Below are 72,089 nucleotides of genomic sequence, written 5' to 3' on the forward strand. Positions count from 1 at the left end.
GGCGACGCGGTGGGGCGGGGTCGCGGCGTCTATTTATCGCGCGCGCTACTGCACGCGCTTCCATCGCAGAAGGCGCCTCCGTTTCACGTCCGCCTCAGCCCATTAACGTGGTCGGCCCGTTTTAATCCAATCGTCATCTTCCTCTGTCCTCTATTTCAATTCCTCGTTTCCCCTGCTAGGGTTTCTCGTCTGGCAATTTTGGATCTCTTCCTCTCTGTCATCTTCCTCTGTCCTCTATTTCAATTCCTCGTTTCCCCTGCTAGGGTTTCTCGTCAGGCAATTTTGGATCTCTTCCTCTCTGTCATGCTGGTAGTTGATCTCTTTGCAGCATCTTAGCAGGTTCGTTCGTCATCCTTCTTCTTGTAGTTGAGCTCTGATTTGTATCTGCGTTCCCCCTTCTTCATTTCCACGCAGTCTAGTGATTTTATTTCATTTCATTCAGACTGTAGTATCGAAGTCATTTAGTTATTAGCTAGCCCATATCCTCGCAGTCTACTTCATCTGGATCCCTTCATCTATGTTTAGATTTTGTTTTTTCCTTTTCCGCCCTTGTCAATTGGGATTCATTTTTATTTTTGCCGCTAATGGAATTCCACATCCATTACCTCGTCAATTTTTGAAGCGTCCCCTCATAAGAGAAGACTTAAATGTGATACAAAACATCAGTCCCAGGAGGCTGATGCCACATTTATTACATCAGATGGTTCAAAACCGTACAAACCTTGGAGGACACTCGATACAGATAATGATAATAATTAACCAAGCTACGACGTAACACCAGACCGCAAACCACATGAGGTCTAGCACGGGCTCAGAGTATTGCGACAGCGGAGGCATCTCGACAGGGCCGGTTCCACAGGCAAGGTTGGGTGTAGAACGATAACCCTACTCGGCGTAGTCTGGTACGAAGTCTGGGTCTTCTTCTGTAAAAAGTAAAAGTGGGGTGAGTACAAACGTACTCAGCAAGTCCAACCACACCCACGGAGGGGGGTTATAACAGAATAATATGCATAGGTAAATCAAGGATGAGGTTACGGTTTAATTTGCAGAAAAACGACATTTTATGCAGGGGTTTATTTTACAGAAAACCTTTTGGAAATCAGTTTTTGCATTAACACGGAGTTCAGGTTTTAAAACTGCTACCAGACTCTCCGTCCGTCGTAGCACACGGCACAACTGCCGGACACAATTCCAAAACAACTCACACCAGCCCATCCCAAAGTAAACACTAGTGGTGAGACCACACCGTAACTCGCCCAGTACCGTGGGCACGGACTATTTGAATAGGTTTCAACTCTGCAGAGGTGTGCGACTTTACCCACAAGTAGGATACCACAACTCGAACACCGTCGTGTCGGTGTAGATCCCAACATAGCCATTACCCACCTTAGCTAAACCTGACTAGCCATCACGGGATGCACCAAGGGGTCATCGACCGTTCACTTAGGTATAACCGGGCATAAGTCACTCTGGGCTTATCCCTTTTCCTTAGTCACCCGTTGCTCTCAGCTCTCCTGATGGCTATCAAATTAACTAGTGGGATTTATGCTAAGCCGTTGCCCATTCAACGGTCGAGTGGTTTGCACGATAGTGGAGTTAGGTGAGATGTAACACCAACTCGGTCCTTAGGGGTGACAAGATGGATATCTCCCTTCCTTGCTCTGCCACACCGGCACGAGCACACCAACGGCAAATCACACTGAAATGCCATCCATCCCGTCTAGACTCATCTTTCAAAAATCCACTTTTATCCCTTCCCACACACACATTTTCTTTATAAAAATAAAGCATATTATGAGTAAAGTCCTGAGCGTTCTAATATCGATTAATGCCCAAGCAAAATCAGATATTAATCTAGGTGGTCAAGGAATGGTCATCACAAATCAAGGGGTGGCTATCCAACCGTGTTTTCATGCAAGCAAAACTTATGCAATTTTATAAAACAGGCCATCGGGTTGTGTTTATAAAAACTAGGACAGAAATATGCATCAAAGGATGGGATTGAACTTGCCGTCTTCGTAGCCTTCGGGGAGGTCCTGTCCTTCGGGCTCGGGGTCGTGGAACGGGTCCTCGTTCACCTGCTCACAGTACTGCTCGTTGACGGGCTCTCCTTCGTTCACCCCGTGGTCTACAGCGCACACAAACCAGCACACAATCAAAACACAGAAAATAAAGATTTATCGTTGAGCTCGAATTGGGAACACATGAGATATGGGGCATGGAGTAATATTTTCGGGTGATTTCTTAATGGCACGGCTGAAACTATATTAGAAATGACGTGGTCAAACTTCGAGATATTTCGAGGGTTTTTGGTACATGAAATGATGGGTTAACGAGAGGTTCAGGGGCTAATCTGGGATAACGTGAGATGAAAATAGGATGAATGGATAGTATATAATTTTATAGGAATTTAGGGAAAAGAATCAATGGAATCGGAGTTTATATGTGTGAGATATGGCTGTATAGTGTGTAACTATTATTTAATTCCGAAAATGATTTGGAGCCTAGCTTGCACGGGATTGGCAGGGGTGGGTTTTGATTTTGCTTGGGGCTCTCGTACTGTCGCATGGGCTGCTGGTTTGGGCTTGTGTTTAGTGGGCCGGTACTGTCACAGAACAGTCCAAATAATACCGATCAAGTGCACTAATTAACCATTTAACTTAATCCTCCAATAATGCACTTCACCAGTACACTCAGACTGCCTGCTTTAACCAGGATCGGTTGCACAGGAACTCTCGCCAAAAGACGAGCACAGGTGATTACAAGCAACAAAAGTTTCCAAACTTAACTTACAGCCAGAGTTAAACAAAAGTCTTCAAAATTAATTTACAATAAAGTTTTACAAGCCAGAGTTACATTTCGAATACAGAGTTCAAACGCAGCGGAAAATACAAAATAGATTAAAACAAGTTCGAAATACCGTACGGTAGATAACGTCGATGACAAAAGACGAGCTTCACATCTTGCCCACTGATGTGAGGCTCACCTGCCTGCAATCACGGAGAAGGCGGAACCCACTCGAACGTCCAACCTGGAGGAAGAGGCTGACCACTCCAGGACGCACTGATTTCCTCGAAGTCTTCCAGAATACAACCTGCTCAGAAGGGTTACAACCAAACCCTGAGTATTCTAATACTCAGCAAGGCTTACCCGTCTATGGGTATACTTAGCCCATTATCTAGACATGCACAGCTCTTTGGCTCTGGGTTATTTTGCTGAAAAGCTACTAAAACTGGATCCTTACTTTCAATATTTTAGCTCCAATTGTGTTGATAGCTAGAAACTAGGTTTGCCTACTTCTCTAGAGCACACATGGTTAATCATATTATCTTTTCAAGAACACCACATAAAACCATCTTTTCTCTTTCTGTCCTTTTAATTCTTACTACGATGCGACGCATTGACCAAGGCTCTCATATCCGCGAGTCACGGCGAATCGATCCGATTTAACCTTGCAAGGTGGACCTAACTCACACGACACGCGTAAACCCCGTCGGGCCACACACGTCAACTGTTCCCATAATTACCCCGAAGTCTGAATCAAGCCCGCAAGCACCCGGATGATGAGCCCCGCACGTGCGAACACCCAGTGAACCCGTGGGCTACTTCACCATCCGTCAACCCTACCCAGCACCGCAGGTCGAGACCCAGATTCCGACGCAATTAAGGTAATTAGCTTACCGGTTTCGACTACCTCCTACTTCCGGCATGTGGTTAGTACTGTTCAATCCTCAGTCAAAGGGCCAACAACGGAACGGTCCTCAATCGACACAGGCGGAGACTCAACTTTCTTTAATCAATAATCATGTCCAACTTTCCCTCCGCCCGGTCTCCAATTTCCTTCTCATTGCATTATTTCTCAAACACTGCCTGAGGTAACAACCCTACATCTCGCGGGTGACAGGAAATCACCCGTCTTCTACCGAGTTTAATTAAGCATAGCGGTGCTAGCGATAACTGCACTAGTAAGGACACTGGGTATACAAGATTATGCATCTATGGTTCCAATCAATTCCTTGAACGTAAATGCACAATATTTTAAATATAACATGGAGTAATTAAAATAAGGGATATGCTCCGGGGCTTGCCTTGCAAGTCAGCGGGGTTAGTGGTTTCTCCGGGAGCTTGATTAACGACTTCTCCTGGCTGCGGTTCTCCTGCGAAAGGCTCCTGGACCGGCTCGGCAACCAGCTCGTAGGCGATTTCGGTGTCGGCGGCTACACGAGGAAAAATATGCCATGCATGAGACTCAAGAAATGATGCAAAGCACTACTAACAACGAAAGACATGGACCAACTCCAAAAGTGTCTATAGAGCAACCTTACAACTAGGGTTACGATAGCAATGGTTTAGAACGGATGTGCAGCTTTTGGTTCTAAGGCCTTTTTAGCCTGAAGTGTCTCCTATCAAGCAAAAGTTACGAACTCGCTTCAAAGGATTAACACAACCCTAGAACAACATGGATCAAAATAACTAGGGGCTTGTTTTGTTGCAAAACACATGCATGCATAAAAGAATTAATTACAACAAAAATAAGAACAGAACCTAGCTAGGGATAAATTAAAAGCAAGGACTTGACTTGCAGACATGATCTAGCAATAATAAATAAGAATAGCATGATTTTGCTAAAGCATGCTACACAAATTTTCTCACATTTAAAGACGACCGAAACCATTTATTTAACTCTAGCAAGGTAAACTAAACATAAAAAGATTTATGCCAAAGTGTACAACACCAGCACATGAGATTTTTACAGTGGATTACACATGCAATGAGTAGGTTACCACAAATTTTTCAGGATTTTTAGACAAATAGAACAACCGATACAAAATAATCTAGCTTAAACGCAAACCCTAAATTTAGTAGGGGCAAAAGTGACATTTCACATGAACCAGTATTTTTCTTCTGAAGATCTAGATTTAAGAAGACTAACAAAATTTGGTTTGCATTTTTAGCATTTTTATGCATTTTTCTACCAATTATCAAACTTCCAGCCAAAAATATACAATAAAGAAAACAAAACCATCCCTAATCCCCCCTTCTCTCTCTGACCCGCGGGTCCCACCCGTCAGTGGCTCAAAGAGAGAAAAGGGGGCGCCCCTCCCCTGCTCTGCTCTCTGCTCGCCCGCACGCCATGGCCGTGGCAACCACCAGGCTCGGCGGCGGCGGCGGTCTCCGCGGGCGGGCTCCGGGCGGCGGTGCGGTGGTGCGGGCCCGCGGCCAGGGCGGCCGGCGGAGCGGGGCAAGGGCGCTCGCAGGGCCGGGGCGACGGCGCGGGGCACCTGCGAGGCGACGGCGGCGGCAGCGCAGGGGCGCGCGCGGCGGCGCGGCGGTCCGGTCCAGCCGTGGCCGGCCGGCGGCGGAGGCGGGGCGCGCGCGCGGCTAGTGGCCCAGGCGAACCCCATGCGCTAGGCGGCGCCGCGCAAGGCTGCACAGAGGCGGCCCGCAGCGGGCGCAGCGGCGGCGCCATGGCGACCACGGCGGCGCGGCGGCGGTCCAGCGCCGGCGGCCGCGGAATCGAGCGGGGATAGGGTTGGGAAGGGAGAGGATAGCGCGGAGAAGCTCACCGGCGACTCAATTTGAGCGGAGGAAGATCGGAAGGTGGAGCTCGACGGCGAGGCAGAGCTTCAGCACGGAGCAGCCATGGCGGACGCGGCGCAGGCGCTGATTCGGCCTAGGGTTGGCTCGAACGAGCTCGGGAACGGGACGGCGTGCGTGCTGGGCAAGGCGAGGAGGGTCGAGGGAGGTCGAGGCGCGAGGAATGGCGGCGAGACGGCGGTGGGCGGCCAGCACAGCTCCGGCGACGGCGAGCAGCGGGGCTAGGGTTGGTCGGCTCTGCTCGCGGCGCGAGGAAGGGGAATGAGAGGCGAAAATGAGCACGACTCTGTGCGGATAAGGATGGGAGTGTGTGCACGATGGGCGAGGTTCGTCGGCGCGACGCGTGGCGACCCCAACGTCGAGGCCGGCGAGGCACTGACCAAACGGGGCACAGTAACCGAATTTGTGTGATTTTAGCCGACTTTGACCGTCCAAAGCTCCAAATTTTACATTGGAACATGAAATTTGGCCAAAACAAAAGTTGTAGAGGACGATAAGAGCTACAACTTTTGTTTTGGGCGAAAGTTGATTTGAAGCTTGGATCACGGAGAAAAATGAGATCGAACACTGCTAAACAATGTTTTACCACGAACTCGATTAACGCTAACAATGGTGTTTAACCTTAATTAGCGATTAATCACGGCATTAGCGTCAAAACTAACACCGGGGTGTTACAGCCTTCCCCCCTTAGAGGAATCTCGTCCCGAGATTCAAGCACGATGGAATGTATAAGATGAGATGAGCAAGTGAGAAGTACCTTGATGAGCATTTAAAAAGTCCGGATACTTGGATCTCAGAAATTCTTCTCTCTCCCAAGTAGCTTCTTCTTCAGAGTGATTACTCCATTGAATTTTGTAGAATCGGTTGGTGGTGCGACGAGTAACTCGGTCCTTGCGATCAATAATCTTGATAGGATGCTCAGGATAAGTGAGATCAGACTCTAACTGAATTGAGTCACTATCAATAGCTTCAGTTGGAATTCTCAAACACTTCTTAAGTTGTGATACATGAAAAGTGTTATGAATTGCTGAAAATTTTGCTGGAAGATCCAACCGGTAAGCTACAGGGCCACATCTCTCCACAATTGGGTATGGACCAATGTAGCGGGATGCTAATTTTCCTTTTACTCCAAATCTTTGAATGCCTTTCCAAGGTGATACTTTTAAGTATACATGGTCACCCACTTTAAAGACGAGTGGATCAGTCCTTTTGTCAGCGTAGCTCTTCTGCCGAGACTGCGCGATTTTCAAATTTTCTTGAATAAGACGGACTTGTTCTTCGGCTTCTTGAACCATGTCAGGTCCGAAAATAGTTCTTTCCCCTGCTTCAGACCAATTCAAAGGTGTTCGGCATCGACGACCGTATAATGCTTCAAACGGTGCCATTTTGATGCTCTCTTGATAGCTATTGTTATAAGAAAATTCCGCTAATGGCAGACATTGATCCCATTTCTGCGAATAGGCTAAGACACATGCACGGAGCATATCTTCTAAAATCTGATTGATTCTTTCTGTTTGGCCATCTGTTTGAGGGTGGTAAGCAGAGCTGCGAATCACATGAGTTCCTAAGCAAGTATGCAATTGTTCCCAAAAGCGAGCAGTGAATTGGCTTCCACGATCAGAGATGATAGTCTTGGGTATACCATGCAGGCATAAGATACGCTCAATGTATAACTCAGCATATCTTTTGGTGGAATAACGAGTACTGACTGGAATAAAATGTGCTGACTTGGTTAGTCTATCAACCACAACCCATATAGAGTCATAGCCCTTCTGAGTCCGAGGCAATCCAACTATAAAGTCCATACTAATATCTTCCCATTTCCATTCAGGAATACTCAAAGGCTGAAGAGTTCCTGCTGGCTTGAGATGACTAGCTTTAACCCTGCGACAGATGTCACATTCGGACACATATTTAGCGACCTCTCTTTTCATCCGAGTCCACCAAAATCGTTGTTTCAGGTCCTGATACATCTTGTTGCTACCAGGATGGATGGACAGTCGGGAAGTATGAGCTTCATCAAGAATTTGCTTTCGGAGTTCAAAATCCTTAGGTACCACTATTCGGTTCTTGAACCATAACACATTCTCACTATCTTGGTGGAAACAGTTTACTTTCGGATCTCCTTCTGATAATCTTCTTTGAATTTCCTTTACTCCTTTATCTTTCTTTTGTGCTTCAATGATCAGATCACGAAGGGTAGAAGTAAGTTCTAGATGAGCCAATGTGCCATGGGGTACAATGCTCAAGTTCAGCTTTTCCATCTCAAAACAGAGAGACTCACTCAGGGGTATAGCAGAGAGGCAATGACAGTGAGCCTTGCGGCTTAACGCGTCAGCAACCACATTTGCTTTTCCTGGATGGTAGTGTACTTCGAGCTCATAATCTTTAATCAACTCAAGCCATCGTCGTTGACGCATGTTCAGATCAGATTGAGTGAAAAGATATTTGAAGCTCTTGTGATCTGTATAAATGTTACACTTCGTGCCCAGAAGATAATGTCGCCAGATCTTCAAAGAATGGACTACAGCTGCTAATTCCAGATCATGTGTGGGATAGTTCTCTTCGTGACGCTTGAGTGATCGAGAAGCATAAGCAATCACCCGATTCTCTTGCATCAGAACACAGCCAATTCCGGTGCCCGAAGCATCACAATAAACATCGAATGGCTTTGTAGTATCTGGTTGAGCTAAGATTGGTGCTGAAGTAAGTAGAGTTCTTAGCTTCCGGAAAGCTGTCTCACATTGGTCACTCCAATAGAATTTTGTACCTTTCTTGAGAAGTTCGGTCATAGGTTTAGCAATTCTGGAAAATTCCGGTATGAACCGACGATAATAACCCGCTAACCCTAAGAAACTTCGGATTTCAGCCACTGAGGTTGGAGCCTTCCAGTTCAGTACATCCTGTACTTTACTGGGATCAACAGAAATACCCTCAGTCGTAATAACATGACCTAAAAATGGAACTTCCTTTAGCCAAAATTCGCACTTGCTGAGCTTAGCATATAGCTGATGTTCCCTAAGACGCTGGAGTACTATATGAAGATGCTGAGCATGTTCTTCTTCCGTCTTGGAATAGATTAAGATATCATCAATGAATACCACGACGAATTTATCCAGCTCTTGCATGAACACTGAATTCATGAGATACATGAAGTAGGCTGGAGCATTGGTTAATCCAAAGGACATGACCAAATACTCATAAAGACCATAACGAGTGGAGAATGCTGTTTTTGGTATATCTGATGGCCGGATTTTGATTTGATGATAACCAGATCGAAGATCTATCTTCGAGAAGAACTTGGCACCGGCTAATTGATCAAAGAGAATATCAATGCGAGGAAGAGGATATTTGTTTTTGATGGTGACCGCATTCAAAGGTCGATAGTCCACACACAATCTTAACCCATGATCTTTCTTTTTCACGAACAAGGCTGGACAACCCCATGGTGAAGCACTGGGTCGGATAAAACCCTTATCTAATAACTCTTGCAACTGAACTTTCAATTCAGCTAACTCACTTGGAGTCATTCTGTACGGTCTTCGAGATATGGGCGCTGTGCCAGGCTGTAACTCAATGACAAACTCAATATCCCGATCGGGAGGCATGCCTGGCAAGTCCTCCGGAAACACATCGGGGTATTCACAAACCACCGGAATTATTTCTAGAATCTTCCCCTCAAGATGGTATATGATAGTGGTTGGAATTTCACGCTGGGAAAGATGAATATTCAAAATGCCATGTGTGGAAGAATTGATTCGGACAATGCGAGATGAAGTGTCAAGGATAACACGATGTTCCTCCATCCAATTCATTCCAAGAATGATATCTATTCCTTGGTTTGGAAGAACAATGAGATCGGTCTGGAAAACTTTCCCACCTAGGTCAAGGGATACACCCGGAACACATTGACCGGCTTTTAACGGTGCACCCGGTGCATGAATAATATATGGTCTCTTCATGTGTGTTACTTGCAAGTTGAGCCGTGCTACGCACGCTTTGCTGATAAAAGTATGAGATGCTCCGGAATCAAATAACACAACAACAGGGCGCTGGTTAACGGAGAAGATACCCGTCATCACTTGAGTACCGTCAGTAATATCTTCCAATGTGGTGTAGTTCACACGACCCGTTTTGATAGGTACAGTCTTCTTCTTATTATTTTGGGTACTAGAAGTTGAAATTGGTGTAGGAGGCTGGTAATTGACTTGTCTGCGTGGCATGGGACAATCACGTGCAAAATGCCCAGAAAGCCCGCAGTTATAACAAGGATAGTTGCTGGGGCATACAAACTGCGAAGCGGGAGGTCTCTGCACTTGCTGTGGTGCTGGGAGACGTGTTACCCACGACTGCTGCTGTGGCGGCCTAGCAACCCAACGGCCTTGCTGCGGTGGACGACTTAGAGTCCACTGACTTCCTGTTTGTACTAGCTTGTACTTCTGGGGCGTACTGCTGGAAGATCCAACAAGTGCCTTCCTCTTTTTGTCGGCCTTATGAGCTAATGTAGCATCTTCTTGAGTAATAGCCTTATTAACCAGTTCTGTAAAGTGGGCACAATTAGTTAGGGCCAGTTTGTCCTGCAGCTTGGTATTCAGTCCTCTCCTGAAGCAATCCTGCCTCTTTTCATCACTATCCACATGAAAACCACCATACTGAGCTAACTGGTTGAAGGTTTGAGCATATTGAAGAACAGTATTGTTTCCTTGCTTCAATTCCAGGAACTCTGCCATCTTCCTTCTCATCAGACTAGTAGGAATATGATGGGCCTTGAATGCTGCCACAAACTCATTCCAAGTGAGACGCGCACCAGCGGGGAGTAGAGACTTGTGATTAACCCACCATATCTTCGCTGGGCCTCTCAGTTGTTGCGCTGCAAAGGCGGCCTTGTCTACTTCTGTGCAATTGAGGATACTGAACTTGTCCTCAATGGTGCGAATCCATGCATCGGCTTCAAGAGGATCATCTGCCTTGTGGAACAGAGGTGGTTGGGTGGCCAGAAAACCGACATAGTCAGTTTCTGCTGGTGGTGCTTGTCGACCTCTGCCGGCATTATTTTGCACCAATTGCCTCATCAATTCGGTCTGCTCATTACGGTCAGCGATAAGAGCTGCAATAGCTTGAGCCAAGGAAGGAGGTGGTTGAGGTTGGGCTCCGTGATTCTCATTTTCATGGTTGGCAGCGTGGTTATCACCCATCTGCAAAATAACCACCCCTTGGTTAGCCATTCCGCTATCAGGACTAATTCATGCAAATAAAGAATGTGCATATCTAATATGAACACACAGCATGAATCATTTCCCTTGCGATATGGTTCACCAAGGAAAAATAAACTGACTTGTTTTGGTTGAACCTCATCTACTCACTTGAACCACAGATTGGTAACTCGGGGTTGCACACTATTAACTACGAAGCGATCAAAATAACCTTTTTTTTTTTGATGAGACGCAACCGCAAATAACAAAGCGATCAACCAACTCAAATATGCCAGATGCATGCACGTTCTATCGTTTCTCACCCAAGCAAGTACCAATTATGGTATACGAAGACGACTAGTGGCACAATTACGTACTCTCCCTATATATACTAGTCGTTCCTACGATCAAGGATTTCATAACGCGCTTAACAGAGTTAGTGTTCCTGCAGACAAACCAAAACAACAAGAGAGATATAATTATCCATTTCTGGACCCTTCGTGCCAGCACACACGAACGGCCCCCATGTGTCCTACGCCACACGGGTAACGCATATGCAGTTTCCCACATATTAACACATACATTACCGTCCACTATAGAGACGGCACCCAAACGTTCGACGCTGAATGGGCAGCGCTGCATACGTCGTAACAACGTATTCACTTCCCGTACACTCGCCTTACGGGACATCCATGGGTAGACGTGTCCCAAGGGTCACGGTCATGGCCAACCGCATGACAGGTTTACATCTCGTAACATTGACTTACGAAATGGCCGTGATCACAATCACACGACATGAAATCCGCACTCCATATCAGGCGGCAGATAGCGACAGTCTCGTTTGAATTGAGCCTTATCACCTCCTCATATGCTCATCATACGGGACCCGCGCACGTATGAAACACGTGGGCTATTCTAAGGACTACCAGAATGCTTACCTTTCTTACCTCAGCGTAGGTGCGTCGTTACAGAATAGTAGTTGTGCACAAAAGTAAGGTTTAACGAGAAGTAAATGCTGGAAGTGCTGGAATGAATAGATACTTAGATGCCTCCTAACTTATAACACATAATTAGGGCATACGAACTATCTATCCTATTCCTTAGCGCATCTAGCGTCAACTTTTCGAAAAACCCAAAAATTTTGCAGTTAAGCACTCAAGTAATCACCCCCCAGCGCAATTAGCTCTGATGCCAGCTGTCACAGGACAGTCCAAATAATACCGATCAAGTGCACTAATTAACCATTTAACTTAATCCTCCAATAATGCACTTCACCAGTACACTCAGACTGCCTGCTTTAACCAGGATCGGTTGCACAGGAACTCTCGCCAAAAGACGAGCACAGGTGATTACAAGCAACAAAAGTTTCCAAACTTAACTTACAGCCAGAGTTAAACAAAAGTCTTCAAAATTAATTTACAATAAAGTTTTACAAGCCAGAGTTACATTTCGAATACAGAGTTCAAACGCAGCGGAAAATACAAAATAGATTAAAACAAGTTCGAAATACCGTACGGTAGATAACGTCGATGACAAAAGACGAGCTTCACATCTTGCCCACTGATGTGAGGCTCACCTGCCTGCAATCACGGAGAAGGCGGAACCCACTCGAACGTCCAACCTGGAGGAAGAGGCTGACCACTCCAGGACGCACTGATTTCCTCGAAGTCTTCCAGAATACAACCTGCTCAGAAGGGTTACAACCAAACCCTGAGTATTCTAATACTCAGCAAGGCTTACCCGTCTATGGGTATACTTAGCCCATTATCTAGACATGCACAGCTCTTTGGCTCTGGGTTATTTTGCTGAAAAGCTACTAAAACTGGATCCTTACTTTCAATATTTTAGCTCCAATTGTGTTGATAGCTAGAAACTAGGTTTGCCTACTTCTCTAGAGCACACATGGTTAATCATATTATCTTTTCAAGAACACCACATAAAACCATCTTTTCTCTTTCTGTCCTTTTAATTCTTACTACGATGCGACGCATTGACCAAGGCTCTCATATCCGCGAGTCACGGCGAATCGATCCGATTTAACCTTGCAAGGTGGACCTAACTCACACGACACGCGTAAACCCCGTCGGGCCACACACGTCAACTGTTCCCATAATTACCCCGAAGTCTGAATCAAGCCCGCAAGCACCCGGATGATGAGCCCCGCACGTGCGAACACCCAGTGAACCCGTGGGCTACTTCACCATCCGTCAACCCTACCCAGCACCGCAGGTCGAGACCCAGATTCCGACGCAATTAAGGTAATTAGCTTACCGGTTTCGACTACCTCCTACTTCCGGCATGTGGTTAGTACTGTTCAATCCTCAGTCAAAGGGCCAACAACGGAACGGTCCTCAATCGACACAGGCGGAGACTCAACTTTCTTTAATCAATAATCATGTCCAACTTTCCCTCCGCCCGGTCTCCAATTTCCTTCTCATTGCATTATTTCTCAAACACTGCCTGAGGTAACAACCCTACATCTCGCGGGTGACAGGAAATCACCCGTCTTCTACCGAGTTTAATTAAGCATAGCGGTGCTAGCGATAACTGCACTAGTAAGGACACTGGGTATACAAGATTATGCATCTATGGTTCCAATCAATTCCTTGAACGTAAATGCACAATATTTTAAATATAACATGGAGTAATTAAAATAAGGGATATGCTCCGGGGCTTGCCTTGCAAGTCAGCGGGGTTAGTGGTTTCTCCGGGAGCTTGATTAACGACTTCTCCTGGCTGCGGTTCTCCTGCGAAAGGCTCCTGGACCGGCTCGGCAACCAGCTCGTAGGCGATTTCGGTGTCGGCGGCTACACGAGGAAAAATATGCCATGCATGAGACTCAAGAAATGATGCAAAGCACTACTAACAACGAAAGACATGGACCAACTCCAAAAGTGTCTATAGAGCAACCTTACAACTAGGGTTACGATAGCAATGGTTTAGAACGGATGTGCAGCTTTTGGTTCTAAGGCCTTTTTAGCCTGAAGTGTCTCCTATCAAGCAAAAGTTACGAACTCGCTTCAAAGGATTAACACAACCCTAGAACAACATGGATCAAAATAACTAGGGGCTTGTTTTGTTGCAAAACACATGCATGCATAAAAGAATTAATTACAACAAAAATAAGAACAGAACCTAGCTAGGGATAAATTAAAAGCAAGGACTTGACTTGCAGACATGATCTAGCAATAATAAATAAGAATAGCATGATTTTGCTAAAGCATGCTACACAAATTTTCTCACATTTAAAGACGACCGAAACCATTTATTTAACTCTAGCAAGGTAAACTAAACATAAAAAGATTTATGCCAAAGTGTACAACACCAGCACATGAGATTTTTACAGTGGATTACACATGCAATGAGTAGGTTACCACAAATTTTTCAGGATTTTTAGACAAATAGAACAACCGATACAAAATAATCTAGCTTAAACGCAAACCCTAAATTTAGTAGGGGCAAAAGTGACATTTCACATGAACCAGTATTTTTCTTCTGAAGATCTAGATTTAAGAAGACTAACAAAATTTGGTTTGCATTTTTAGCATTTTTATGCATTTTTCTACCAATTATCAAACTTCCAGCCAAAAATATACAATAAAGAAAACAAAACCATCCCTAATCCCCCCTTCTCTCTCTGACCCGCGGGTCCCACCCGTCAGTGGCTCAAAGAGAGAAAAGGGGGCGCCCCTCCCCTGCTCTGCTCTCTGCTCGCCCGCACGCCATGGCCGTGGCAACCACCAGGCTCGGCGGCGGCGGCGGTCTCCGCGGGCGGGCTCCGGGCGGCGGTGCGGTGGTGCGGGCCCGCGGCCAGGGCGGCCGGCGGAGCGGGGCAAGGGCGCTCGCAGGGCCGGGGCGACGGCGCGGGGCACCTGCGAGGCGACGGCGGCGGCAGCGCAGGGGCGCGCGCGGCGGCGCGGCGGTCCGGTCCAGCCGTGGCCGGCCGGCGGCGGAGGCGGGGCGCGCGCGCGGCTAGTGGCCCAGGCGAACCCCATGCGCTAGGCGGCGCCGCGCAAGGCTGCACAGAGGCGGCCCGCAGCGGGCGCAGCGGCGGCGCCATGGCGACCACGGCGGCGCGGCGGCGGTCCAGCGCCGGCGGCCGCGGAATCGAGCGGGGATAGGGTTGGGAAGGGAGAGGATAGCGCGGAGAAGCTCACCGGCGACTCAATTTGAGCGGAGGAAGATCGGAAGGTGGAGCTCGACGGCGAGGCAGAGCTTCAGCACGGAGCAGCCATGGCGGACGCGGCGCAGGCGCTGATTCGGCCTAGGGTTGGCTCGAACGAGCTCGGGAACGGGACGGCGTGCGTGCTGGGCAAGGCGAGGAGGGTCGAGGGAGGTCGAGGCGCGAGGAATGGCGGCGAGACGGCGGTGGGCGGCCAGCACAGCTCCGGCGACGGCGAGCAGCGGGGCTAGGGTTGGTCGGCTCTGCTCGCGGCGCGAGGAAGGGGAATGAGAGGCGAAAATGAGCACGACTCTGTGCGGATAAGGATGGGAGTGTGTGCACGATGGGCGAGGTTCGTCGGCGCGACGCGTGGCGACCCCAACGTCGAGGCCGGCGAGGCACTGACCAAACGGGGCACAGTAACCGAATTTGTGTGATTTTAGCCGACTTTGACCGTCCAAAGCTCCAAATTTTACATTGGAACATGAAATTTGGCCAAAACAAAAGTTGTAGAGGACGATAAGAGCTACAACTTTTGTTTTGGGCGAAAGTTGATTTGAAGCTTGGATCACGGAGAAAAATGAGATCGAACACTGCTAAACAATGTTTTACCACGAACTCGATTAACGCTAACAATGGTGTTTAACCTTAATTAGCGATTAATCACGGCATTAGCGTCAAAACTAACACCGGGGTGTTACAGGTACCTAGTTCACTTAATAGGCTTGCTAGTCTAAACAAAGCAGGATGGGAGAGAGGGTCACGGGAACAGGGGCTTCGTCCCCATTTTCTCCAGTGCCGCCATGGCAGCATGCCTGAGCTCTCTGAGCTCCACGGGGACGGCGCTACAGGCCTCTATTTTCGAAGCCAAGGGTATGGTGAGAGAGAGGAGGGCAAGGGGGTTCAATCTTGGGGCTTCCCGACGGGGGTTGCTGCTGAAGAAGGAGGGCGCCACGGGCGGCCATGGATGGCGGCCTACGAGCTCGTGGGGAGCTCTGCTCGGGCAACGAGAGGGTTAGGCGCGGCTTGGGTGAGGTAGAGGAATGTATGGGGGCGCTCACCGTCGAAGCAATCGAGCTGCGATGGCCTCGCGGAGGAGATCGACGAGAGTGCTCTGCTTTTGGGGAAAAACAGAGGAGGCGGGATTAGAGCGAGGAGGAAGACGAGCGGCGGGCTGCGCAGCTTGGTGAGCTCGGTGGTGGCGTGGAGAGCAGCTCGGGGCACAATTTATAGGCAAGGAGAGGCGGTGGAGGGGAGGACGCGGTGGCCGGCGTCAACCGCGGTGATGTGCCAAGGTCGCCGGCGTCGTAGGTGCACAGGACGGCGCGCGCGGCGAGGCGGGACGTGATGTGCCGGGCAGGCGGTGACCCGCTGCAGGTGGTGCTGTGCGGCCGTCAACGCGGGCAGGTGGCTTGGCCGTGTGGAGCACGCGTGCTCGTGGCACGGCGAGGCGGGCGGCGTGCTGGTGCCGTGGCGTGTGCGGGCGCGCGGGTCGTGGCGCGTGTGCGTGGACGCGCGGAGGCGGTCTGGAGTGGGCGTGCTCACGCGCGCGGGCGGGTCGGGGCTGGGCGGAGCAGGGGCAGGTCAGGAGCGTGGCACGGGTGCGCGCGGGCGAGCCGGTGCGGCGTGCGCATGCGCACGCGGGGGCGCTCGCGGGGTGCAGGCGCGTATTGCGCGCAGGGGTCGAGCGGTGGCGAGCTGTTGCGGCCACGCGCGGGAGTGCGAGGTCGGGGCCGAGGCACGCGCGTGTGGAGGAGGAAGGCGGCCGGGAAACAAGCGGCGCGCGTCGCGTGCGGCCAAGCGACGAGGCGGCGAGCGGCTTGCGCGGGAGCGGGGCAGGCGGCCGGGGCATGGGCTGCTCCGCAGCGCGCGGGAAGAGGAGGGGAGGGCCCGGCCGGCGCTGGAGTGGCCGAGCGGGGAGCGAGAGAGAGGAAGGGGGGGCCAGGTCAACCGGAGCAGAGCGGGCCGAGCGGAGAAGGGTAGCGCGGTCGGGCCGCGCGGCAGAGGAGGAGGGGAGTGAGTGCGCGTCGGCGGCAAAGGCCGAGTGCGCGGGCCAGGGAAGGCATGCGCGGCCGGGTGCGCGGGCCAGGGGGGGCCGTGGCGCGGGCGGCCGGCACTAATTGCAGTCGGCGGTCGCGCGATGAGACGGTGGCGAGGGAAAAGAGGGAGAGGGCGAGGTACGACCGGCGAAAAAGGAAAGGTGACATCGATGAATGGAATCGGGAATCGAGTGTTCGGGACAGAGAAAAGATTTTCAGAATTTAGGGTTCAGGTTTTAGGAGGTTCTCGAGCTCAACGACGAAAAAGAGTTTTGAAAATTTTTAGCGTGTGATTTATTGGGTGATTTTTTTTTTGGGTCGTTACAATTTTCAATTGTCCATGTTTGAATTCATTACATTCCTTTTCATTGATTTTCAGTGTATCAAATCTAGTGCTCTACTTTGGTTAATTCTTTTGTACCTTGTTTTAGATATTCTGTGCTAATGTCTTTTTGTTCAGTCTAATTTAGATATGTAGTATGGAAGATATTTTGTCTGATTTATATAGTCCCCCACCCTCCACGAGTTTTATTGTTTAGTTGAGTTCAATTTCTCCAAACTTTTTCTAGATCATTCCCAGTATTCAAGGATTGATAGAGAAGCATTGAAATTCCCTGAAGAATGATGTTTCTGCTGGTATTATTGACAAAGGTCAAAGAGTTTATTCAAACTTTGCTAATCACTTTGGTCCTGTTTTTACGAATTTCTTGTCCCTGCTTTTCTGTTGAGATTGTTTCCCACAATGAGTCTCTGAAGGTTTGCTCTGAATCTGAGATAAATGCTCGAGTTTGTAAGGAATCAGGTCCTTCTTCTATTCCTTTGTCAGAGTGAAAATGTTGTGGTCAGTGAGAATGCTTCCATTTAAAATGATAACAACACTGATGATATTGATCACATATTTGATACAACAGCTACTTGATAATCTCACTGATTCTCCTAATGAAGGAAGAGTTTTTGCTAGTCCATTTGAGCAGCCTTGTCAAAATTCTTGCTCCATTATTCAAGCAGCCCATATTGATGATATGTATTGTCCAAGCACACCCAACATGCAGTAATCAAATGGGACATTATTATGACTCATCTATCGATCCATCTAAAATGAATTGCAAAGGTATACCTTTCATTCAGATTTCATTTCCCTTCAAATTTCTTTTATGTTTATCAGATTCTCATTCTTTTTATTTTCTGCAGGCCTTCAAGGGTTAATCCAAAATTTTTTTGAAACAAATTTGTTTTATGTTTATCAGATTTCATTTCCCTTCAAATTTGTTTTGAAAACAATCTATATATGATGAAATTTGACATGATCATATTCCAAATTGTTCCGGAATAATTTGAATGACGACACTCATTTGAATGTTTTGAAGGATTTGAAATATTTTCGAAATAATCTGGAATGTTACCAAACAAATCTGAATGTTTCGGAACATTCTGATAACAAAACAATCCACTAAACAAGTTATAATGTTTCAGGAACACCTTTTTTTAAAAAAATATCTGAATGTTCGGGAATACTTTTTTAAATATTTCCGAAACAAATCTGAATGTTTCTGTATAAACTGAAAGTTTCGAAACATTTTGAAAATAGGACAATCTACTAAACAAATCAGAATGTTTCGGAACACTTTTGAAAAACGTCTTACTGTTCCGGAACAATTTTGAAATGTTACGAAAACAAATATTTGAAATTTTTTTCAAAACAAATTTAAATATTCCAGAACACTCTGGAATGTTTCTAAACAAACTAAAAGTTTCGGAACACTTTGGAAAACAGAATAGTCTGGACATGTTGCCAAACAAGTCGAAATGTTTTCCGAACAATTAAATGTTTGCAAAACATATCTGATTGTTTTGAAACAAATCTATCTATGAAAAAAATTGACATGTTCACATTCCAAATTGTTCTGGAATAATTTAAGTTACGACACTCATTTCAATGTTTTGGAGGATTTGAAACAATTTTGGAATAATCTGAAATATTTCTAAACAAATCTGAATATTTCAGAACAATAATGAAAGTTTCAAAACACTCTGAAAAGAAAACAATCTACTAAACAAGTCAGAATGTTCCGAGAACACCTTTTTTGAAAACATCTGAATGTTCGGGAAAACTTTTTGAAATTTTTCCTAAACAAAGCTAAATATTTCGGTATGAACAAAAAGTTTCGGAACATTCTGAAAACAAGACAATCTAATAAACAAGTCAGAGTGTTTCGTAACACTTCTGAAAATGTCTTAATGTTCCGAAACACTTTTGAAATGTTTCCAAAACAAATCTGAATGTTTCGAAATAAACTAAAAGTTTCAGAACATTTTGAAAATAGGACAATCTACTAAACAAGTCAGAATGTTTCGAAACAATTTTGAAAACGTCTTAGTGTTCCGGAAGACTTTTGAAATGTCCTGAAAACAAATCTAAATGTTTTGGAACAATCTAGAAATTTTTCCAGAATATTTTTGAAATGTTCTCAAAACAAATCTGAATGTTCCATATAAACTGAAAGTTTCAGAACATTCCGAAAAAGGACAATCTACTAAACAAGTCAGAATGTTTCGGAACAATTTTGAATACATCTTAATGTTTCGAAACACTTTTGAAATGTTTTGGAAACAAATCTGAATGTTTTGTGATAAACTGAAAGTTAATCTATTGAACAAGTCAGAATGTTTCGGAACACTTTTGAAAACATCTTAATGTTCCAGAACAGTTTTGAAATGTCCCGAAAACAAATCTGAATATTTCTGAACAATCATGAAAATTTTCCAGACCATTTTTGAAATGTTCCCAAAACAAATCTGAATGTTTCGGAATAAACCGAAAGTTTCGAAACATTATGAAAATAGGACAATCTACTAAACAAGTCAGAATGTTTCGGAACATTTTTGAAAAATGTCATAATGTTCCGGAACAAATTTTTGAAAATGTTTTCATAACAAATTTGAAATATTCAAGATTATGAACATTCAATATTATTTTCGAGGATTTGAATGTTCTAGAAGAATTTTTGGAACTTTTTGGGTGCAGATTTCTTGGGAACACTCTAAAATATTTTCAAACAAAACTGAAATGTTTCAAACTTTATGAACATTCTAAAATGTTAAAAAGCGCAAAACATGTTTTGGGAAAACTTTGGTTACCATTTCTTCGGAACACTTTGATTTGTTCTCAAACAATCTTAATAGTTTTATGGACATTTTTTAGAGCTTTTTTGGTATAAATTTCTTCGGAACAGTCTGAAATGCTTTCAAACAAAACTGAAATGTTTCGAACCTTATGAACTTAGAAAGTGAAAAACATTTTTTGGAAACTTTTCTTCGGAACACTTTGAATTGTTTCCAAATATATCTGGAATGTTTGAAACATTATAAATAATCTGAATTATTTGTTGAGTAGTTTTTAGAACTTTATAAAGTGTGAACATATTAAACTTTTTAAAGTGTTTACAGATATTTTGGTTGAAAAATTGGCAGCAGCAAATGGCAAACCTGCAATTAAGGCCTTGGTTAGTTGCGTAAAGATTTGGGTGTAAAACACTGTAGCACTTTCGTTTGTATTTGATAATTATTGTCCCGTCATGGGTTAACTAGGCTTAAAAGATTCGTCTCGCAAATTACAATCTAACTGTGTAATTAGTTATTTTATTTAGCTACATTTAATATTTCATGAATGCGTTGAAACATTCGATGTGATAGGGAATCTTGTAAAGTTTTGGAATTTTGAAGGGAAGGCCTAACATTTGCGCCTCCAATTATTAATGGGCTTCAGCTACCGTGTCCGTTCGCAATTAGCTTAATGGGCCTCAGCTTCCGTGTCCAAGCGCGTGCGCGTCCGCTCCTTTCTTCTGCGACGCAATCGTCCGAACTCGCTTAATGCGATGGATAGACGCCCCCGGGCGTGCCCCGGCGGGCAGGGGCTCGAGAGCCGTGTCGCGGCCTGCGAGCGAGTGCGCGCCGGGCTGGTAGGCACTGCCCTGTCGTGTCGAGAGGGGATTTTCGGATGGATTCGCTCGTGGGGAAGGGGAGTATTGGCCTTGTTTAGTTTTGTAGCAAGTTATTGTAACAAATTTTGAATATTAATTAAAAGTATTAAATAAAGTCAGTTTATAAAATTAATTTCATAACCCTACGCTACGCGAGACGAATCTAATAAAATCTTTGATCATATAATTAAAGGATGGTTACTGTAATATTATTATAGTCAATTATCGTTATTAAATTCGTCACGAAAAATTGCACTTATCTATGAAAAAAATTTACAAATAAATTTCGTTTAATATTTTACGCATGTAAAATTCTTTTTTAGCACAAGTAACTCGACGAAAGAGCCAATCCAAGCTCCGGACAGCTATTCTGCAATTGGATGGTCTACGAGCAGCAGGTGGGAGTGGTGCGTGGCGGCTTTTCAGATTTGACCATTCCTTGGGGTCTTCGCCATCGTCATCGGTTCAGGAACTGACCAGTCGTCCTGCTCCCGTCCTGGTTCTGTACTGGGTGTCTGCACGCGCGAGATTTCTCTCTGCTGGGAACAGGTCACGTGAGCACGTCCACAAACCGTCGATATAAGCTTCCACTTACTGAAGTAAAGGCATTAGCTATCAACCTTTTGACTGCCTTGGATATAAGCTTCCACAAACTAACCGACAAAGGCACAAAGCCAGTAGAAGATATTTCTGTCACACTTGCAGATGTGCAAGTGTGTAACTACAAAGCCAAAGCATGTCATGTCTTCCAAAAAATCACTGATGCAGGTCCACGGAGGAAAGAGAAAGGCATGAGAACGAAGTTACTGGCACCGTTGCCCGCGTGAAGCTGCTTTAACGTTTAACCTCACGGCTCGAATTTTTCCATTATTATCCTTCTCCCCCACTGTATCACGCGGAGATCCGTGCGTCCGTTACCTTCGACTCGTCGAGCATGACCCGTGCAGCGCTCAGGCCCGGTTACCACTCCATAAACCCCGTAAACGTAAAAATAACATGGCTGCAATTTTTACTCCTCCTAGACCGGTCTGGTTTCGAACAGCAGCGCGGGCTGTAGGTTGCACTGACGGCTGGTGGCTGATGCCATGACGCGCGAGCCCGAGGTCAGCGACAGATCGAATGCGAGATCCACATCACGTGACGGGTACACGTCGGTACTGGTACGGGCGTACGGCGCTGCCGGGTGCCCGGGGCCGCCGGTCCTGGGGTCCGGTCTAGTCATCGCTCATCATGGAAGAAGCTTGTCCTCGCGCACCACTCGCAGTCTCGCACCGTGCACGCATACCCTTCAACTATTACCGCGACATGAAGTACTACCACGCGCTACTCCGTTTCATCGTGGCACAGTGTCAGTCGTACTCAGTAGTGTCAGGCGCCTCGCCGAAAACGGAGGGCAGAAAAACTTGGCAGATTCACGTACACGAGGTTCCGAACAGGAACGCTCCATCCTGTCCTGCGCCGGAAAAGTGACCGTACGTGCAGGGGATGGGGCTGTAAGGCCCTGTTTAGTTCCCTTCAAAATTTCAAAATTTTACAAGATTCTCCATCACATCGAATGTTTCAACGCATGCATGAAGTATTAAATGTAGCTAAATAAAATAACTAATTACACAGTTAGATTGTAATTTGCGAGACGAATTTTTTGAGCCTAGTTAACCCATGACGGGACAATAATTATCAAATACAAACGAAAGTGCTACAGTATTTTACACCTAAATCTTTACGCAACTAAACAAGGCCTAAGTTTGGTTCCGTTGCATCCACATGTATGAATTATGAACCATCAGTGCCATCTACAGCTCGTACAGTGCGCGCCCGACCTTGATCTAGGGGAATTCGGTGCGGAAATGGGACTAAGGAACCGACAAATCAGGTACGACCGATTGGACCCCTGAGCCCCGCACCGCACGGGCTACAGCGCAATTCGGCAGGTTACATTCCGATCGCTCGTCGCAGACAAGATGCGACACGCAAGGCGTACGCTACGGGCTGCCAAGAACAGGAAGCACAAAAATGGCAAGGAAGTGAAGGCCTTGTTTAATTGCAAAAACTTTTAGAATTGTGACACTGTAGTATTTTCGTTTATATTTAGTAATTATTATCCGATTGTGGGTTAACTAGATTCAAAAGATTCGTCTTACAAATTACAGACAAACTGTGTAATTAGTTATTTTATTTAACTATATTTAATACTTCATGCATGCGTTCAAAAATTCGATGTGATAAAAAATCTTATAAAGTTTTAGAATTTTAGATGCAACTAAACAACAGCGAAGTCAGCCCGGGCGTCATGGACGTGTTAGCAGATGGAACGGCAAAGCCGGCACCGCGCACCGCGCCCTGTCGAAAAAAGCTACGCTCCGGAAAAAAGCCCAGACCCACAGACGCATCTCCCTACAAAGCCAAGTGCCGGTGGGGGGAGGATTTACAGGTCACCCGACAGCGTCATCATCCCAGATGACTGGCGCCTAGCACGCGTTCGCGGCCACTGTGCCTAGGAGCACCCGGCTGCTCGTTTTAACACAACAAAATTGCACGCTCTGGACAAAGGTCACCTTGCTCCTTGACCTTTCAGGTATCCTTGCACACCTGAAGTCAGATGAGCCCACAAGAGCAACCTTCGTCTCTGGAAATGTGCAATTTTGCTGTGCTAAAAGCCACACAGCTGCGCCGGAGGAAAGCACAAGACCATGTTTCGTTTTTCTACCTTTTCTCTCAAACAACTGGAGACTAAACTAAATTCAAACAGAAGAGAATAAGTTAATTAAGAACAAAGAATCGCAGCTCCTCAGCCGATCGCCTTCTCCTCGGAGAACCTGGGGAGCTGGACGAGCGAGTTCACCCGCGTCACCCCATCAAGGCCTGACCAATTCTGATCGTAGGCTGCGCCGGCGACCACTGCATCCGTCGCCCCAGCCAGCACCTTCTCATGGGCGCTCCCAGCAACGGTTCTGACCGTGAAATTCCGGGTCAGAGCTGGCTCCTGCTCCGGAGCTTCATTCAGGTCTGCAACTGAACCCTCGTCGACGCTGATGTTATCCATGGAGGCAGTCGAGTCTCGCTCGTGGTCCATTTTGCCATCCAAATATAGGCAAACCACTGCGCAGTCATCGATCTTGGATGTGGGGTATTTGGTTTTCCATTCACGAGTGGCTGCCTCAACTAGGGATTTTGCGGCCTTTGATCGGCTTGGGGATGAGGACACTATGTCCACTGCCTGCTGGTTGCTGAGGGCATCCCACACCTGCATGATTTGCATTAGCATTAGATTCCTGAAGTATGGCTGCACCAAGTGGTGCATCTTGTATAATTCCGTCGAGTACAAGTTACAACTATAAAGAGACAGGGGGAATGAGCCGAACAAGAGAAGACGGAAGGGCAAATAGAATGATTCAAAAACACATCCGTGACAGACCAGTGAAAACACTCCTGCTGATTCCACCCGAATGCTCTATAACTTTTTTTTTAAAAAAAAACAACCATTGACGCCAAAATCACCAAAAGGGAACAAAGTAGCATGCTTTTGCGAATTATAGTAAGAAACAGCTGCAAAAGGCAAAAGCAATTACAGACAGTGACTGAAAAATAAAGCCAATTAGTCATCCATTGAAAGAACATTTCAAGTGATAGAGAAGTCCATTACATAGGGTGAAATAAACTATGCAACTTCACCAACTACAATCATTTCAACAAAGGGTTCAGTTCAACCATGACAAAATCAAACTTTTGATAGTATACATTGTTTAAGGTAATGCACCATGGGATCACTAAAGGAAAGGGCAATCAAGCGAGAGGGTATGAATCGGAAAGAGAATTTGGAACCAGTTTCTCATTGGCATAACTGACAACAAAATGGAAACTAATGCCCATATGCAACACATCATGATTTGAATACTTATGCAGGGAATAAAGGCACTAAATAGCTCTGCAGTAAATTCCGGGGCAGACACCCTATCACATGGGAATATATTTTGTACTACTAGGTTATTAAAACAAGGCGTATAGTCAAATATTTCAGTAATTTTGATCGGTTGCTGTACTTTAAATGACACGAAATGCATAAAGTTGGTTCATCACTTGGAAATCCAAAAGTTCAGATGCACAGATCACCAATGAGGAAGCAAGTTATTTATGAGAGAATTTTATCTTTTAACAATCCAGTGAAGAGCCCTTGAGAATTTTAATTTATCCTTTTTAGGCCAGTTGTAATTTTATCTACTGCGATTAAGAGTCCCTACACTACCGGCTCAATGCTTGAAGGTGCAACTCATCTCACCACAATGACTAAACCAATTGGTCATGTCATGTTCAATGAATAAGATTTAACAGCTGACAGACAGCAGATAACAACAGGTGGTGACCATGCAGTGGAGAAGGGTGTTAGGCTGGCGAATCATTATATATGCAGAAGGCAGGAAAGGGACCGATGGCGGAAATTATTATTCTTGCACCTGCCATGATGACAGTTTATCAACCGACCCCTAAAGCTATAACATTTTGAAGTCAAAAGACTGGATCACTCGTAGGCATGATCATGAATTCTCTTTTAGCTTCAATGAAATGCACGGCACATCCTGGACGCTGAAGGCCCACCATGTGCGGCTACTTAGATCACGAATGCGAAAGTGCGGCAAATTGACATTACATTGCAACTAATCATGTTCTGTTGAAAAAGATTATGGCAAGATTTCGTTGGATCAGAGATATGCTCAAATGCATATATCTACAAGCGCAAATATCTGAAAACAAAACAGTGAATACTAAATTGGAGTACTTGATAGAGGAAATTACCCCATCTGATGCAAGGATGACGAATTGATCCTTCTCCGTAAGTGACCAGTGGAAGAACTCCGGCACCGAGATGACACCGTAATCCTTGAGGCAGAAGTCCCCAAACGCACGGGCCATTGCCAGGCCCGGGGCGTCATCGAACGGCAGCCAGACCCGCGGCACCTCCGGTTCATCCTGCAGGGCGAACACTCTGCCCCTGCATTTCTTGATCCGCTCTGCCTCACCTGAATCACAAGTAGAGCCATTAACACAGGCAAACAAAAAATGGCACAGCATCAATAAAGCTAATTTAATGGCGGGGAACATGGTGGCTTACTGGGAACATCAGGTTTGAGGTCAACGGTGAGCTGCACGGCCATCATACCGCCGGCGGCGCCGTCCCTTGAGCCTAGCACGGCACGCGAGTCGCCAATGTTGGCCATGTAGAGATCCGAGCCCTGCGTGCAGAAACCGCCCGTGAGTTGCACGGCCGAACGCATGTACATCCAACATAATTTGATTTGACATCTGTGCCTGCGAGGAAGGATGAATCGATGGGCAGGAGAGTCCTGTCAAGTCCAGTGGCACGTACGAGCTTGAGGACGGTGACGGCGGTGCTGCCGCTGCAGAAGCAGTCGAGGGTTGCGTGGGAGCGGAGGTCCTTGTCCATGGCCTTGTAGGCGCGCGCGAAGGCCTTCCTCCACGCGGCGGCGGGCATGTCCAGCCCGGCCTTGGACGCGCGCACCGCGGACATGAGCCTCAGCGGCAGCGCGTCGCGGACCCTGCGCGCCACCAGGTGGCCGTGCGGGCCGTGGCCGTCGAACACCCCGCACAGCACGATGTCCTCCTCCCCGCCGAACCCCTGCCACGGCGACAGCTCCACCACCATTACCACACCGCCCGCGGCGCAACAAATCGGCGTCGGCAGAGACCGGGAGGGAGAAAGAGATGGGGCGGGAGATTCGGCGGCTTACATCCCAGACGAGCATGGCGTCCTGATTGATCCCCTTGCGCCCCTGCTGCGTGAACACGGCGGCGGTGCGGCTGCGGCCGTCGTTGGAGAAGATCCGGCCGGGGACCGAGCCGAGCTGCTCCTCCCGCGGCGCCTTCCACCTCCTCCCGCGCCGCCACCCGTCCTCCCCTCCCGCGCCCGCCGCCGTCACCGTCGTGGTGCCCCCGCTCGCCACGCAGTTCCCCATCGATCACGCCTCCCGATCTCCTCCCCCTCCAATGCCGCGCTCGCCCGGCAGGTAAGCGCCGAACAGAGACACCCACGCGGAGACCAACGACGCCGGCCTCCGCCCGCGCGGAGACCAGGTGGGAGTGGAGACGATTCCCTCCCCGGGGAGGTCGGGTGTGGAGTGTGGCGAGGAGAGGAATCGCAGAGCAGCAGCCGCGCTCAAACGCAACGTGAGAAAAGTCAAGGCGGGTCCCTGGATGAGGAGGACGGAGATGAGGAGAACGGAGGAGAGAGAGAAGAGGCAAGCGAGTTATTTATTGCGGGCGCGGGCGGGCGGGCAGGCAAGGCAGCGACGCACGCACGCAGAGGCAGAGAGTGAGGCAGACAGCTCCGGGTCGGATTCGGATCGGATACGAATGAAATCGGATCCGAATGTCACCTTTTACCATATTTTAATCCGGATACGAATACGAATGCGGATCTCATCGGATACGAATACAAAACGGATAGTTCGAATCCGGATACGAATCCGGATACCTTCTCGATTTGAAACATAGAGCTATCATAAGTATATTTATTTTTTCAATAATTTTATAGCAGATCAAAATCATTATACAAGTAGGGAGTAAAGGATTAGGAGATAGCTAATAAAAAAAATATATAATTATCTATGCATAGCTTTTATATTAAATATATAATACTAATTATAAATGTAAAATAAATAAATATTTAAATACTTAATAATTACGATATATAAAAAAATATTTTATCATTAAATAAATAATTAATTTGACTCGTATTAAATAATTTTAATCATGAAATAAATATATTAAATAGTTAAAGTTAATTTTTATATCATTATTAATTTTAATAAATATATTATTAGTTATCTAGCTTTCTAAATAATTTAAATAGTGTACATCATTAAGTAATAGGTATAAAGATAAGTTTAAGATTGTCTCACTAGTCATTTTTTCTTTGCGGATACGGATGGATACGGATGTGATCGGATATTCTTCGAATACGAATACGGAATCGGATAGAGAAAAGTTCTTAAAATCGAATTCGGATGCATCCATATGACATCCATATTAAATTCGAATACGGATACGGATATTCATATTTACGTTTTAAACGGATACGAATACGGATAATTCGGATGTTCAGACATCCGAATCCATCCTTACAGAAGAGGCTGGGCTCTCGGGGACGGCGTGGGAGGGAGGACAGGAGGCGGGCGGCAGGCGGCAGGCGGCAGGCGACGAGGGGCTCAGCGGCCGACGCGCTGCCCGCCCGTGCCACTGCGCAGCTTGTCGCTGGGGTTGCGGCCCCGGTCGTTGGCAGCTGCTGGATTACCGTGACCTCCCCGCCCGGATTGATTTGATTATCTGTGCGGTTGGCTGGGGATGTTTAGTTGGTGAAAAAGTTTGGGTTTGGGTACGGTAGCACGTTTCGTTATTATTTGATAATTAATGTCTAATCATAGATTAATTAACATCATTAGATTCATCTCGTATAAATTAGTTAGACTATATAATTAGTTATTTTTTTCAATTATATTTAGTGTTTCATACATATTTTCAAAAATTTGATGTGACAGATCCTGTGCAAACAAATTTGGAAACTAAACGCAGCCTAGGAGTGACTTGTTTACTGGCTGCCGGGTCGCGCACTGCGAGGAATAATCAAGCGGCGAGCAGGGGCGACCGCCGACCGGGTCGCCGGGGTGCGGCGTGCGGACGTGCCTGGCGGCAGCGGTCAGAGCGGGGGGCAGCCCAACGGCCCCCAACGGGCGAGTTACGCCGAGCGATCCAACTTGGTTTGAAGTCAGACGAAATTAGAGGAAGGTTAATAATTTAGCATACTGCTGGTTGCAAGAATTTTAAATCAGTTTGAATGGAGTTTTATAAAAATTTCATAATATTAATAAGAAAAAAGAAGTAAGAGTTTCATGGGATGTAAAAGGAGTTTCATCTCCATAAAACTTATCCGCCTCGGTTATCTAGTTTTTGCTCAATGTATGAAACCATGCAGTAAGATTGGCTTTAAACCAGTCCCAACCCTATGTAGAATTAATAAGGGTGTCATATAAGTAATTTGGTGACATGGTAAAAGAGTTAATGAGAAAAAAATAGATATGGTTTTTCATGCAAGATACTATGCCTAAGAAAAACAAAAAAGGGAGAAGAGTGATAGGATCAGGCAAGAAAAGAAAAAAGAGAGAACTAGATGAAGTTTATTTTTTTTATTTATCATAGGAACTATACATTGGGGAGGTAGTGGCTATAGGTAGCTTCGTACTCTCTTTATTCTTTAGACACCACCTATAAACACTATGGGTTGGAGATGGTCTTATAGTGTACTCCTACCTCTCAATCCACTCGTATAATGATTAGTCATTCATCATTACTCTCTCTCTATACTAAAACGTAAGATATTTGAGGGTTCAAAATTTGTACCCAAATATAAGGCATCCTAGAGTACATTAGACAAAAAGACATGCTAATCTTCTTGATTTTGATGCTAATTTTGTAAAAAAAATCAATTGTGGTGGGCCGAGAAAGTGAAAAAAGCATGCTAATCTTCTTTGTTTTGGTGTGAGCACCGAAAACTAAGCAATTGATTAACTAAATAATGTACTATTGATGTATTTTCTCTACCTTCATAATTTGTCACCGAAAACTTAGAATGCCCTACATTTGAGGACCGGGGGAGTAATATATTACCCACTTGTCTCTACAATATTTCTTGGCTTTTATGTCGAACCCGGTTGTACTTACAATCTGCTTCTCCTCTCTCTGTTCTCTCTTTTCATCTCAACATTAAAATTGTTTACAATATGTTATAATACTTGCTCTAGTTAAACTTAGTAATATTTTTAGTAATGCAACTCTTGTGCTTGCCTAATTTAGCCATAAGACTATTTAGATTTAGCATCTCAATTATCAATTCGGCTTTTCGCGAAGATACAAAATTAAGGCGAACATAAAAAATGAAGCGGCGGCGTGGATTGCACCAGGTATCTGTGACAGAACCGCCAAATTAATACTCAAATTAAGCTAAATGGCCATCATTTGAACACATCAGGCACATTTGGCTTAACGGTTTAATTTGACAGTCCTTTCGAAACCGACATTCCGATCGAAACAAACACCAGTAGTCCCACACGAAGGTGAGCGCAGGCAGTACAACATGACGAGTACAATGAATACGATTACAATACTGAGTAGTGTATATTAAGTTCTACAAACCTAGTTTGAATACATAAATAATATACAAGAGCCACTTTATTTTAAAACAAAGTACGATCTAGAAAACCTGGCGTCTATGATACATGAAGCGCCGTATGGAATCACACACTAAGCCCACGGGTGTGTGATTTTGTAACTAGCAAGGACTAAACATCTGGTCCGGCCACCTCCCAACCATCCGCGCCAAACTGTATAAACTTTGCACATATGATACATGAAGCGCCGTATGGAATCACACACTAAGCCCACGGGTGTGTGATTTTGTAACTAGCAAGGACTAAACATCTGGTCCGGCCACCTCCCAACCATCCGCGCCAAACTGTATAAACTTTGCACAACAAGGGCAGAAATCGATCCCATCCTGACCTGAAATAGTTTGAGCCACAACCCTGAGTATACTAATACTCCGCAAGGCTTACCCGACCAGTGGGTATAACTTAGCCCACATAACTAGACATGCAAGGCTTTTGGCTGTTGGTTACTTTTGCAGAAAAAGCTCTAGAAATGAGTCCTTATTTTCCCTCTTTTAGCTCCAAATTCTATATCCATAAATCATTAACTATTATTTGCACCTGCTAAGCAATCATAACAACATGGAGTAATAATTCCTGGTAGACTCTACTAATCATCACTTAACATCCATATAGCATCACTACGATGTGGTGCCGTGATCAAGGTGCTCATATCCGAGATGCGACGTACGACAGATCGATCCGATTTAACCTTGCAAGGTGAACCTAACCAACACGGCACGTATTGGCCCCGTCGGACCATACAAACCAATCATTTCCCTCCCCGTCTCGAACTACAGGACCGCCCCACCATCATATGGTCAGCCGAGCTCAACGTGAGACCACCAAAAATAAACATATGCAACCCCATTTCTCCGCGACTACTCGACTACCCCAGGAGGTGAGTTGGAGTCCTGTACTTTCGAAACAAGGCAGTACTCGGCTTACCGGTTTCGACTACCTCCTACTCCCGGCATGCGGTTAGTACAATTCAAACTCGATCACAGGGCCAGGCAACGAACGGTCCTTAACCGACACAGGCGGGGCTAACCTTTCCCCGCCCGGTCTCCATTTTCTTTTCCTTATCCAACCTATCCCAATATTCCATATACTCAAAATAACGAGATATCCTATATCTCGCGAGTGACCCGAAATCACTCGTCTTCTACCGAGTTCTATTAAGCATAGCATTTCTATCGTCCTCTACATACTAGTATAACTCGAGGAGACCTAGGGATCATGCAACTAGGGTTTCAAATAATTCCTGAACCTAATGCACAAGTAATAGAAACATAATATAGGTGTCATAGTTTGAAATAAACGGATGTGCACCGGGGCTTGCCTGTGGGCTGCTGCTCAGTGCTAGTGTCAACTGGGCCTTGGGCCGGGTCGTCACGAAACTCCTGCGGGGCTGGCTCCGTCTGCTCCTGCGGCTCCGCGATCACCTCGTACACGACTGCCTCAGTCGCGGATTCTATATGTATGCATATGAGACAATGAGTAAATGCCAACTCGACTTTGTAATTAGAAGATAAATATTAAACAAATTAATAATTTACATAACATGACGCAGGTATGGTGATAATTAAGTTAAACCCTAAGTGCTAGGAACAACTAATCTACCTAAGTATCAACTAGAGCACCATTTAATATCAACAGAACATGACTTGCAAAGACATTTATTAAATTACTTCTCATGATTTCTAAGAAATCTTATATATAAAGATATTATTTATCCCTATGTAAATATACTAGCTAGGTACAATTTATAAACATGTACTAAACTAGGTCCTATGAATACAAAATTTTTACAGTAGATCACTCATGCTTAAAGTAAGTTACTACAAAAATTTCATAATTTTTAGATTAACAGATCTATAGAAACTAATTAAGCAAGACTAAACACAATTTAAATTCTTGCAGGGGTAAAAAGGTCATTTTGCCACTGTGGATATTTTTCCTCCATAGATCTTATTCTAACAAATCTAACAAAATTTGTTTCACATTTATAGCATTTTTCTTTAATTTACTGGACACTTTACAAGTCTCAGACTAAATAGACTAAAATCATTTGACGAAAGAACAGGGCTACGGCAGCACCCATGGCCACCAGGGCCATGGCCAGCGGCGTGGCGCGCCTGCCTCGCCGGCGATGGGCCAAGGCAGCGGTGGGGTAGGGCAGCACGGCGGCCAGCAGGGCTGGGCGGAGCTAGCACGGCCGGCGGCGCGGCAAGAAGCTGTGCAGGGGTAGCTCGCGGCGGTCCAGGCGGCCTGGAGCGGCGGCGCGGCGGCGTTCCGGTCGATTGGCCGGCGAACGCGGGCGAATAGGGAGAGCATGAGCATCGTGGGTGTGAGGAAGACCGATTCCCATACCTAGTTCGAGCAGAGAGGGGCCGAGGGTAGGTCGTCGACGTGGAGGTGGAGTTCAAGCGTTCCTGCTCGCCGGCGGACAGGGGACCTTCGATTGCCGGCGAGGTGGGGGGTCGGGCTGCGATTGAAGGGGTTGGGGAGGACGCTAGGGGGGTGGAGGAGCTTCGGGCGTAGTGGATTTGGGATCCATGGCGAGGAGCTCGCGAATCGGGCCGGCGAACGCAAGCCGCTCAAGCTCTGTTCGTGGCGTCGGGAGGAAGAAGAAGATGAATAGGAAGCGAGAGAACCAGAGCTCGAGCTGTGGAGATGGAGGAGGACGTTCTGGACGTCGGAGGCAGCTGGGAAAAGGGGATGAACCGTCCCCGACGGCCGGCGCGTGGCGATGACCCGAGCGACACTCAGTCTCGGCATGGGCGATGGCGTGACGGCGCTCTCCCATTGGCTACAACGTTTCCCAGTACGCCCGCTCGTCGTGGATGGCTGGCGCGTGGCTCAGCTCGCCGGGAAAACGGGGAGAGCCTCCACGACGGCAACGCACAGAAGCGGGGGAGCTTCGGGAGGCGTCGGTGCACGGCACAGGGAGAAGCATGGGGAGGGAGGATGACGTATGACAGGTGGGGGCCACGTGTAAGAAATTTTCTTATTTGAATTCTAATTTTTGGGATTGTTACAATCCTTCCCCCTAAAAGAAATCTCGTCCCGAGATTTAGGAGAAAGGTGCCGAATTGAAAGGAAATCGGAAAATCATATACCTTGGTATAATTGGAGCAACTCAGGACATTTGGATTGAACAAATTCCTCCGTTTCCCAGGTAGCTTCTCGCTCTGAGTGATTACTCCACTGTACCTTATAGAAATTGCTGGTTTGATTTCGAGTGACTCGAGTCTTGTGATCAACAATTTTCACTGGATGCTCTGGATAGACAAGATCGGGCTCCACTTGTAACTTTTCTATGTCCATTATCTTGTCTGGAACACGGAGGCATTTCCTGAGCTGGGAGACATGGAATATATTATGAACTGCGGACAATTGGGTAGGAAGTTCCAGGCGATATGCTACCGGCCCACATTGTTCAATGATAGGAAAAGGCCCAACAAAGCGAGGGGCGAGCTTTCCCTTCACACCGAACCGTTGGACTCCTCTCATTGGAGATACCCGTAAATAAACATGATCTCCCACTTGGAACGAGATCGATTGACGTTTCTTGTCCGCATAGCTTTTCTGCCGGGATTGGGCTATTTTCAAGTTCTCCTGTACAACCCGGACTTGTTCTTCCGCCTCACTGACCATATCAGGGCCGAATACATTTCTTTCACCGGCTTCTGACCAATTCAATGGAGTTCTACACCTTCGTCCATATAATGCCTCAAAAGGAGCCATTTTGATGCTTTCCTGATAGCTGTTATTATAGGAGAATTCAGCTAAAGGTAGACACTCATCCCATTTATGACTATAGGTGAGTGCACAGGCTCTAAGCATATCTTCAAGAATCTGATTTATTCTCTCCGTCTGACCATCGGTCTGAGGATGATAAGCCGAACTGCGAATGAGTTGAGTACCAAGGGCTGCATGGAAGTGCTCCCAAAAACGTGCAACGAATTGGGTACCACGGTCAGAAATGATAGTCTTGGGTACTCCATGCAAACTCAGGATACGACTGAGATACAGCTCAGCATAATGTTGTGCCCTATAGATGGTTTTCACGGGAAGGAAATGAGCTGACTTAGTCAGACGGTCCACAATAACCCAAATAGAATCATATCCTTTAGAAGTCTTGGGAAGTCCAACAATGAAATCCATACTAATATCTTCCCATTTTCCTGATGGAAGAGTCAGCGGTTGAAGAAGACCAGCTGATCTCAAGTGGCTCGCTTTAACTCTTTTACAAATGTCACACTCAGACACATATTTGGCAATTTCCCGCTTCATTCTTGTCCACCAAAATCGCTGCTTCAAATCTTGATACATTTTATTGCTGCCCGGGTGGATAGAATACCTAGAGAGATGAGCCTCATCAAGGATTTGTTTTCGGAGCTCTAAATCTTTAGGTACCACCAAACGATCCTTGAACCACAGAATTCCAGCCTCATCTAAATGAAAACACTTCACCCCCGGGTCATTTTCAGCAAGTCTTTGGCGAATCTTTTCCATCCCGACATTATGTTTTTGAGCAGAAATAATCCGATCTCGAAGAGTAGATGAAAGGACCAAATTATTAAGACTGCCGTGTGTGATGATCCCCAAGTTTAATTTTTCCAGTTCATAACAAAGGGTCTCATTGAAAGGCACAATAGACAGGCAGTTGCACTGAGCCTTGCGGCTTAAAGCATCTGCAACCACATTGGCCTTACCTGGGTGATAATGAATTTCCAGATCATAATCCTTAATCAATTCCAACCATCGCCTTTGGCGTAGATTTAGCTCATTCTGGGTGAAAATATACTTGAGACTTTTATGGTCCGTATATATGTGAACAGGATTGCCCAGAAGATAATGACGCCAGATCTTCAAAGCATGAACCACTGCTGCTAGTTCTAAATCATGAGTGGCATAATTTTCCTCATGTCGCCGGAGTGCTCTGGAAGCATAAGCAATTACTCGACGGTCTTGCATGAGGACACAACCTAAACCCGTACCTGATGCATCACAATATACATCAAAGGGTCGAGTAATATCAGGTTGGGCTAAAACAGGGGCAGATGTCAATAGTTTCCTCAAGGTCAGAAAAGCCTGATCACATTTATCATTCCAATTAAATTTCACCCCTTTCTTAAGCAACTCAGTCATGGGCTTAGCAATTTTTGAAAAATCCGGAACAAACCGCCGGTAATATCCTGCTAGCCCAAGAAAACTCCGAATTTCTGGAACAGATGTAGGTGCTTCCCAATTCAAAACATCTTGGATTTTACTAGGGTCAACAGAGATTCCATCTTCTGATATAACATGACCCAGGAATGGAACCTCCTTTAGCCAAAACTCACACTTGGTGAATTTGGCATACAACTTGTGTTCCCGAAGACGCTGGAGAACAATGCGAAGATGCTCAGCATGTTCTTCTTCATTTTTGGAATATATAAGAATGTCGTCGATGAAAACCACGACAAACTTATCCAACTCAGGCATAAACACCGAGTTCATGAGATACATGAAATGAGCCGGGGCATTCGTCAATCCAAATGACATAACGAGATATTCATAAAGCCCATATCGTGTGGAGAAAGCCGTCTTTGGGATATCTTCGAGCCTAATTTTAATTTGATGATAGCCCGATCGAAGATCAATTTTGGAGAATACCTTGGCCCCGACTAACTGATCAAACAAAATATCAATTCGGGGGAGTGGATATTTGTTTTTGATAGTGACAGCATTCAAAGGCCGATAGTCCACGCACAACCTGAGGCTTTGATCTTTCTTCTTAACAAAGAGCGCTGGACAGCCCCAAGGTGAAGTGCTAGGACGGATATAACCCTTATCAAGCAACTCCTGCAATTGCTTCTTTAGTTCTGCTAACTCATTGGGTGGCATACGATAAGGTCTTCTAGCAATTGGTGCCGTTCCCGGTTGCAATTCAATGGCAAACTCTATCTTACGGTCAGGGGGCATGCCTGGTAAGTCATCCGGAAAAACATCCGGGTATTCACACACCACTGGTATTTCAGCCAGACTTTTGGCCTCAACCTGATTCACTGTGGATGTCGAAGGTATATGGTCCACCAGATTCAAAGTCATAGAACCATACAGAGGGGAATCAATATGCACATATTGTGAAGTAGTGTCTAAAAGAACCCCGTGATCTCCCATCCAGTTCATACCCAATATAATATCAACTTTTTGGGTTGGGAGAACTATAAGAGACGTGGTAAAATATTTTCCTTGCAGCTGTAGAGGCACTCGTCTGGCAACTTGATTGGTAATTATTTGCCCCCCAGGTGATTGAATATTGTATGATATTGCCATGCTTTCTATCTCCAACCCAAGTTTCATAGCACACTCTTTACTAATAAATGTGTGTGATGCACCCGAATCAAATAATATGGTAACAGGGTGATTATGAACTGAAAACGTACCCGCCATCACTTGAGCTCCCTCAGAAACATCCTCTAGTGTGGTATTGTGCATGCGTCCTGGCTTGAAATGAGCCACTTTCGGCTTCTGATTGTGCTGATTAGAACCCTGAACTTGTTTAGGTGGCATAGGGCATTCGCGTGCAAAATGACCAACTTGACCACAGTTGAAGCAGGGAGGGAAATTAGGGCGTACACCATGTGGCTGCACCCATGTCTTCTGCACATTCTGCTGAGGCACCGGAGATCTGGCTACCCCTTGAGGTTGTGGGTACTGAGGTGGTCTATATCCCGACTGATACTGTGTTGGCCGATAACCCGACTGCTGTTGTGGAGGCCGATATGTGGCCTGATACTGTACTGGTCGGTACACCGGCCGATGCTGATAAGGTGCACGTGGGGGTCCGGTCTGAATTATACGAAACCTCTGGTTTGCTTGACTAGAAGACCCAGCTGTGACAGAACCGCCAAATTAAAACTCAAATTAAGCTAAATGGCCATCATTTGAACACATCAGGCACATTTGGCTTAACGGTTTAATTTGACAGTCCTTTCGAAACCGACATTCCGATCGAAACAAACACCAGTAGTCCCACACGAAGGTGAGCGCAGGCAGTACAACATGACGAGTACAATGAATACGATTACAATACTGAGTAGTGTATATTAAGTTCTACAAACCTAGTTTGAATACATAAATAATATACAAGAGCCACTTTATTTTAAAACAAAGTACGATCTAGAAAACCTGGCGTCTATGATACATAAAGCGCCGTATGGAATCACACACTAAGCCCACGGGTGTGTGATTTTGTAACTAGCAAGGACTAAACATCTGGTCCGGCCACCTCCCAACCATCCGCGCCAAACTGTATAAACTTTGCACAACAAGGGCAGAAATCGATCCCATCCTGACCTGAAATAGTTTGAGCCACAACCCTGAGTATACTAATACTCCGCAAGGCTTACCCGACCAGTGGGTATAACTTAGCCCACATAACTAGACATGCAAGGCTTTTGGCTGTTGGTTACTTTTGCAGAAAAAGCTCTAGAAATGAGTCCTTATTTTCCCTCTTTTAGCTCCAAATTCTATATCCATAAATCATTAACTATTATTTGCACCTGCTAAGCAATCATAACAACATGGAGTAATAATTCCTGGTAGACTCTACTAATCATCACTTAACATCCATATAGCATCACTACGATGTGGTGCCGTGATCAAGGTGCTCATATCCGAGATGCGACGTACGGCGGATCGATCCGATTTAACCTTGCAAGGTGAACCTAACCAACACGGCACGTATTGGCCCCGTCGGACCATACAAACCAACCATTTCCCTCCCCGTCTCGAACTACAGGACCGCCCCACCATCATATGGTCAGCCGAGCTCAACGTGAGACCACCAAAAATAAACATATGCAACCCCATTTCTCCGCGACTACTCGACTACCCCAGGAGGTGAGTTGGAGTCCTGTACTTTCGAAACAAGGCAGTACTCGGCTTACCGGTTTCGACTACCTCCTACTCCCGGCATGCGGTTAGTACAATTCAAACTCGATCACAGGGCCAGGCAACGAACGGTCCTTAACCGACACAGGCGGGGCTAACCTTTCCCCGCCCGGTCTCCATTTTCTTTTCCTTATCCAACCTATCCCAATATTCCATATACTCAAAATAACGAGATATCCTATATCTCGCGAGTGACCCGAAATCACTCGTCTTCTACCGAGTTCTATTAAGCATAGCATTTCTATCATCCTCTACATACTAGTATAACTCGAGGAGACCTAGGGATCATGCAACTAGGGTTTCAAATAATTCCTGAACCTAATGCACAAGTAATAGAAACATAATATAGGTGTCATAGTTTGAAATAAACGGATGTGCACCGGGGCTTGCCTGTGGGCTGCTGCTCAGTGCTAGTGTCAACTGGGCCTTGGGCCGGGTCGTCACGAAACTCCTGCGGGGCTGGCTCCGTCTGCTCCTGCGGCTCCGCGATCACCTCGTACACGACTGCCTCAGTCGCGGATTCTATATGTATGCATATGAGACAATGAGTAAATGCCAACTCGACTTTGTAATTAGAAGATAAATATTAAACAAATTAATAATTTACATAACATGACGCAGGTATGGTGATAATTAAGTTAAACCCTAAGTGCTAGGAACAACTAATCTACCTAAGTATCAACTAGAGCACCATTTAATATCAACAGAACATGACTTGCAAAGACATTTATTAAATTACTTCTCATGATTTCTAAGAAATCTTATATATAAAGATATTATTTATCCCTATGTAAATATACTAGCTAGGTACAATTTATAAACATGTACTAAACTAGGTCCTATGAATACAAAATTTTTACAGTGGATCACTCATGCTTAAAGTAAGTTACTACAAAAATTTCATAATTTTTAGATTAACAGATCTATAGAAACTAATTAAGCAAGACTAAACACAATTTAAATTCTTGCAGGGGTAAAAAGGTCATTTTGCCACTGTGGATATTTTTCCTCCATAGATCTTATTCTAACAAATCTAACAAAATTTGTTTCACATTTATAGCATTTTTCTTTAATTTACTGGACACTTTACAAGTCTCAGACTAAATAGACTAAAATCATTTGACGAAAGAACAGGGCTACGGCAGCACCCATGGCCACCAGGGCCATGGCCAGCGGCGTGGCGCGCCTGCCTCGCCGGCGATGGGCCAAGGCAGCGGTGGGGTAGGGCAGCACGGCGGCCAGCAGGGCTGGGCGGAGCTAGCACGGCCGGCGGCGCGGCAAGAAGCTGTGCAGGGGTAGCTCGCGGCGGTCCAGGCGGCCTGGAGCGGCGGCGCGGCGGCGTTCCGGTCGATTGGCCGGCGAACGCGGGCGAATAGGGAGAGCATGAGCATCGTGGGTGTGAGGAAGACCGATTCCCATACCTAGTTCGAGCAGAGAGGGGCCGAGGGTAGGTCGTCGACGTGGAGGTGGAGTTCAAGCGTTCCTGCTCGCCGGCGGACAGGGGACCTTCGATTGCCGGCGAGGTGGGGGGTCGGGCTGCGATTGAAGGGGTTGGGGAGGACGCTAGGGGGGTGGAGGAGCTTCGGGCGTAGTGGATTTGGGATCCATGGCGAGGAGCTCGCGAATCGGGCCGGCGAACGCAAGCCGCTCAAGCTCTGTTCGTGGCGTCGGGAGGAAGAAGAAGATGAATAGGAAGCGAGAGAACCAGAGCTCGAGCTGTGGAGATGGAGGAGGACGTTCTGGACGTCGGAGGCAGCTGGGAAAAGGGGATGAACCGTCCCCGACGGCCGGCGCGTGGCGATGACCCGAGCGACACTCAGTCTCGGCATGGGCGATGGCGTGACGGCGCTCTCCCATTGGCTACAACGTTTCCCAGTACGCCCGCTCGTCGTGGATGGCTGGCGCGTGGCTCAGCTCGCCGGGAAAACGGGGAGAGCCTCCACGACGGCAACGCACAGAAGCGGGGGAGCTTCGGGAGGCGTCGGTGCACGGCACAGGGAGAAGCATGGGGAGGGAGGATGGCGTATGACAGGTGGGGGCCACGTGTAAGAAATTTTCTTATTTGAATTCTAATTTTTGGGATTGTTACAATCCTTCCCCCTAAAAGAAATCTCGTCCCGAGATTTAGGAGAAAGGTGCCGAATTGAAAGGAAATCGGAAAATCATATACCTTGGTATAATTGGAGCAACTCAGGACATTTGGATTGAACAAATTCCTCCGTTTCCCAGGTAGCTTCTCGCTCTGAGTGATTACTCCACTGTACCTTATAGAAATTGCTGGTTTGATTTCGAGTGACTCGAGTCTTGTGATCAACAATTTTCACTGGATGCTCTGGATAGACAAGATCGGGCTCCACTTGTAACTTTTCTATGTCCATTATCTTGTCTGGAACACGGAGGCATTTCCTGAGCTGGGAGACATGGAATATATTATGAACTGCGGACAATTGGGTAGGAAGTTCCAGGCGATATGCTACCAGCCCACATTGTTCAATGATAGGAAAAGGCCCAACAAAGCGAGGGGCGAGCTTTCCCTTCACACCGAACCGTTGGACTCCTCTCATTGGAGATACCCGTAAATAAACATGATCTCCCACTTGGAACGAGATCGATTGACGTTTCTTGTCCGCATAGCTTTTCTGCCGAGATTGGGCTATTTTCAAGTTCTCCTGTACAACCCGGACTTGTTCTTCCGCCTCACTGACCATATCAGGGCCGAATACATTTCTTTCACCGGCTTCTGACCAATTCAATGGAGTTCTACACCTTCGTCCATATAATGCCTCAAAAGGAGCCATTTTGATGCTTTCCTGATAGCTGTTATTATAGGAGAATTCAGCTAAAGGTAGACACTCATCCCATTTATGACTATAGGTGAGTGCACAGGCTCTAAGCATATCTTCAAGAATCTGATTTATTCTCTCCGTCTGACCATCGGTCTGAGGATGATAAGCCGAACTGCGAATGAGTTGAGTACCAAGGGCTGCATGGAAGTGCTCCCAAAAACGTGCAACGAATTGGGTACCACGGTCAGAAATGATAGTCTTGGGTACTCCATGCAAACTCAGGATACGACTGAGATACAGCTCAGCATAATGTTGTGCCCTATAGATGGTTTTCACGGGAAGGAAATGAGCTGACTTAGTCAGACGGTCCACAATAACCCAAATAGAATCATATCCTTTAGAAGTCTTGGGAAGTCCAACAATGAAATCCATACTAATATCTTCCCATTTTCCTGATGGAAGAGTCAGCGGTTGAAGAAGACCAGCTGATCTCAAGTGGCTCGCTTTAACTCTTTTACAAATGTCACACTCAGACACATATTTGGCAATTTCCCGCTTCATTCTTGTCCACCAAAATCGCTGCTTCAAATCTTGATACATTTTATTGCTGCCCGGGTGGATAGAATACCTAGAGAGATGAGCCTCATCAAGGATTTGTTTTCGGAGCTCTAAATCTTTAGGTACCACCAAACGATCCTTGAACCACAGAATTCCAGCCTCATCTAAATGAAAACACTTCACCCCCGGGTCATTTTCAGCAAGTCTTTGGCGAATCTTTTCCATCCCGACATTATGTTTTTGAGCAGAAATAATCCGATCTCGAAGAGTAGATGAAAGGACCAAATTATTAAGACTGCCGTGTGTGATGATCCCCAAGTTTAATTTTTCCAGTTCATAACAAAGGGTCTCATTGAAAGGCACAATAGACAGGCAGTTGCACTGAGCCTTGCGGCTTAAAGCATCTGCAACCACATTGGCCTTACCTGGGTGATAATGAATTTCCAGATCATAATCCTTAATCAATTCCAACCATCGCCTTTGGCGTAGATTTAGCTCATTCTGGGTGAAAATATACTTGAGACTTTTATGGTCCGTATATATGTGAACAGGATTGCCCAGAAGATAATGACGCCAGATCTTCAAAGCATGAACCACTGCTGCTAGTTCTAAATCATGAGTGGCATAATTTTCCTCATGTCGCCGGAGTGCTCTGGAAGCATAAGCAATTACTCGACGGTCTTGCATGAGGACACAACCTAAACCCGTACCTGATGCATCACAATATACATCAAAGGGTCGAGTAATATCAGGTTGGGCTAAAACAGGGGCAGATGTCAATAGTTTCCTCAAGGTCAGAAAAGCCTGATCACATTTATCATTCCAATTAAATTTCACCCCTTTCTTAAGCAACTCAGTCATGGGCTTAGCAATTTTTGAAAAATCCGGAACAAACCGCCGGTAATATCCTGCTAGCCCAAGAAAACTCCGAATTTCTGGAACAGATGTAGGTGCTTCCCAATTCAAAACATCTTGGATTTTACTAGGGTCAACAGAGATTCCATCTTCTGATATAACATGACCCAGGAATGGAACCTCCTTTAGCCAAAACTCACACTTGGTGAATTTGGCATACAACTTGTGTTCCCGAAGACGCTGGAGAACAATGCGAAGATGCTCAGCATGTTCTTCTTCATTTTTGGAATATATAAGAATGTCGTCGATGAAAACCACGACAAACTTATCCAACTCAGGCATAAACACCGAGTTCATGAGATACATGAAATGAGCCGGGGCATTCGTCAATCCAAATGACATAACGAGATATTCATAAAGCCCATATCGTGTGGAGAAAGCCGTCTTTGGGATATCTTCGAGCCTAATTTTAATTTGATGATAGCCCGATCGAAGATCAATTTTGGAGAATACCTTGGCCCCGACTAACTGATCAAACAAAATATCAATTCGGGGGAGTGGATATTTGTTTTTGATAGTGACAGCATTCAAAGGCCGATAGTCCACGCACAACCTGAGGCTTTGATCTTTCTTCTTAACAAAGAGCGCTGGACAGCCCCAAGGTGAAGTGCTAGGACGGATATAACCCTTATCAAGCAACTCCTGCAATTGCTTCTTTAGTTCTGCTAACTCATTGGGTGGCATACGATAAGGTCTTCTAGCAATTGGTGCCGTTCCCGGTTGCAATTCAATGGCAAACTCTATCTTACGGTCAGGGGGCATGCCTGGTAAGTCATCCGGAAAAACATCCGGGTATTCACACACCACTGGTATTTCAGCCAGACTTTTGGCCTCAACCTGATTCACTGTGGATGTCGAAGGTATATGGTCCACCAGATTCAAAGTCATAGAACCATACAGAGGGGAATCAATATGCACATATTGTGAAGTAGTGTCTAAAAGAACCCCGTGATCTCCCATCCAGTTCATACCCAATATAATATCAACTTTTTGGGTTGGGAGAACTATAAGAGACGTGGTAAAATATTTTCCTTGCAGCTGTAGAGGCACTCGTCTGGCAACTTGATTGGTAATTATTTGCCCCCCAGGTGATTGAATATTGTATGATATTGCCATGCTTTCTATCTCCAACCCAAGTTTCATAGCACACTCTTTACTAATAAATGTGTGTGATGCACCCGAATCAAATAATATGGTAACAGGGTGATTATGAACTGAAAACGTACCCGCCATCACTTGAGCTCCCTCAGAAACATCCTCTAGTGTGGTATTGTGCATGCGTCCTGGCTTGAAATGAGCCACTTTCGGCTTCTGATTGTGCTGATTAGAACCCTGAACTTGTTTAGGTGGCATAGGGCATTCGCGTGCAAAATGACCAACTTGACCACAGTTGAAGCAGGGAGGGAAATTAGGGCGTACACCATGTGGCTGCACCCATGTCTTCTGCACATTCTGCTGAGGCACCGGAGATCTGGCTACCCCTTGAGGTTGTGGGTACTGAGGTGGTCTATATCCCGACTGATACTGTGTTGGCCGATAACCCGACTGCTGTTGTGGAGGCCGATATGTGGCCTGATACTGTACTGGTCGGTACACCGGCCGATGCTGATAAGGTGCACGTGGGGGTCCGGTCTGAATTATACGAAACCTCTGGTTTGCTTGACTAGAAGACCCAGCTGTGACAGAACCGCCAAATTAAAACTCAAATTAAGCTAAATGGCCATCATTTGAACACATCAGGCACATTTGGCTTAACGGTTTAATTTGACAGTCCTTTCGAAACCGACATTCCGATCGAAACAAACACCAGTAGTCCCACACGAAGGTGAGCGCAGGCAGTACAACATGACGAGTACAATGAATACGATTACAATACTGAGTAGTGTATATTAAGTTCTACAAACCTAGTTTGAATACATAAATAATATACAAGAGCCACTTTATTTTAAAACAAAGTACGATCTAGAAAACCTGGCGTCTATGATACATAAAGCGCCGTATGGAATCACACACTAAGCCCACGGGTGTGTGATTTTGTAACTAGCAAGGACTAAACATCTGGTCCGGCCACCTCCCAACCATCCGCGCCAAACTGTATAAACTTTGCACAACAAGGGCAGAAATCGATCCCATCCTGACCTGAAATAGTTTGAGCCACAACCCTGAGTATACTAATACTCCGCAAGGCTTACCCGACCAGTGGGTATAACTTAGCCCACATAATTAGACATGCAAGGCTTTTGGCTGTTGGTTACTTTTGCAGAAAAAGCTCTAGAAATGAGTCCTTATTTTCCCTCTTTTAGCTCCAAATTCTATATCCATAAATCATTAACTATTATTTGCACCTGCTAAGCAATCATAACAACATGGAGTAATAATTCCTGGTAGACTCTACTAATCATCACTTAACATCCATATAGCATCACTACGATGTGGTGCCGTGATCAAGGTGCTCATATCCGAGATGCGACGTACGGCGGATCGATCCGATTTAACCTTGCAAGGTGAACCTAACCAACACGGCACGTATTGGCCCCGTCGGACCATACAAACCAACCATTTCCCTCCCCGTCTCGAACTACAGGACCGCCCCACCATCATATGGTCAGCCGAGCTCAACGTGAGACCACCAAAAATAAACATATGCAACCCCATTTCTCCGCGACTACTCGACTACCCCAGGAGGTGAGTTGGAGTCCTGTACTTTCGAAACAAGACAGTACTCGGCTTACCGGTTTCGACTACCTCCTACTCCCGGCATGCGGTTAGTACAATTCAAACTCGATCACAGGGCCAGGCAACGAACGGTCCTTAACCGACACAGGCGGGGCTAACCTTTCCCCGCCCGGTCTCCATTTTCTTTTCCTTATCCAACCTATCCCAATATTCCATATACTCAAAATAACGAGATATCCTATATCTCGCGAGTGACCCGAAATCACTCGTCTTCTACCGAGTTCTATTAAGCATAGCATTTCTATCGTCCTCTACATACTAGTATAACTCGAGGAGACCTAGGGATCATGCAACTAGGGTTTCAAATAATTCCTGAACCTAATGCACAAGTAATAGAAACATAATATAGGTGTCATAGTTTGAAATAAACGGATGTGCACCGGGGCTTGCCTGTGGGCTGCTGCTCAGTGCTAGTGTCAACTGGGCCTTGGGCCGGGTCGTCACGAAACTCCTGCGGGGCTGGCTCCGTCTGCTCCTGCGGCTCCGCGATCACCTCGTACACGACTGCCTCAGTCGCGGATTCTATATGTATGCATATGAGACAATGAGTAAATGCCAACTCGACTTTGTAATTAGAAGATAAATATTAAACAAATTAATAATTTACATAACATGACGCAGGTATGGTGATAATTAAGTTAAACCCTAAGTGCTAGGAACAACTAATCTACCTAAGTATCAACTAGAGCACCATTTAATATCAACAGAACATGACTTGCAAAGACATTTATTAAATTACTTCTCATGATTTCTAAGAAATCTTATATATAAAGATATTATTTATCCCTATGTAAATATACTAGCTAGGTACAATTTATAAACATGTACTAAACTAGGTCCTATGAATACAAAATTTTTACAGTGGATCACTCATGCTTAAAGTAAGTTACTACAAAAATTTCATAATTTTTAGATTAACAGATCTATAGAAACTAATTAAGCAAGACTAAACACAATTTAAATTCTTGCAGGGGTAAAAAGGTCATTTTGCCACTGTGGATATTTTTCCTCCATAGATCTTATTCTAACAAATCTAACAAAATTTGTTTCACATTTATAGCATTTTTCTTTAATTTACTGGACACTTTACAAGTCTCAGACTAAATAGACTAAAATCATTTGACGAAAGAACAGGGCTACGGCAGCACCCATGGCCACCAGGGCCATGGCCAGCGGCGTGGCGCGCCTGCCTCGCCGGCGATGGGCCAAGGCAGCGGTGGGGTAGGGCAGCACGGCGGCCAGCAGGGCTGGGCGGAGCTAGCACGGCCGGCGGCGCGGCAAGAAGCTGTGCAGGGGTAGCTCGCGGCGGTCCAGGCGGCCTGGAGCGGCGGCGCGGCGGCGTTCCGGTCGATTGGCCGGCGAACGCGGGCGAATAGGGAGAGCATGAGCATCGTGGGTGTGAGGAAGACCGATTCCCATACCTAGTTCGAGCAGAGAGGGGCCGAGGGTAGGTCGTCGACGTGGAGGTGGAGTTCAAGCGTTCCTGCTCGCCGGCGGACAGGGGACCTTCGATTGCCGGCGAGGTGGGGGGTCGGGCTGCGATTGAAGGGGTTGGGGAGGACGCTAGGGGGGTGGAGGAGCTTCGGGCGTAGTGGATTTGGGATCCATGGCGAGGAGCTCGCGAATCGGGCCGGCGAACGCAAGCCGCTCAAGCTCTGTTCGTGGCGTCGGGAGGAAGAAGAAGATGAATAGGAAGCGAGAGAACCAGAGCTCGAGCTGTGGAGATGGAGGAGGACGTTCTGGACGTCGGAGGCAGCTGGGAAAAGGGGATGAACCGTCCCCGACGGCCGGCGCGTGGCGATGACCCGAGCGACACTCAGTCTCGGCATGGGCGATGGCGTGACGGCGCTCTCCCATTGGCTACAACGTTTCCCAGTACGCCCGCTCGTCGTGGATGGCTGGCGCGTGGCTCAGCTCGCCGGGAAAACGGGGAGAGCCTCCACGACGGCAACGCACAGAAGCGGGGGAGCTTCGGGAGGCGTCGGTGCACGGCACAGGGAGAAGCATGGGGAGGGAGGATGGCGTATGACAGGTGGGGGCCACGTGTAAGAAATTTTCTTATTTGAATTCTAATTTTTGGGATTGTTACAGTATCTAGCGTCGTTATCACTTCGACTCGTTCTTTTACCGGCTAGTTCGGTTGTAATCTCTCCTTCTTATCAATAAAATAGACGCAATATCGTGCCCGTTTATTTAAAAAATAGAAAATATCAATTCCGCTTGGTCTAGATCCAAACCTTTCATGGGTCGTTCTCAAGTGTGACATGTCGGTCGTTTATCCTCAAGGTTTGACTCTTTTGCAACTAACCATTAGAAAAGTAAAAATGGTCATACTCAAGACACGTCATAATTTTGATAGGAAAAAAAGGCGAGCTCGGGGTCAAAATTGAACAACGTTAATGACTGAAGTATTATGTTGCAGCCGATGGACAATATTAGATAAACAGAAAAGTAGAGCCGGTTAGAATGGACCTTTTTCTTAAAATTATGCTTTGTTCAGAATATGAATTTATATATTAATACAAACATTTCGGGCAACTCAATATGTGTTTTAATAAAGAAAATTGACATGAGGCCTGCCTTTCATTTAAGTTAGAAACAGAGTTAAATAGTACAACAACTCAGCCAAATAATATTGCGCCTTCGATCGTTCATCTCAAGATTGGAAATAGAACAGGATATATATAGTAGTTGGTTAGACATCCAGGGGTAAAACACTTCGGTGCGGCTGCAGCACATGCAAACTCTTAAAAACTAAAATTAATAGGTCAAGATCATCCAGTATAAGATTTATCTTCCAAAGGGAAACACCCTAAGCACGTGAGAGGTAAACCGATAGTTAGAGGAGGTGAACAGTGGATACTGCACTGCAACGAGGTGGAAGAACACTAGCTACAGGTGATGAAGAAATGGCTAACAGGTGGCGCTTATCCGAAAACTGTGAAGTTCATGGCTCCTCCTGTCTCCTGCAGTACTACGGAGGGACTCTCCTTTACTGATGTGTGGACTCCAGTGTACCCACACGTCAGCGGTTGAGCCTTCTGCAGGACAGCAGAGGAGATTCATCCCGGCTGATGGAGCTCTGCAGGACTGCAGAGGAGACTCATCCCGATTGATGGAGCATTGGAGCAGATAGGAGAGCATACGGATACCCAGGGATTAGGAGACCACCGCCCATGAATGTTCAGTTACATCAGGCTGCGGAAGAATCAAAGAAGATAGTGCAAGAGAAGTAGGATCACTACTGGAGGCTTGGAGACAGGAGGTTTGTTGATTGATTTCAACTACGAGGAAGCGATAGCATCACCTAAATACATTAGTCTATCGATATGAAATTATTCGGAGTTTTCCAAGTCAAAGTTACCTACCCCTGAACATTTGGACCGAAAATTCAACTTTCCACATCAATTCTCACTCTCACGTTTTTCTCAAACCTTATCCCTTGAGCTCTGCATGATCCGAGCCACATTAGATTCAGCAAAGCTGATATTTTTACCATTTACACAAAAAAATACCTGATCTCCTATCAATGTTATTTTATTGAGCATGATCCGACGGCGCGGCGCAAAAGAGAGGCCGGTAGCGCCGTAGCCTTTTCCTGAACAGAGAAAGCAACGTATCTGAACCCAAAAGGAGATACTACTGCTGCGACTCTATACAATACTCCAAGCTGGTAAAGGAGCCTTGTACTTCAAGATCTCCAGAAAATCTCTGCAAATCAAGTCCGGCGGCCCAGTGCGTGGATGAAACTATGAAAGGCTCCTTCATTTGTTCAAGCACCAAGCCGTCGTGTCATCACGTTCGCGTGCGCACGCCCGGAGGCCGCTCGCCGCCGCCGCCGGCTTTCTGCGCGCGGCCGCCGGCGCCAGCGACCTGCACGTATCTTTCCGCATTCGTGCTGGCGCTTTATGGTGGGGATCCCAATCCACCAGAGGGGCAGGCCCAGGATTTTAGGTTTGGGTATTCAACATTTTCAAAGATCGAAAAACTTTTTGGCCACTGTATGTTGCACAGTTTCCAATGCCGTAGACCACTCGTGTCTCATTGCAAGCGGCCATCGCCCACCGCACCGCTAGGGTTCCCTACCGCTGGTCGGAATTGGGAGGAGGAGTAGAATTGTGATGGATAGAGCTGGAGATCTGGAGTCGGTGCTAATTGGGGATTGCGACTGGACCGTTGTGACTGTGCTTGGAGGAGGGAAGTGGGCAATCACTAGAGGTAATGTGGGAAGCTTGTTTTGTAAATTTTTATCTCATCTCCAAAAGACACCCCAAAAGGCTATTTTAATTTTGAATTTAGGATTTTTAGTGGAAAACCTCCCTCCAACAGTTATCTAAAACCAATCTCTCAAGGTAGAAACATCCTAAACTATCTCTCTTCTTTTCAGATCTGAGAACAAAAATCCACACCCGATCCCAAATACTTGTCATGCCATTTTAGACACGGATCTTTAGACCTTCATCCTTCGTATTCATGGATCATGTTTCCTAATACATCAAGGTTCAAACAATTGGATATCCGATATGAGGGAACGACTATGGGAACATGAGAATATAGGAGAAGTAATATTTAGAATGATCCTCTACATAAAAACATAGAAAGTTAGAGACTAGAATTTAAGATTTTTTTTATAAATGTTTTTATTTTATTATTTTTGGATACATATACATATTATATACTATGTGTATAAATTTGTGTACCAAAAATTTTGGGTATTCAATTGAATACCATGAATACATGGTTCGCCCGCCGGCATCTGTGCCCATTGAATCCGACCCGAGCCGTCGAGCCGGCGCTTTCCTTGTAGTTCCGGCGGGGCCCCCGGCCCCGAGCGGCTTGGCGATTCCCATTATCACGGCCACTTGCCGCAGCACCTGGCATGATGAATGCCCAACCAGCCACACCCCCGGCCGTGGACCATCCGCGTGCGTGGGTCGGGCGGGATCGATCATTAGCCAAGGGGGCGCGCGCGCACGGGCGGCGATTGATCACTAAGTATTACAGTGGGGCGTAAGTTACCTAAATGTTAAGGTGGAGGAGAGATGAGAGAAAAAAAAAAGAGGTGGACTGTAAGTTTACAGCCTGTTTATGCACAAGAACTAAAAACACTTGTGAGAGAGATAAATGTGTCATATATTAATAGTGAAGGGCTCAACTACTATATAAACTGGTTGAATACTCTGCGCGTTGCTGCGGAATTTTAGAACAAAAATATTGAAGTTCGGTGTGCTGAAAAGATAGAGTTGTGAAATTGCAGCTAATTTTAGCATTGGAGAAATATGGCATGATTGTATGTAAGAAATGCTTAAATACTGAAGTTGATGTATATATAATAAGTTCTAGTTGCTGAAACTGATAAAACAGGAAAGACGCTTTAATGTTGAAATGGAAATATCTGTGTTATTTTGTGAAGCAAGAGATTAGACTTTGCATTGACTCTCTCGGATAAGTGAAGTTTCTGCAATTTTTTTTAAAAAAAATAAGTGTGGGCAACACAATTGTATAAAATGTTGATAATTGAAAAAAATATATTTTGTTTAATGGTTTTTTTCGCGGGATTTTTAGGGTACCCACAGCCAGGTGGCGGAACGCACCCGCCTATTCCCCGTGAGGGAGTACTCTGGGAAGTACTAGGCGGTTGGTCTAATCTAGCACTGAGACAACCACACAAGAACGCACGATCTAGAGTGGTTCGGGCCGCCGGAGCGCAATACCCTACATCACTGGGAGAAGTATTGTTCTTGGTTGTGTATGAATCTATCTTTTGCCGGGCCTTTGCCTTTTTTTCTAGCGAGCGCTCTCTTTTATAGACCAAGGGGTGCGGATACATAAGACGTTGAGGCCCCGACAAGTGGGCCCAACGCGACTGTGCAGCATACTGCGCAGAGTACTTAAATGGCTACAGTAGTTGTGAATCTTTTCTCCGATATGCTTCCATGTCCTGCTGACCCTCCGACTGAGAGGGGTCTTCTCTTGTTCCATCAGCAAGGCACCCGTTGGGGGATCGTAGCTTGCGGCGTATCGTGTGAGGCTATTATGTAGGCGTCATAATGAGCGAAGTCGAGCCGTCGCATCCAACTGGCATAGCAGACTGACAGGCGCGACGTGGGCGGCGCCAGCAGCTCCACTATGCGCCTTGGTAATATGCGATCAATAGTGCAACCTGGTCAAAGAATCGCCTCGGCTTCTGCTATAGTAACGCATGCGTCCACCTACCGCAATGAATGCAGTAGGTAGGTGAGCCTTATCAAGCGGCCTCGTATACGTGTCTGTGCTTGCAGACACGTGGCGGTTCCGGACCTCACCCAGGCGGTGTGCCAGTTCCTCCCCCGAGCGAGAGGTCCGGTTAGTATACAGGGGGTCCAGGACCCCGTGGGGGGGGTCCGGGTCTCCGTGGGAGGTCCGGAGCCCCCGGCTGTCCGGGCTGAGCGCCTGCTTCTTCCGGAACACATGGTGCTCCCGGACCTTTCCCAGCCGGGGGACGGGTCCGGGACCGTTGTCGGATGAACAGGGCTCCGGACCGTAGGGGTCCGGCTGTTTGGACGTAGTCAAAGATAACCACAAGACTCTTGCCTAGACACAGCAAGAGGGGGTACCCCAGTCCTGGGGTACCGACAGTTTTATTGGACGAATGTAGATATTTGAATTGGTTATGGATTCTCCACCATCGTGATCCATATTATTGTAGTATAATAGAATATTAGGAATGGGTGTGATAAAAATGAATGAGAGATGTTAGTACATACATTATTTTTTTGACGTTTTGTTGCTAATTCCATCATGTGATAATAATAAAACCAAGTAAAAAGGTAAGAACTCTAAGTGGATTGTGGAAGGCCAGGATACGAGGTTTCATTCAAATCCAATAGTGAAAATAAAATGATGATGTGGCTTCACCATATGTGAGAAAAATAGCTATTAATGACTTTTAGTGGGTTGCACTTATATAAGATATATAGATAGATTGAGAAAAAACTATTAAAAATCCTTCTCGTCAGTAGTTAGCTGTATTATTAGTCTTGCTATTAGGGTGTGTTTAGTTCCACCCCGTAAACGCAAAAAAGACGTAAACGTAAAATTTTGTAAAAGAATTTTGCTAATTTAAAGTACTAAATGAAGTCTATTTATAAAATTTTTTGTATGGATGGATTGTAAATCGCGAGACGAATCTAATGGGCCTACTTAATCCATAGTTTGCAACAGTAATGCTACTGTAACTATCCGCTAATTATTGATTAATTATAAATTAATTAGCATTATTAGATTCGTCTCACGATTTACAACTCATCTGTGCAAAAAGTTTTGTAAACAGTCTTCATTTAGTACTTCAAATTGGGAAGATTCAAAATGCAAAAAAATTTTGCGTTTACGTAGCAGCGATCTAAACACGGCCTTAGCCACATCTAGAGTGCCCTACTAACGCTAAGCGCCGGCGCCGGCGCTGGCGCGCGGCGGGATTTTCTGACGCGCGGAGCCCGACCGGCCGGCATGTAGGGTCGAGTTGGCTGAGAGCCTAGGCGTGGTTGCGCCTCGATCTCCAGCCTGCTCGATCGCGCACGGGTAACGACGCCGTGCGGTGGCATGCATCCACGCTGGTTTCTGTTGGTGCTGGATAGGCTTGCAGCTCGGTCGTCGAGTCCGACACGTTACGTCTTTAGTGAGAAACAGGGTTGGCAGTCAACTATACTAACTACAGCATGCGAGTGGACCTTCGTGGTCGTGCTGACGTAATTTCTAACATTTTTGTCGCCTGTTTTTGGGTAGAAGCCGGTCTGAACTTTTGTACTGACATGTGTTGTTCTTGCATACATGATTTTGAATAAGGTAGAAGCAGGGAGACTAAATAGGCTAGAATGTTACATAGATACTTTTTTTTTTAAAACAGCAAGGAGCACCACTAGGGAGTGATGTAAGATCTTAGACGCATACGCTGACCGGACTCAACGCAGACGAGGCTGCCCGAATAGTCTCGGAACGCGTCATACTAAGACATACGCACACCTCCACACACACATGCACACCCACACACACAAGCCTCAGCTGACCGAACTCAACGCAGACAAGGCTATACGTCATCACACCTCCACACACACACGCATGCACATCCACACACACAAGTCTCAGCACTTGGTGCGACACCAGCAACGGCTGTCCGAGTAGTTTCGGAACGCGCTGTCCGAGTAGTTTCGGAACGCGTGATACTGAGACACACGCAAGTTTCTTATTTGGAACTAGACGTATGACCCGTGTATTTACGCGGTTAGTATTAAAAATTCAAAAATTTGCATATCATTGTATCTTTAGTATTCTTTAAAAATTATACTATTTATTACCATACATCGTCCTATTCATTATCTTATTTTATTATTGGTTAAAATAATTCAAATATAATCTACCTATAATAATAATTTGATTTGTTGAGTTTTAATAATATTATGCATATAATTATTTTTATTTTCTTTTTATTTTGATTGATTGTTGTTAGCTTTAGTTTTTATTAACAGTATGTTTGTAGCTGATACATAACTAAATAATATTTTATATTTAATTTTTCATAATAATATTGGTGGGTGATTTTTAATTAGACACAGGGATATTTTAGGCTAATTTTTATCGTAATGACAGTGGTGGGTAATTTTTATTTTTCTATTTTCTCTGATTAATGTGGGAATTTCTAGACCTTGAGAGCGAACGTGGAGGCTCCGTTTGTTAGCCAAATAATAAGATATAGATTTCTCTTATTAGCGTACCAAAGAATTTTGTATATTTACGACGTGATATACATATACTGTATTGTGAACGTGTTCGGCACAAAAATAAGAAAAATAAAGAAAGATCTAGTGGACGTTCTTTGTTGCACACAAAATAGCAAGACACAGAATAGCTAGAACACAGGATGAGAGGAGAAGAGTTCTTTCTTGTTTTTCACTTCTTGTTCACCCCTTACAGCTGAAAGGGACCTTCTATTTATAGGAGAGCTGAGATGAATGCAAACAAAGCTACAACATTTGAACCTCTTGACTTTCTTCATCCTCTCATTAATTTGGCCACCATTCAAAGTCACTTGTTCATATACTGTTTTTGGACCCCTTGGCCAAATTTATATGCTATGCGTATGCCTCGTTAAAAACTCCCCCCAAAAACCCAGTGGGAAAAAAATAGAAGAAAAGAGTACATCACAAGCTTTACTTATGTTGCACATGTTGCCTCGTTAAAAATCTTGCATGAGAAAACCCAGTGGAAAAAAAACTCATCAAGGGAAAAAGAGTACAATAGTTGATATTGGGTCGGTTCTTCGGGACCGACACGTGATCTTCTGGATCACGGTTATGGGCTATAGGATTCAGGATTCATCTCCCCCTGAACTCTGCAACTCTCTAAGTCGTCTCATGCCAATTCCGCGAACACATCTGTTGAAGCTGGAAGCCGGCAGAGACTTTGTGAATAAATCTGCCAGATTTTCACATGACTTAGCTCTTCTGGAGCTCGTGTGGGTAAAAGAATTTAGGAGCAATATGCTTGGTGAGATTGCTCTTAACACAGCCCATATGCATCTGCGCAACACAAGCCGCATTATCCTCATAGATAATAGTGGGGGCGTCAACGGTATTCATACCACATGACTTCTGGATGTGGTTAATCATTCGACGGAGCCAAACACACTCTCGTGCAGCTTCATACAGGGCAATTATCTCTGAGTGGTTGGTTGATGTGGCAACCAGGGTCTGCTTCACAAACCGCCATGAGATGGCTGCACCACCGCAGAGAAATACAAAACCAGTCTGTGATTTGGTATTATGCGGGTCAGACATATAGCCAACATCAACATAACCCACCATAGAGGGAACCCCTTCCTTGAATACCATAATCCAAGATTCTGAGTACCTTGTAGGTACCTGAGGATGGTTTTTACGCCAACCCAATGCCTTCTGGTGGGGGCAGAACTGTACCTAGCCAACAAGTTCACGGCAAATGCAATGTCTGGACTTGTGCAATTTGAAAGGTACATTAGTGCACCGACAGCACTTAGGTATGGGACTTCAGGTCCCAAAACCTCCTCATCCTCTTCCTTGGGTCGGAATGGATTTTTATCCGCTTCCAATGATCGAACGACCATGAGGGTTTTCAGAGGGTGGCACTTGCCCATATTGAACCTTTCAAGTACCCTCTTTGTATAGGTGGACTGGTGTACAAACACTCCTTCAGAGAGGTGTTCGAGCTGCAGGCCCAAACAAAACTTGGTTTTACCCAAGTCTTTCATCTCAAACTCTGTCTTGAGGTAAGCCGATGCTTCCTCAATGTCCCTTGTGGTCCCGATGATATTCAAATCATCGACATAAATTGAGATGATGCAAAACCTATCAGTGGATTTCTTTATGAACACACAGGGACAATCATCATTGTTTGTGTAACCTCTCTTCAGGAGAAACTTACTCAATCGATTGAACCACATCCTTCCGGATTGTTTCAACCCATATAACGACCGCTGTAGGTGGACGCTGAACATGTTGCGGTTCTGATTCGGTCCAGGGATCTTGAGTCCTTCAGAGACTTTCATATATATTTCCGATTCAAGTGACCCATGTCAATATGCGGTCACAACATCCATCAACTGCATTTTTAAATTCATGTTAGCTGCCATAGATATGAGAGATCAGAATGTTATGCCACTCATAACAGGAGAGTAAGTCTCATCATAATCGATGCTGGGTCTCTGCATGAACCCTTGTGCCACCAGCCTCGCTTTGTATCTTACCACCTGACCATGTTCATTCCTCTTCCGGAGGAAGACCCATTTGCATCCTACAGGGATGACTTTTGGAGGTGTTGGGATTGTAGGTCCAAAAACCTCTCTTTGGCAAAGCGAGCGCAATTCTGCCTCAATTGCTACTTTCCATTTGTCCCAATCTGAGCGCTTTCGGCACTCTATCAAGGACTTTAGTTCTGGATCCGGATCCGTTGAGTCAGCAATTTTTGAGGCAAAATATATGTAGACAATTGTGGTCTTTCTATTATATGATTCTCCTGATTCCACATAATTAGTGGCGATCTCCTCATGATCATCCTCCCGCTCATTGTGATTTCCCATAACGATTGAGCTGGGGCGTTCCAATCCACCAATGCGATATTGAGCGCGCGACGCATGGTAGTTTCCATCTTCAGGATGGGGTCCTTCAAGGACCAACTTGACTCCAGGTCGAGCCGCCTCTTTAGGGGCATTCTCAACTCTAGGTTGAGCTTCTTCAACTGATTCTTTGAGTGATGCAAGTGGCTCAAGTACTCGCCTCTGCGGATGTCTCCGCGGGACCTTGTCCTGAGCACCCGGAGGTCTCCCCCTCTTCCTAGGATTAGGGGCAAAGATTGTAGAGTTAAGAGCCTTCTGGGGTACTTGAACTCTCTCCGGCGCATTTACTACAGGTATATGCGATCTTGTCACTTTCTTATGATCAGTGAAGGCATTCGGTAGCTCATTTGCAAGATTTTGCAAATGTATAAGTTCAGACTCACTGGTACGTGGATCTAAGTATTGCATTCCATTCAATTTCCCGGCATTCTTCTGGATGCCTATCTCCCCCTAATGCTGGGAAATGGTCTTCATCGAAGACATAATCATCGTACCGAGCCGTATGAAGATCCCCAGTCATAGGCTCTAAATATTTGATTATGGACGGGGTCTCATAACCGACATAGATCCCCAACTTCCGGTGGAGTCCCATTGATGTACACTGAGGTGGTGGTATTGACACGTACACCGCGCTGCCAAATATACGCAGATGGGAAATACTTGGTTCTTTTCCACGCACCAACTGCAAGGGGGATGTTTCATGATATGCAGTTGGCCTGAGTTGGATTAGTGTTGCAGCATGCAACACTGCATGGCCCCAACAGCTGGTTGGTAGCCTGCAATTTTGCAACAGGGGCCTGGCAATCCACTTGATTCTCTTAATCAAGGATTCAGCTAGACCATTTTGTGTATGGACATGTGGTACTAAATGATCTACCTTAATGCCCATGGCTAAACAATAATCATCAAAAGCTTTCGACCTGAACTCACCAGCATTATCCATCCGAATGGACTGTATGCGGTTATCAGGGAAGTTTGCTTTTAACCTGATTATTTGGCCAATAAGCTTGGAAAAGGCATGGCTTCTAGTGGACAACAGGTCCATATAGCACCATCTGGTAGATGCATCAATCAATACCATGAAGTACCTAAACGGGCCCGACAGGGGATGAATAGGTCCACAAATGTCACCTTGTATCCTTTGAAGGAACACAAGTGACTCATCCTTAATCTTCTGGAGGGATGGTCTAGTGATTAGCTTCCCCTTTGCACATGCAGTGCAAATGAAATCTTCAGGATTAGGGAAACTATTAACACCATGGCCAGCAGAATTTTTGATGATTCTTCTCATCATACTCAACCCAGAATGACCCAATCGGTCATGCCATATTCGAAATGATTCCGCATTTCTGAATATGGTCTTCATCGCAACATATCCTTCGGTGGGTTTTATGTACGTGTAGTACAAATCCGATGGTGATGAAGGGAGTCTTTCCACTATTTACTTTCGGTATCCGTCAAATTTGGTGATGAGCAGATATTCAGTACCTTGCTGAATCTCGGTTTCTATATGGAAACCATTCGAACGGATATCTTTGAAGCTCAAAAGGGTGCGCTTTGAGTCAGGATATAATAATGCATCCTTCACAAATATTTGCATACCCATCGGGAGAACCAGTGTGGCACTTCCGGTGCCCACGATATGAGCATTGCTTCCGGCAATGGTCATAATATTTCCATTTTTCTTTGTCAAAGTCTGGAAATACTTGATTTCCCTTAGTATTGTATTAGTGGTGCCACTGTCTACAAGACAGATCTCCGCTTCAGCCATAGGGTTCCCACAGATTCTATTAAATACCATGAAAGAAAAACAGAAATTTAACATAAAGCATATATTATTAGAACAATATAACATGATTCCTAGGAAACATTACAAAGGTTTGGACCATATGCTACATTACAAATGCTCTTCAGGAGCATATATGGCCAAACACTAATACATGTGGACATCACTTTTAACATGATATTTTGGAGATCACTGCAGGTCCCCAAATATATCAAAGTCATCAAGAAGGCTGTCCTCATTTTCATCCATTTGGACGTCTTCACCGTTCGTGTCGACATTCATATCGTCACGCTTCTGAGCTTCTGGCTCAGTGATGAAGTGGGACTCATGTTGACCTTTCCCTTTCTTGATCTGCTGGTAAAGGTCAACCAGGTGTCTGGGGATGCGGCACTTATGGGACCAATGTCCCTTTGTCCCGCATCTGTAGCATTCACCTTGCTCTTCCCCACTATGATCACCTCTTTCCTTCTTTGGTTCGGCTCTACCTTTGGGCTTTCCCTTTCCTTTGCCTTTAAACATGGCACCTCGTTTCCCCTTCCACTTTCCCTTTCCACGGGCTCTTTTATGGTTGCGAGAACTCTCAGCAACGTTGGCGTGTGCTTCAGGCACAGCCATGGAGCCGGTGGGCCGGACAGAATGATTGTTAATAAGAATCTCACTCTGTTGTTCAGCGACAGACAATACTTCACTTAACTCAGAGTACTTAATGTACTTTGAGTTCCTGTATTGCTGCTGCAGTACTATATTGCCAGGGTGGAAGTTGGATAGAGTCTTGTCGATCATATCAACGTCTGTGATCTTCTGGCCACATAGACACATTCTAGTCACAATCCTGTGTAAAATCAGAGTTATACGCTGCCACAGACTTAAAGTCTTGGAAACATAGATTGATCCAGTCATGTTGTGCTCCTGTTGTGCTCTTGGGAGCACAATTGACCGCTGCTGGCTGAAACGGTCCTTCAGGGACTGCCATAATACCAGTGGATGCCTCTCTGTCATGTACTCAGAGTTCAGGTCTGGGTGGAGATGATGTCGCAAAAAAATGCAATGCCTTTGCTTTATCAGGTTTTGTGCGTTCATCCTTTCCAGCTTCAGGCTGGACGATGGTATGATCGAGACCCATACCGTCGAGTTTGATCTCGACGTCAGTAGCCCAAGTGAGGTAGTTGCTGCCGTCCACAGTAACCACATCGAACTCCCTCTTTGCGATGTCCGATATGTCTGCACAATTAATGGGTAGCATTAATATATGTCGGTCACATGTAATCTTCAGGATTACAGTTATGTATAGTTTTTAGGACTATACAATATTTTTCTTAGGTGTAATCTTCAGGATTACTTTTAATTAAATAATATAAAATACAACAAAATAAATCTGCGGGATTTAAACAAATGCAATAGGTAAATTGCAATAAATAAATTATAGTGAGTAAATGAATAAATAAAATATAGTAAACTTTATGTTTCAATATTTTACGGTCTTTTTAATCATGTATCTTCGTTGGACTTCATGCCACTTGATGTCGATGGCTTCAGGCTATTTTTCATACTTGCTGTGCTGTCAGCAGCCCTGCGGCTGTGCTGTCAGCAGCATTAATGAGGCTGCCCATCGTGGCGGTTAGAACAGGTTCCACTTTGATGTACATGTACGGCAGGATGGGAGAGAGAAATCAGAGTGTTGCGGTGGCGGTGAGGGATCAACGGACGACAAGATGATCGCAAAAACGGAGAGATCTACGACTCACCAAATTCAGAAACAGTCAACACTTTTGGTTTTTATAGTTGTGGGATGGGAGATGACCAAATTTCATGAAACGGTCTCTAGCCTAGTGGTTAGAGCAACTGAGTAGCATCTAGTAGATTCAGATTCGACTCCCTGTAGGAACGAATTAATAGGAAGCCGAATTAATTGGGAGCTTCCCCAACTGACTTCAGGGTTAAAAATCCCGACCGGAACTGGTCCGGAAACCGCGGTTACCGATCAAACCGGTCTGGACACCGGTTTCGGCCGGTTTCAAACCGGCCCAAATTCAAAATTTAAATTTAAATTCCAAAAAATGAAAAATTCCCAAAAAATTCCTAAAAATACTTCAAGTTGCGACGAATCTAATGGTGTCAAAAAATTTCAAATATTTGTTCATTAGTATACTTTGCGAGCATTTGAAATTAAACAAAAAAAGCATGCATACAAAAATATACAAATATAATGTAAAACATGTTGCAGGGTTCATTTAGGCTAAAATATGTTATACAAACATTCATTTAATATACTTTGCATGCATTTGAATTTAAACCAAAAAAGAAAAAAATTGAATTTGGCCGGTTATCACTCAAACCGACCGGTTACCACTCAAACCGGACCGGTATACCGGTCTAACCGGTCGGCTTACCGATAGAAACCGGTTGAACAGAGGTTTTTGATTTGGATTTTGAATTTGACTGGTTTTTACCGGTAACCGGTCAAACCGGACCGATTTACCGCTACCGGTGGGCGGTGATTTGAGAGCCTTTTACCTGTGAGCCATTATGAAACTTGGCTCTAACCCTCAAGCCACTAAAATAAAGTTGCACACCTATAAGGACAAGTTGAAGTTCGTTTTACCCTGCAAGCCATTCCATCCAAACTTGGTGATAACAGACGTTAACTGAGCTGGAAAAATACTGGAATGCCCTTTGGCAGAGAAACAATGGAACTTTGTCTGTTCCCTTGGTGCCACTCGGTGGGCTCATTTTTTTTGGCACCAAATGTACAGCAGGGCTGTTGACGCCAAAGAAACAAGTTCTAGTTTTTGTTATTTATAAACAGCCCAGAATTTGTAATAAGAATCATATTTGCAACATCTCATCATCATATTTTGTTAGAAACAGCCCAGAATTTGTTTAAAAATAATATTTGCAACATTTCATCATCATACTTGACGAACATGTCATCAACATTACTAAGACAATAGAGGTCATCATAGCTAACACATTGAAACAAAGTTCTCAACAGTCACCACGAGTTCACATAATATTTAGTCCCAGTTTACAAATGGCTCAGAAGCCATCACACAAGCCATCACAGTACATTACAACTAGTTTGAGTTTGCATCCATGCAACCAAAAGATCGAGTGTTCATCCATCAAACCAAAAGCTCCGGTTTTCATCCATCCAAAAGTATTGGGCATGGCATCACAGAGCAAAATACATGCCATCATATTACCTTTCACTGCAGTTCTAGCTTCTTCTTGCTCCTGGTATTGGAAGCTGGGCTACTTGGGCTGCCTGATGCAAGAGGGAGCCTCTTTGGGGTCAGCTTCTTCATGATGGCGTTCCTCCTCTTCGGTGTAGTTTCCTGCGCCTCTAACTGGACTGTGGCAAAAGCGTCCTCAATGACAGGACCTAGGATCACAGACTGCAATGGAACAGGCTCATTGGATCCACTTCCAGACTCTCTAGTTGATGAACTTGTACTTCTAGATCTCTTGGTTTTCTTTGCTCCAGAAGAAGATGATGCCTGTCTCTCCCTTTTCTTTGCTGCTGCCCTTTGTACAGCTTCATTTATTGGGAATTGCATGACTGATGGAGTAGCTACCACAATGCTAGTCTCTGTGTTTGCTCTTGCTGCTGCTGCTGCGGCTGCTCGAAGCCTTTTCTTTGGCACACCCCTACATAGGACAAGCATATGTATCAGTTTGAATTAAAGAAAATGGACATGCAGATGTAAATTAAACAATTTATTTCACCTTTCAGCTATCATTGCAGCTATGTCTTCAGGCTTCCCATTCTTACAGGTTTCCCAATGATGCCCTTTCTGATAGCATATTGGGCACTGATGCCTTCTATCCTTCTGGCTGCTACCACCTTCAAAAGTCCCTTTCATCCTATTCTTCCTTCTTCCTCCTGCTGTTGCCCTAAGTAGTGGAGGGTGCATGAAGAATCCATGGTTGGATGTGGGCCACATGCTCTTGTCTGGAATGCAAGGGATGGAACCTTGATATGCAAGCTTAAAATTATGGACAGAGTAGTAGTCAGACACAAAATCTTCCAGTCTGGCACCAGGGATGGAAGTGATGTAAGCAATTGCATGCTTGCAAGGGATTCCTGTGCCTTGCCAAACCCTACAGGTGCAGCTTCTCAGTTCCAAATCGACCACAAATCTATAGGCTAGATTGACTCCCTTTGCACATACCTCTGCCACACCTTCAGGAGAAGATGTTATCACTTGAATATCCAAATTGAAACTTTTTTCCCTCAGCTGCTTCTCAATGTGAGGCAGAATCTTTCCAGTAAACTTCATGGCCACCCTCTTCCTATGGTTCCATTTGATCAATATCTTCTGCCTTATTGTGTCCAGCAAGTCATCTAGGTTCTTTGCCTTCTCAGGCTTGATCCAATTGTTGAATGACTCGGCCAGATTGTTGGTCACATAGTCCACTTTGGAGCCCAACCTGTATTGGCTCCTAGACCACAGCTTCTTGTGGTTCTCATGCAGATACACCATTGCCTCAGGCTTGGCATCAGCCATTGCCTGGTAATGCTTCTCAAACATGTAGTTGCTCCATGAATATGAAGAAGCCCATAAGTGATCATCAAACACCTTGCCAGAGTACCTTTTCTTGAAATTTTGTACTAAGTGGTACATGCACTCCCTATGTTCAACACCAGGAAAAACTTCAGAAACCCCACTCATGACTGCCTGACCGCAGTCTGTATGGAAACAAAGTCCATCTGGGAATCCAATTACATCTCTCAACCTACTCATAAACCACAGCCAATTATCACAGTCCTCTGAATCAATTACCCCCACTGCAACTGGATACATCCAATTATGTCCATCAACTGCACAGGCTATACACAACTGCCCTCTGAACCTTCCATTCAAAAAAGTACTATCTACTGCAAGATATGGTCTGCATGCTCTAAGGAATCCATCTACACATGGTTTGAGTGCAAAGAATAGTCTTCTGAACCTGATCTTATTGTTTATGGTGTGGTGATCAATGACAAAAGATGAACCAGGACTAGATTCCTCTATCTGGGCCTTAAGCCTAAACAAATTGTCAAAACTTTTATCCCAATGCCCAAAAAGCTTGTCCATGGCTAGATTTTTACCTTTGTACATTCTCCTGTATGGCACAGTTACTTTGTACTCAGCCTTCAACCTCCTTGTCAGCTCTTTAATTCTAAGGTTGGGATCTTCCTTCAACCAGTCCAGCACTTTATCACAAACCCATAACTGAGTGATCCCAACACACACTCCAACCCTACTAGCAGCCTGACAATCATGTTCATGTGGGTTCCTTTTGATCTGCATAAATAAAACCAAGAATGCTGATTATAAACAAATAAATCATTGCAACAAAGAAATCATAAAAGAAGTGCTCTATACCTTAATTGTCACACCATCCTTCAGAGCTGAGGCATGAATTCTCCATGGACAGTCCAGCTCCTCTCTGAACTTGCAGTGCACCCTATACCTCCCTGGATCACTCTTGTCAATTACATACTGGTGCTCTCCAATAGCACAATGAGTAGCTAAAGCAATCTTAAAGGCATCCATATCTGAATACAAAGTTCCTACAGCCATAGGTGGATTTTTCTTATCATAATTAAGATCAGGCAAACCATCAGGGACCCTATCTGAAACCATCTCATCATCAGACTCATCACTCACATCTGAATCAGAACAGATTTCATCCTCAGAACTCTCATAAGCTTTAGGATTTGGGGGTGGTTGTGGTTGGTAGCTGGGACCAAAGTCAAGGTATAACACCTCATCATCAACACCAACATGCTCATTCATTGGGTGTGGGTTAGGCAGGATTTCAGGTTCATCAGACTGAGTATGTGTGCTGTGGCTTGGCTCTCCTAAGCTTGGATCACCAATTGAAGGGGTGAATGGGGTTTCAACAGACTTGGAAGTAGTACCAATGTCCCAAAGTGGAATCTGAGGGGGACCATTACTTGGCTTGTAATATGCAAAGGTAACGAAGCAACATTTGGAAACACTGTGTTTTTCAAACATGTGAAGCAAGTCTTGGTCAGTGCACAACTCGATGTTGACCTTTGTATCCAAGGCCCAATAGTAAACTTTCACTAACTCGCCGTAACCATGAGGATTGGTCTCCACAACTTCATCAACGAAGTCTTTGAAATTAATGCGGTCAGCATCCACAACTTTGCTCAGTTCATACCACTGACCACGACAGTTTGGAGCAACAATCCGCATTTCTAACGTGAAGCTACTGTCTGCGTCGTCCATCCTACAGATGAACAAGGATGAGCAAGCGCAGCAGTAAGCTATCGTGACCTAATGCATAGAGAGGGGGGGGGGACGGACAACTCACCCGCCAGGAACGAGCCCGCTGACGCTGTTGCTTGCCGGAGCCATGCGCGAGCCCGCCGTTCCCGCCCGCGCGCGCTGGTTGCGCCACGCCTGGCCACACCCGCCTCGCCTGGGAGCAGCCTGGCCCGCCGCGCCAGCCGCGCAGCGCCCGCCCGCCTGGCACCGTCCGCCCGCCGCGCACCGCCCGCCCGCCGCGCCTGGCACCGCCCGCCCGCCGCGCCCGCCGCGCCTGGCCGCGTCCGCCGCGCCTCGCCCGCCCGCACGGTAGCGCCGCCGGCCCGCCGGTAGGGTTTGGAGCCGCCCTCACGCGAGTCTGCTCGGATGGATAAGTGAGTTGGGCGGGTGCGGGCGAACACTGAAGGGCAGAGGGCCACTGAAGGGCAGAGGGCAAAATTGGAACTGGAAATGCTAGGGCCCACTTGTAAGATCAAGGAAACGGTGGTTTGCTAACAGATCGGGGACGGAATGGTTTGCAGGGTAAAACGAACTTCAACTTGTCCTTGTAGATGTGCAACTTCATTTTAATGGCTTGAAGGTTAGAGCCAAGTTTCATAATGGCTCACAGGTAAAAGGCTCGTGATTTGATCCCACCGGTCGGTAAAAAAAACCCTAACTGACTTCAGTAAAAAAAAGAGATGATCAAATTTCTATTTTAATTTTCTGAATACCCTTCTCTATCTCTACTATCTCTTCTCTATCTCTACTACTAAAAAGACACTAAGACTTTTTTTGGTTCGTCATTACGTTTTCGATGGACCGCAATGCGCTTTCGATCGTCTCCCTCGTGGAACTGCTCCCATCGCTATAGATGTCTAAATGGGCAAGGTCAAATGGGCCGCACTAGGCACGACACGAAAAAATCCTAACCCAGCCCAGTCCAGCCCACGACCTATAGAGTCAGGGTCAGGGTTCTTTCTTTCTGATGAAGGTGTGGCTTGATGTTGGAGATTAGTCGTGTTGGGTCGGCACTAACCCTATCGATTAGCCGTGCTGATGGGCCGGCACGGCACGACTAATTCTTACTCGTGTCGTGTCTGGATCCGCAGACAAGCACACTGTGCCGGCACGACACGACACAATTAGTTAGTCGAGTTAGTCGTGCCTAGTCGTGTCGTGGTTGTTTCGTGCTGTGTCGACCTAGGTTAGATTCGTGTTGGGCTGGGCCGCCCATTTGGCCATCAATACCCATCGCAGCGCCCTCCCCACCGCCGCCCTGACCCTGCGCCTCCCACCCAGGGTTTTTTTATCCGACCGTTTGGACCGAACCGCCGGCGTCCGGTTCCGGCTAACCGGTCCGGTTTGACTGGTTACCGGTAAAAACCGGTCAAACTCAAATTTGAATTCAAAACCCGCAGTTATACCGGTTTCGAACGGCTAACCGGCCGGTTAGACCGGTTTACCGGTCCGGTTTGACCGGTTACCGGTCGGTTTGACCGGTTACCGGTCGGTTTGACTGGTAACTCGCTAAATTCAATTTTTTTTCTTTTTTTGTTTAAATTCAAATATCCGCAAAGTATACTAAATGAATATTTGTATAACATGTTTTAGCCTAAATGAACCCTCCAACCCTTTTTTTACTACTTTTACATTGTATTTGTATACTTTTGTATGCACATTTTTTTTGTTTAACTTCAAATGCTCGCAAAGTATACTAAATGAACGAATATTTGAAAAAATTTGACATCATTAAATTCGTCGCAACTTGAAGTATTTTTAAGATTTTTTTGGGATTTTTCCATTTTTTAGAATTCAAATTTAAAATTTAAATTTGGGCCGGTTTAAAACCGGCTGGAACCGGAACCGGTCCGGGCCGGTTAGACCGGTAACCGCGGTAACCGGACCGGTTCCGGCCGGTTTGGTGAACCCTGCTCCCACCTCGCCGCCCCTGCACAGCCTCCCTCTTCCGCAATGCGCTTTCGATCGTCTCCCTCGGGAACCGCTCCCATCGCAACGCCCTCCCCACCACCGCCCTGCCCCTGCGCCTCCCACCTCGCCGCCCTTGCACAGCCTCCCCCTTCCTGCGGCCCTCCCTCTCCTCCAACGGGACCGCGGCAGCCCACACCCTGCGGCCCTCCCTCACCTGCTCACCCTCCCCGTCACCGGTCGCCGTCCGCATCTCCGCTTCGTCCCGGTCGTCGCGCCGTCGGCACCGCCGCAGCCTGGGCGCCGCCACCGTCGGCCTGCCTCGCCCTTCCGCGCCATCTCCATGTCGCCGTTCGCCGCGCCATCTCCATGCCGACGTTCGCCGCATCGCAACTTCACCATGCTACGAAGAACCCTAGGCGCCGCTGCCGTCGGCCTGCCCCGCCTTCCGCGCCCTCTCCCGGCCGCAGATCCCCGCCTTCTGCCGCTGCGCCGATCCGCGCCGCCGCTCCGTTCCCGTGTGCGGGGCGGCGCGGAAGGAAAAGAAGTTCATCACCGAGCAATGGGTGCAAGACAGCTTCGAACTTGGAGAATTGGCAGATGCAGATCGCGTAAATCTCGTTGCTCTGTCTGCATTCTATGCTACAGCTAGCCTACCTACCTCTAGCGTTTGTGTGTGTTTTGAACAATAAACTAGCTTTTTTAGCAGCATGCTTAAATCCGTTCTCTAAATAAAATGTATGCATGAGTTTGTCATCTGAATTAGTGTTTTCTACTAATTAGTCTGAGGAGTGAAGGTGCTGGTTCTTGTTTTTAATTTGCCAGGTATTATATGCGCCAGTCAGAGATCCCAATGGCATTCCGGGTAGTGATGAACTTCACATTTGCCTGACAGGCTATCAGAAGAATTGGTGTGGAGACATAATGGTACGGTAAACAATGCTGCTTTGATCATGGCCCCAATGGTATACCAAATTATGTTTCATGCCAGTGCACATAAACCGTGTGTAGCCAGATTTTTAAGATTGCCTTGAGTTGATGAAGAGAGCATAAGTTAGGAGCTTTTAATTTGTAGTTTTTTTTGTCGACTTTCTGAAGCTTTCATTTTTACTGATGGGTCAGTGAGCAAATCTTATTAGCTGAATGTTGCCCTGCTTGCTTATTTTGATAAGGTGTCTTTCTACCAGCTAAATTATTCTACTAGCAATCTAAATAGACATCTCAAGTTCTTTAATTTCGGTAGAATGGAGTATTTAGCTACTGGTTAGATGTCTTGATGCTTTATACTCTACTCCATTTTGATGAGTTAAAAGAGTCAAACTGATATGTATGCAGGTAGTGGCTTTGAACCAATGCGTGCCTAGGCTGGGAGATTCAGTTTGATCTTCAAGCCCATGGATTTATTTCATCAAGATCTCTTACAAAGCTGAATCACATGCTCATAGTCGAGTATTTTATCAATTTTGCAAGATAATTATAAATTCACTGTTACAACATGTTTGTTAATTCCAAAAAAATCTGAAATTGTTTAAATCATTTCGTGTGAACTTTGGTTATTTAATGAGCTTGTCACTGCTACTTGGAATCACTGAGCTCTCATATACTAATTTCAAGATGACAAGTAGTTGCAACTGAAATCTTCAGTTTGTTCAGTTAATCTTGGATTTCATGTATTGTTCAGATAATTTTGGGTTTACCTTGCTCTGAAAATCATGCTGCTTGCTGTTTCAGTTCTTGTTCATATGGAATTCTTTGAGTTTAGCTTGAATGCTGAATGCTTCAAAGAGGACCCTATGGAGAGCTGCTGCTGCGATGCGGATAAAAAAGCTCACTTACAATGGTAACTGAACTATATCCAGGAGCATTTGAATGTTTAAATGTGTATAGTTCGTGGTCAATGATGTGATCACGTCGATGTTTGCTCTTTTAAATTGGGGCTGTCGTTTGAATGATGGGTTACGCTCACAACATTTACCAGGCAGCCAGATGGATTCTGGTTTAGTGGGAGAGAAAACCTTGGATGCATCTTGAAAAAAAATGACCCATGTAGTAAACTGCCAAAGAAATATATCTTATGTAGTAGTTATTTTATTCTGTCAAACCAGTATCATTGAGAAATATTACAGCCTCCTTTGGATGATTTTGTACTGATATACATCCATAAGAACATAAAAATGCTGCCCAGTTGAAAACCATAACTAAAGGCTTAACTATGGTTAGATAGCAGGAAGAGTGGCAAGTTGGACCAGAAAGAATGAGGGCTAATATAATCCTTAATTGCTATTTATTTGGTGTCTTGGTAGGTTCATTTTACAGTTTATCCATATCAAGCTGGTGTTATTTTGCTTGATAATGTAATCCCGTAGCAACGCACGGGCACGGACCTATCGAGATTCAATGCTAATCTCTATACTGTGCCAAATGGTCTGATGCATGTAAAACTAAATGTACTGTTCCATTAAGCTGAAATATTTAATAGAGATTCAGTGCTAATACTGTGCCAAATTATTTGAAGCTTATATGATGTCCTTTGCGTGTAGTCAGTGCTAGCAGTCGTGTCAAATTTGTCCGGTGAACTCTTTGAGTATATATTGCATTGAGTGCAATCCTCAGTGTGGTTATTTAAAAAGGCATCAATCTTTCTTTGATATCATAGTTTCACTCTTTGCATACACCCTGCTCTTGATTGCTCCACTTTCTACCCTCCTTTTCTGTATAAAAAAGGATCAGTGCAGCGATTAGTTGTGCAGATCAGAAGTCTAAACTTTCAAATGAGAATGTTACAAGCGACTGTCTATTTAACCTTAGATCATGAAAAACATTTTTCATGCTCATTCCTGTCTTATGCTACCATCCAATAAAATCAATACTAAGTGCATTAATCTATTTTTACTGGGTGCAACCAATAATAGAACTCTTAGTAGTTCAGGTACTTAAACCTTTGAAACAAATAGTAAATGCAGCAAATGTTTTTCACTAAAGGTACTAAAGGGTACTCGTCCAGAGATGGACAACGACGACACATCATCTACTTGGTTTATAGATTGCATGCTTTTGCTCTGATTGGTTCACTTTCCAGGGTGGAGACTAGGAATCCAAGTCACTATATCATGGGCCATAACTGAGACAACCGAAAGAGGCCCTAATGGGTGCAGGTACCGTCAAGGCTTTTATGTCCCTACTCTGCTCAGTTTGGTGTGGCACGTTAAGATCATACCTGATTTGTTATCCTCTTCTGCTGAAAATGAATATGCGACACATGTATTTTTGGCGAAATAATTGATTCACATCCCATCTTGCACATGACTCCGACAAATGTAAGGCTTATACATATGTGCTTGCAGCAAGGGGTAGACATGCAGCTTTAGTGTTTCATTTCTTTAAACTCATAAGCCGATTACTGTCTATCCTGTCTGACATAGTTCCTCATGAAGAATCTATATACGATTGAGATATATCTAATCATCGATAGGGTTTGATTTTATTTTATCTATTGTTTCACATTTCAAAAATTGATTTTTGGCAGCTGGTCCAGTAGTTGTCAATGAAAGGGCATGTGGCATGCCAAAAGAAAAAAACAGTCCTGTTGGACAATAACAGCGCCAGACCAGCATAATGTTGTGTGGCTGCCAATGTCGAGTGAACCTTGCGATGAAAACGTCCAAGCGCGCAGGTTGATGAACAATATGCCTTCCCGAATTGGCAGCAGTGCGAGCAGCCGAGCCCCAAAGGTTGTGAACATCTGCTCAACCTCAGCGGCTCTGCCTGTGCGAGAGAATAGCTATCGACAGTTGCAGGAATGATTGTTAACAATGAAACAATTGGGCCCAATTGTTTGGTTAGGATTGAATTGATGAATGTGAGATGAAGAGAACAATGTTTATCTAAACCAAGGCAACACCTGATGAATCCTGCTTTTTTCGATGATATTGACATAATTAAAATTTGAAATTGTTGCAAGTTCTATAGGAACTATTGCAACAGAGGTTCAATTTTGAGACAAAGCAATATTGCTACCATTTAATCATAATACAACACCCGTAGCAACACACGGCATTCAACTAGTTGATTAATAAAAGAATAAATATGTTCTCGATTTCATGAAGCACACTTTATTTATAGTGGGCTAATATAACCGTGGTCTAGTTAGCACGCATATAAGCCCAACTAGTAAGCTACGGAAGAAATCCAGCCCATGCCACTGCCCCGGAACTGAAACCCTAGCCAGACGTGAAACGAACCGGGTTCCCGAAAGGGCAACCGACTCCCTGTATCGTCGTGATAGTCCCTGGATCAGTCGATATCACATACAGAACTCATTTCAGGCAGAAATCATAGTCATACCAGCGATTACAGAACATTCATGGGTTTAACTTATTACAGCATTCGGGATAACTGTGATAATCTCCGAGTACAAGCCCGCTGGGCTAAATGAGATGCAAACAGAAAGCGTAACGGTAACTAAGACTTCATGCTGGTCCTCCTCCGGGAATCTTCTCCGAGTCATACCCTGCATCTATCCAATCTATCCCCAAGGATGGGATAGGTCCACGTCATCATCTGCATGAAGCAATAAGTGGATGCAATAAGGTAAAAACAATGCCAAGGAAAGGCTATGGTTTCCTATGCAAGCATTTAACTAAGTCATCCATTCTCCTTTAGACGCGGGCAGCTCCGGCACCCGGACTCCCGGTCAACTAACTTCCGCTACAACAACTACCCAAGTTCGGTGCGGGAACTCCCTCTCCCCGCACCTCAGCTGCTATCCGAGCAGGAAAGTGGACTAGAGGAAGGTAAAAAAGTATATGTGGATCTAACTACAGTGTGGTGCCAGATCAAGAGTTGTACGTGACCGAGTACACGGCTATATATATAGTTTTCACCCTGCAGGGGTTGTACACCTGTACCCACTCGCCCTGAATCCAGCCGGCAAGCAACTCCGACTATCTCCGAGGCACCAGTCAACAAAACTAACGGCTACGGCACCATCCTGCTCCCGGTTTGGGCCGCATCCTCCCGCAAGAGGTCGCCCGGGGCTGTGAAGCAATCTAGAATGGAATCACCATGGATCCTGCGATCGGGGGCTCAGGGTCGCGCCCATTCCCCCTGACACTGAAACTCTATCCTCCTACAGGTATGATGCCACGCATAGCTAGCTCGGGCTGGGTCCCCCCTCATAAAGAATAAGTGGTGTGCACGTTTGGCATAGTTCCGTCACTAGGGCCACAAAGTCAAGTCCTTCATCCAGCCGAGGCGAGCGCCTTCGTCCAAAGCTAGCATTCCGTCAACACGGTTTGCCATCGATACCCATTACAAGCATCTCCTCCATACCTACACCTCTACTATGTTCCCTCGGCTACGGGAACGGTCTAGCACCCGCCACAGGTGCCCTCCACCCAGTTACAGGTGCTGCTCAGGATTGCGCCCAACGCACAATCCCCGGCTCCCGATCCGAGGATCAGGGAAAGGGTCCGCTCGCCCCCGTTGTAACCTAATCACCAGCTCCCATATATGTGGAGGCATCTTCCAGCACGCAAGGACTATACCATATATATGTATTCCCAAACCCTAATCACACACACATAGTAGCAATAGCATACATCAATAATGATAAACATGGGAAACAAAGAATACGGTAGTAAATGGCTATGCAAGCTCATCTCAACACTCAATTTGGAGGCGTAGCGTATCTAGCAAGCATATACCTAATAGGTATTCAAAACATGGATAGGCGTGAACTTGGGGTCTCCTCGTAGTGCTCCTGGAAGTCGGAGTAGTCGTAGCCTCCGGTCTGCTCCTCGGCGTCAGGTCCTATTCGTAATTACGGGAAAGTATAAGGGTCCAAGTGCAAAGATGCACAA

The 72,089-nt window shown here is 45.6% G+C and overlaps 3 protein-coding genes and 1 long non-coding RNA gene across 5 annotated transcripts; 1 reads left to right on the plus strand and 3 right to left on the minus strand.

The window, feature by feature from the left end:
• Positions 1–23,335: 23,335 nt before the first annotated feature.
• On the minus strand, positions 23,336–27,228 carry LOC120661703 (probable protein phosphatase 2C 64). Its single transcript, XM_039940627.1, has 5 exons — positions 26,716–27,228; positions 26,334–26,603; positions 26,079–26,199; positions 25,763–25,986; positions 23,336–24,215 (listed from the first exon to the last, which is right to left on the minus strand). The coding sequence occupies exons 1-5, from the start codon at positions 26,938–26,940 to the stop codon at positions 23,760–23,762; spliced, it is 1,296 nt and encodes a 431-aa protein (XP_039796561.1). The 5' UTR covers positions 26,941–27,228; the 3' UTR covers positions 23,336–23,759.
• Positions 27,229–60,968: 33,740 nt separating this feature from the next.
• LOC120658982 lies at positions 60,969–62,091 on the minus strand. The gene is made up of 2 exons (XM_039937077.1): positions 61,763–62,091; positions 60,969–61,684 (listed from the first exon to the last, which is right to left on the minus strand). The coding sequence occupies exons 1-2, from the start codon at positions 61,978–61,980 to the stop codon at positions 61,243–61,245; spliced, it is 660 nt and encodes a 219-aa protein (XP_039793011.1). The 5' UTR covers positions 61,981–62,091; the 3' UTR covers positions 60,969–61,242.
• Positions 62,048–64,410, minus strand: LOC120662875. Its single transcript, XM_039941934.1, has 4 exons — positions 64,367–64,410; positions 63,409–64,282; positions 62,137–63,327; positions 62,048–62,068 (listed from the first exon to the last, which is right to left on the minus strand). Exons 1-4 carry the CDS (start codon positions 64,408–64,410, stop codon positions 62,048–62,050), a joined length of 2,130 nt encoding a protein of 709 aa, XP_039797868.1.
• Positions 64,411–66,239: 1,829 nt separating this feature from the next.
• Positions 66,240–70,147, plus strand: LOC120661704. 2 transcript variants are annotated; one of them, XR_005670024.1, is made up of 5 exons: positions 66,240–66,839; positions 67,054–67,155; positions 67,564–68,068; positions 69,308–69,383; positions 69,755–70,147. It is a non-coding gene; the product is annotated as an uncharacterized LOC120661704 (long non-coding RNA). The 2 variants fall into 2 exon arrangements; XR_005670023.1 differs by lacking the exon at positions 69,755–70,147 and having other exon boundaries at positions 69,308–69,693.
• The last annotated feature ends 1,942 nt before the right edge of the window (positions 70,148–72,089 follow it).

This window comes from Panicum virgatum, chromosome 2N (assembly GCF_016808335.1).
Source record: "Panicum virgatum strain AP13 chromosome 2N, P.virgatum_v5, whole genome shotgun sequence".
NCBI classification, from domain to species: domain Eukaryota; kingdom Viridiplantae; phylum Streptophyta; class Magnoliopsida; order Poales; family Poaceae; genus Panicum; species Panicum virgatum.

What these genes read in the sequence shown, in the direction of transcription:
- LOC120661703 (XM_039940627.1), bottom strand. Translation starts at nt 26,940, where the DNA reads ATGGGGAACTGCGTGGCGAGCGGGGGCACCACGACGGTGACGGCGGCG. An exon ending in ACGCCATGCTCGTCTGGGAT is followed by an intron (nt 26,604 to 26,715) that starts GTAAGCCGCCGA and finishes TCGCCGTGGCAG; the next exon opens with GGGTTCGGCGGGGAGGAGGA. An exon ending in CCGTCACCGTCCTCAAGCTC is followed by an intron (nt 26,200 to 26,333) that starts GTACGTGCCACT and finishes TTCTGCACGCAG; the next exon opens with GGCTCGGATCTCTACATGGC.
- LOC120658982 (XM_039937077.1), bottom strand. Translation starts at nt 61,980, where the DNA reads ATGTGGCCCACATCCAACCATGGATTCTTCATGCACCCTCCACTACTT. An exon ending in GCTGCAATGATAGCTGAAAG is followed by an intron (nt 61,685 to 61,762) that starts GTGAAATAAATT and finishes TGTCCTATGTAG; the next exon opens with GGGTGTGCCAAAGAAAAGGC.
- LOC120662875 (XM_039941934.1), bottom strand. Translation starts at nt 64,410, where the DNA reads ATGGCTCCGGCAAGCAACAGCGTCAGCGGGCTCGTTCCTGGCGG. An exon ending in AGCGGGCTCGTTCCTGGCGG is followed by an intron (nt 64,283 to 64,366) that starts GTGAGTTGTCCG and finishes GTTCATCTGTAG; the next exon opens with GATGGACGACGCAGACAGTA. An exon ending in TGAGAAGCTGCACCTGTAGG is followed by an intron (nt 62,069 to 62,136) that starts GTTTGGCAAGGC and finishes CCCTGGTGCCAG; the next exon opens with ACTGGAAGATTTTGTGTCTG.